The sequence below is a fragment of the Protomyctophum parallelum genome, assembly GCF_964188405.1.
Source record: "Protomyctophum parallelum genome assembly, chromosome: 4".
Classification (NCBI taxonomy): domain Eukaryota; kingdom Metazoa; phylum Chordata; class Actinopteri; order Myctophiformes; family Myctophidae; genus Protomyctophum; species Protomyctophum parallelum.
In genome coordinates, this window is record NC_139700.1 from 15,754,212 (window position 1) to 15,824,591 (window position 70,380).

The 70,380-nt window shown below is 44.0% G+C and overlaps 5 protein-coding genes across 10 annotated transcripts; 4 read left to right on the plus strand and 1 right to left on the minus strand.

The window, feature by feature from the left end:
- The first annotated feature begins 461 nt into the window (after positions 1-461).
- Positions 462-3,969, plus strand: LOC310857381 (uncharacterized protein). The gene is made up of 2 exons (XM_083763029.1): positions 462-618; positions 1,769-3,969. Exon 2 carries the CDS (start codon positions 1,777-1,779, stop codon positions 2,734-2,736), a length of 960 nt encoding a protein of 319 aa, XP_083619155.1. The 5' UTR covers positions 462-618; positions 1,769-1,776; the 3' UTR covers positions 2,737-3,969.
- Positions 3,970-6,040: 2,071 nt separating this feature from the next.
- Positions 6,041-30,763, minus strand: terb1 (telomere repeat binding bouquet formation protein 1). Of its 4 annotated transcripts, none has more exons than XM_083763310.1 (23): positions 30,540-30,763; positions 28,457-28,486; positions 28,243-28,353; positions 27,723-27,854; positions 25,324-25,455; positions 24,606-24,666; positions 24,074-24,192; positions 23,617-23,745; positions 22,406-22,558; positions 22,043-22,174; positions 17,064-17,189; positions 15,672-15,802; positions 14,846-15,268; positions 13,717-14,153; positions 13,409-13,479; positions 12,365-12,451; positions 10,083-10,295; positions 9,788-9,859; positions 9,408-9,476; positions 9,218-9,256; positions 7,836-7,906; positions 6,603-6,773; positions 6,041-6,488 (listed from the first exon to the last, which is right to left on the minus strand). In XM_083763310.1, exons 2-23 carry the CDS (start codon positions 28,482-28,484, stop codon positions 6,456-6,458), a joined length of 2,940 nt encoding a protein of 979 aa, XP_083619436.1. In that variant the 5' UTR covers positions 28,485-28,486; positions 30,540-30,763; the 3' UTR covers positions 6,041-6,455. The 4 variants fall into 4 exon arrangements, with proteins under 4 accessions (XP_083619436.1, XP_083619435.1, XP_083619437.1 ...); XM_083763309.1 differs by having other exon boundaries at positions 17,037-17,189; XM_083763311.1 differs by lacking the exon at positions 12,365-12,451 and having other exon boundaries at positions 17,037-17,189.
- Positions 30,764-31,170: 407 nt separating this feature from the next.
- pdp2 (putative pyruvate dehydrogenase phosphatase isoenzyme 2) lies at positions 31,171-43,814 on the plus strand. The gene is made up of 9 exons (XM_083764212.1): positions 31,171-31,238; positions 35,428-35,569; positions 38,458-38,682; positions 39,233-39,352; positions 40,470-40,756; positions 41,133-41,238; positions 41,405-41,641; positions 41,913-42,212; positions 42,839-43,814. The coding sequence occupies exons 2-9, from the start codon at positions 35,489-35,491 to the stop codon at positions 43,109-43,111; spliced, it is 1,629 nt and encodes a 542-aa protein (XP_083620338.1). The 5' UTR covers positions 31,171-31,238; positions 35,428-35,488; the 3' UTR covers positions 43,112-43,814.
- Positions 43,815-45,655: 1,841 nt separating this feature from the next.
- LOC310857043 (B-cadherin) lies at positions 45,656-61,118 on the plus strand. Of its 3 annotated transcripts, XM_083762639.1 has the most exons (15): positions 45,656-46,045; positions 46,925-47,026; positions 47,592-47,717; positions 47,969-48,124; positions 48,565-48,706; positions 48,873-49,045; positions 50,400-50,528; positions 50,918-51,103; positions 51,857-52,101; positions 52,746-52,888; positions 53,412-53,636; positions 55,633-55,869; positions 58,558-58,688; positions 59,111-59,257; positions 60,514-61,118. In XM_083762639.1, exons 1-15 carry the CDS (start codon positions 46,010-46,012, stop codon positions 60,787-60,789), a joined length of 2,454 nt encoding a protein of 817 aa, XP_083618765.1. In that variant the 5' UTR covers positions 45,656-46,009; the 3' UTR covers positions 60,790-61,118. The 3 variants fall into 3 exon arrangements, with proteins under 3 accessions (XP_083618765.1, XP_083618766.1, XP_083618767.1); XM_083762640.1 differs by lacking the exon at positions 47,969-48,124; XM_083762641.1 differs by lacking the exons at positions 47,592-47,717; positions 47,969-48,124.
- Positions 61,119-61,475: 357 nt separating this feature from the next.
- On the plus strand, positions 61,476-66,314 carry tmem253 (transmembrane protein 253). Its single transcript, XM_083762397.1, has 7 exons — positions 61,476-61,808; positions 62,006-62,167; positions 63,665-63,775; positions 64,566-64,622; positions 65,123-65,233; positions 65,421-65,567; positions 65,977-66,314. Exons 2-7 carry the CDS (start codon positions 62,006-62,008, stop codon positions 66,028-66,030), a joined length of 642 nt encoding a protein of 213 aa, XP_083618523.1. The 5' UTR covers positions 61,476-61,808; the 3' UTR covers positions 66,031-66,314.
- The last annotated feature ends 4,066 nt before the right edge of the window (positions 66,315-70,380 follow it).

Sequence of the window (70,380 nt, forward strand, 5' to 3'; positions counted from 1 at the left end):
CTGTTGACGTTGTACTGTAGTGTACTGTACAGCGTTGCCAGATGGTGTGAGAGAAATAAGCAACCAGGTCTATCAAAAGAAGCCACTCCACAAAAAATTGCAATTTAAATCTAATATTCATAGGCTATTTTCCAAAAAATCTTGTGGGGAAAAAGTGACGTTTATTTTATATATATATATATATACGGTATATATATATATATATATATATATAGGGGTCCGCCGCAGATACTACACTGTAGAAACACAACCCAAAAACCCCGCAATCAACCAACCAACGGCAACCACTCAATATTGACAAGCAACTTTACAGAAAAACAAGCCCAAAGTAGCTTTTAGTAAGCCGACATGGCAACACTGTCTTCTCTCTCTCTCTGGAAACAATGCACGAGCAGCAGTGGCGCTGAGTGAGCACGCACGCGCGAGGCGCGCTCCCCGTTTCGCAAGTTCTTGTATTGGCGGTGGCGCGCGCTCAGCTCTATCATTTCAGTTGAGCGTCCCCTCAGCAAGTCATGAGAGCACGGTGTCTCCTGTGCTTGTCTTCTTAGCCTCTCCTCCCACAGAAGCGTGGTTGCTTTCGTTGCTTTTTTTTTTTAATTCGCCGAAAACGCACATAAGGTGGGTTTACTGCTTTTTTCCCCTTTGTTCATCAATGTACGCTTCGTTTGTTGTTGTTTTTAAGTCTTGATTCGTATGTGCTTTTTTACTCTAGTAGACAGCTTGTTCAGCACGAGAGAGGGAGGCGGGGTCGTCTGCAAGCTAGAGCTCTCCCTTTGTTCTTTGTGTTTTTAATCTTATATCGTAACCTACCGTACTTTCGCTGAAGAATGATTAACGGCACTTAACACGTTGATGTCTTAACTGTGGATGCTCTTTTCGTGGTGTTTATACCGTTTGCAAGGTGTAAAAAAGTGAGTTTGGATGGGATTGTGATCCGTGGTTCTAATAGACAGCCAGCTAGAAGGTGTGGCAACTGAGTGAAATCAAGAGGAGAAAAAAAAACAATCGGCTCATTTGATAAGCTGTTTTACTTTCACGAACTAATCGTCGATTTGCAAGCATTTTATTCAGCACGTCAAAGCTTTGAACGACATTAATCTTGCGAAGGGTTAAAATAACATCGTTGTTGACTTTAAGTTGTGATATTCTGAAATACATGCTTTTAAAAAGGGGGAAGTGGTAACGACAAAATAGTCATGTTTTAATATTTGTAGCCTATGTATTCATGGAAACCACGAACACGGATTTAATGGACGTGCATTAACAGTGGCAGTCTTCTCCCTATACCATAAGCACACGTGATAGCAGTTGGGGAAGGGAAAGAGTACATCATGTTCCAATACATGCAACCTTGCATCTCCTTGGCGTCCATGTACACTGCACACACTAAAGGCACAGATTGCCTTTTGACGAATGCTTTGATTAATCATTAGTCTAAATTACATGTACGAGCGCTCATTCGGACCTAGTAAAAAACAAATAGTTTTGTTCAAGACAGACTGTATTCGACACGTTGTCTGTTAGTCTTGTAAAGTTTAGCAAGATATTTTTGCGCAAGTAGATCAGAAGAACAGTGCATACATCCTATCGTTTACTCAATGGAGTAGCATAATCCTATTTAAATTCATAACTACCACATCATAAACCAGTCAGAGCAATTCGTGAATCCCTGTTTACCGTCTGTACTGCTGCAATCTGAATTGCAACACCACCCAGTGTGCTGATTTTTTTTTTTTTGTCTGTGTGTTTTGGCAAATTTAAATCCTAGGCTACGCCATGGGAAAAGCCTTCAGCAAGTCGGTGCCCAACAAGGCTGAAACAGCAAAAGCTGAGGTGCCAGCTCCTACACAGCAGGTAGAGCCTTCAGTGATTCCCCCGAATCAGGAAGCTGTAGTGGAAGAGAAACCAGCTGCGGTGGTAGAGGAGCCAGTGGCAGAGGCAGTGGCAGCAGAACCAGTTGTCGAATCGGTACCAGAGCCTGAACCAGAGGCCCCTGCTGCCCCAGTGGAAGAAGTTGTACCAGAGGTCCCTGCTGCCCCACTCCCAGTGGAAGATGTTGTACCAGAGGTCCCTGCTGCCCCACTCCCGGTGGAGGAAGTCGTACCAGAGGTCCCTATTGCCCCACTCCCGGTGGAAGATGTCATACCAGAGGTCCCTGCTGCCCCACTCCCGATGGAAGATGATGTACCACCCCCATTACTGGCTGAACCAGAGCTCCTAGTTGCAGTCTGTGAAGAACCACCAGCCCCAGAGCCTGTCGTCAGTGTCGTGGAGGCTGAACCTCTCCCTGAGCCTGTGATAGAAGTAGAACCAGAGCTAATCCCAGTGGCTCCAGAGCCTGTTGTGGAGGCAGAACCAGAACCTGCTGCAGCTTTGGACGAGCCGGTAGATCTCCTCTCCCAAGAGTCCGTCCCTCTCTCGGCCCCTCTGGTAGACCTGGGTGTCCCTGACCTCGACCTCGCCAGTCCACTCGAGCCCACAGATGTCCTTGAGGATGAGGGTTGTGAAGACGGCATCGAAGCCGCCAGCCCGGAGGAGCCAGCAGAGCTAGTGAGTGAGGGCATGGAGAATGTGGAGCAGCCTCTGTGTGATGTCAACCAGGAGGTGAGCGACAGACCCTTAAAGCACTTAGACCTGACAGGAAACGGCTTCATGAATGACCTCATTCCCAACGATGTCCAGATCCCTGACGACATTCCTGTGGCCGACATTAGCCTCTCCAATGATCTGATGTGAGCCACTGGCAAAGGAAGCAAATTAAACGCAGAGATTAATGGACTATGATGATCTGAGAAAGCTTCTTAACCCTTTACTGTGTGAATTCTGAAAATACCATGAAACCGTTTTTTTTTCTTACCTGAAGTGGTCTAATAAAGGGATATGATGTTGACATTTTCAATGTTCCCATACGGTGACACTGAAACATGCTGTAAAATGCTTTTATCTCCTTCACGATTCTTGCTCTGGGCCCATCTTTTTCTTTGAACAGAATCAACATCTCTGTTACAACTTAATGTCCCTTTGACAGGTTTGACTAGAAATAATTTCATAGAAAAGACATCTACACAATGGAAGCTTATGGTTGAGCATTAAGATTCATGTTCAGGTCATGGGCTTACACTCAAATGAGCTAGATCTGGCACTACACTATTGTGGTCTTAAACAAGGGAATATAAATGGCAAATCATTCTGATCCTGATAATCAACAGCATTTCTTTGCTACAAAATGACTCGGACCAGCCTAGGGTATGTGTTCTGTTTTGGTTTAATATCTCAGTGCCATTTTCATGTGTTTTCTCTTTTATGCATGTCATGCACATTTGTAAAATTTGATATCTAACCTTGTGTAACTGATAAAACATTAAGGAAACATAGATTGAGTTATTGTAGGAGAAATGCCTGCATTGTGTTTTTAGAGGGGACCCTGCCTGGAGCACTTTGTTGTCTCACCAAAAGTGTGGGCGGGCCATATGGGACACACCTCTAGCTGAAGGAAGGGATTGAACCAACCAAAGTGCAGCATTGGGTTAAGGGAAATGAGGGGTGACACAGAAAATACATCATTGGATTTTCATGTTTAAGGGAAATGACTGCTTCTAAGGAGATGGTGATGTAGGTATAACACTACTTCTGGGTCAATGCTGAGGGAACTTTAGTGAACACAGCCACAGAGGGGGCAGGCAAGGCAGAGTAGCAGACCAATCAAATCTGATCAAAGTCGTGGAAGCCAAGAGTCCAGCAAAAGCTCTGTACCACATTGTCCAGCAGCTCGCTAACTGGAGAGATGATTGAATCGGGTCTGTATGCTGTGATACTCGACGCTTTGACTCAAATATTCCTCTTTCTAACTCTGTGAAACAGAGTAAGTGACCTTATTGTTTTTTCTCAATGTTGAGAAACAGTGGGGGAATGTATATTTCAGGCGATGGCTTGGTTGTGAAAATAAAGTTAAAGATTATTCCACCTCAACATGTGTTTGGACTCTGAATACTTAAGTTTATAAACTTTACCACAGCATATTTTCAGTTTGCTATAAAGAAGACCAAGTTTGGCATGTAATAAATTGTACAGATATGCACTCATTGCACTGTGAGGGAGAGTACACTTGGTTAACCAGTAACTCGGTGAGATTAGAAAAACCTGTTAGATGTGTGTGGGGTGGGGGGGGGCTTAGAGATACAATTTATCACCCAGGAAAGGGCTCTGCCAACCAGACCCTCTCTAGTCTAAAGTGCCCGAATGAAACAATTGTAGTTTTACAAATACTGTCAATGATTAGTAGTATACTACGATTATTAGTAGTTAGTAAGTGGTATTGAAGTCTGCATTTGTCACCTAAAGATGAGCCTAATTTACTTGTCTTAAACCTTGCATTATTTCCACCATTCTTTAGTTAAGTGCATCTTTTACGATGAAATATACATTGTTAAGTTAGGATGAATTGTTATATGCATGAATTGTAGACAGGGGGGTCTTGATGGTACACACGTACAAAACTTAACACAAGTCCTGGCATTACAGCCCTGTTCTGAAGAAACATTAGGTAGACCACCAAGAAGTGTATACAGATTAAGATGTCTGTTCAACTCATTAGTGAGAAACGTGTGGGGTTTTAGTTCAAGTAAAATAAGCAGCGGAATTATGAGTGTGGCGTGTGCACATATGGATCTTCTGTTCTCCTGCAAAGGGAGTTTCCTCTTTCTTCATGTTACATAAGACACAGTTTATATCAGCCTAGCCCTCAACCAACACACACACACACACACACACACACGATATTACACATACTGTACACACGTTCTACACATATGTTCTAAACACAGACGTGTGTCTGTGCACATGAGAATCCAAGTTCCTGCTAACCACGGTACATAACATGCAAAAAGAGACAGAGGCTTCTCACAGTGAACTGGCAGATGAATGTGGGAGAGAGGAGAGAGAGAAAGAGGGGTGGGGGGCGAAGTAGCATTCTTTCCAGAGGAAAGGGGGATTTCGGGGGTCTAGGTCAAAAGTCTCCAATGTGACTGGCGCAGTGCATGTGAAATCTGCTCCTCACATACCTCTCCCACCACACTCTTCCCTGCTCCCACATTACTCCCCTAACTTAACTACGGTATTCACACAAAACTATTCAGACTGGCTTAAAATAGATAAATGCAAAGATGGATATTAACTGTGTGTTTGTGTGTGGTATTTATTTTAGCTGATTTGTTTTGCTTACTAGTAGTAAGCAATAGGCCTACTACTTGTACATACCATTCTTCTGAGCTATTTCCTTCCAGTACAAACAGTTCACTCAATAGCCATGAGATTGATCTCTAATTGATTATTGTTCTGTACCAGACAGTCATGAGTTAATGCTCTGTGGAAATATACACTAACATAACACACATGCAGGGGTATATGGAGAAAGCAGATTCTGGGATAGTGCAAAGGGTTTTGATCAGCGTGGAACATTGTGTAAGTTTAGCGATTCAAACTGTCTGCAAGCAAAGGAAGAACATTTGACTCCCTACGTTTAGCCACATTCCTGTTTAACTCTCAGGATTATGCCTTCTACAGCCCCTCCTAGCTGTAACAGCCTGAGCCTCAGGGCAGGGCAACATGAGGAAGTCCTATGGCTTGGGCTGCACAAAGATGAGTCCCTGCGGAGTGGGATAGGCACTTGTAGACGGTGATCTCAGTCAGGCTGGCCTTTAGCATGCCACGGATTTAAGAGTGAGCTGATTTGGGATCCGGAGGACATGTGATATAAGTGGTTGGTTCGTTTGACACAATTTATGATTCCTGTCATACCAGAGGATTTCGCCTCTATAAACAAAAGTGCTGCCGTTTGATTCGTCTCCCTCGGTCCTTTGTTGATTTCCTGTTTCCCCATGGACTGGACCAAATGACTGGGCCGACTGAACAAAACATAAGCAGAAAGAGCTTTTGTTTTTTTGAGCTTTTGTACAGTTTAGGAGGTAAGATATGTGATATCTGGTTTATAAATGAATAACCAATACGTCATGGAGACAAGGACACTCGAAGCAGAAAAAGATACAGAAACTCAAATGTTTACTGGAATTGATGAGTAAAATATACATGCAGTATAAAGTACCATAATATACAATTGCAGCATATTGTTGCTATATATTAGTAAGCGGAGAACAAGTTCAACTTCATACAGAGAACATCTTGTACAGAAAGCAGCCCTTTAAAGACTGAACTGAGACTGAAATAATACCTATGCCCTCAAAGGATAACAGGGTATTTCTGTTTAAGATTTAGTCAAATGTATTACTGCATCTCATTTAATTAAGATGAACTGACAGTATTTTAATTATTTAAAATTTCTCATGAAGCATATGCTCCTTTGGTGCTGCAATCGATAGAGTTAGTGGCTAGAGTGAAGGTCTTTTGGATAAATCACTGTTGTTGACGAAGAACCACGATTAATGGTCCAAAGGCCATGGTTAGATACAACCAACATCAAGGGCTTCAGCTTTCTGTAAAACCAGACAGTAAACAACAATAGTAAATCTCATTGGTATCAATGCACTCGTAGAAGTATTGATAGAAGATAAGATATCCATAAGATATCTTGATTTGTTTCTGTTTACCATTAGCCGATAGTATTTCTTGGCCAGGTCGACATTGGTGCGTCCATCCTCGAACGGGTATGACCACAGGATAGAGTTCCATCGGGAGCCAAACCTCCTCACCCCTTCCACCAAGAAGTCAACCTCCTCGCGGCTGAAGTCCCGCCTCCTCCTCCGCTGCTGTTGTGAGGACTGGGGAATGAGGTGGAACGAGAGAAACGGGGATGGAGATAACACAAAAAACATTGTGTGACTCTCGAGTACGAGAGAAGCTTACAGATGGACAGAAAGGCTGGCTGTGGCATCACATATGTTGGTGCATAGCCTACTGTGCATGGGTGCATATTAACGCGGTCTCTTTACCAGCCACACTCTTCATGGTTCAGGCATTCAAAAAATGTGCACGCACGCACAGGCGCACACACACATGCACGCACGCACACTACAGTAGCACAGTCCTTTCTCCAATTTCACATTCCCAAGCTACACCTACTTTGTATAATCTCTCCGTAATACACACCACCCCTCATTTAAACGTTTGGTTTATATCAAGAAGCAGAGCAGGCTGTGTTAACCTGTTCAAAGCCCGGCTAATTGAATGGCGGTAGAATTACTAACGCAGAGAAATTAAGTCAGGACAAGAGTCAAAGAGCAGAATGAAGACATGCAAATGAGAGGGGCATTGCTACAAAGTTAAAACACAAATTAATACAAAACTAGGACGAATACACTCAGTAGAGTGCACACCCCCGCCAGCACTAAGCCATGTTCATATGGTGAATAGTTCAGCATTATGTTCAGTGGCCGTAAAGGAGCTCTACTGCATCCCCATTTGGACTGGGCCGGTAGCATGATAGATTCATAGGCCAGTAATGTTGGGGTTGCCCTCTTAACCCATTCTGACCTGAGATCAGATTCTAAAAATGTCTTCTACATCCTGACAGTTTTCTGAAAAAGCTATGTTTCTGTCAGTCGTTCTTTGATTTCTCAAAAATAGCAGATGAGCTTGTAGATCTGCTATTTTTCAATAGCTAAAGCATAACATAATGCTAACACCAAAATGGGTTCCCACCCAGACATGCAAAGTTACATTGCGTTACGTGAATGCATTTGGAACTTACGGAATATGATTTTTGTGACCCCATCCCCACCCAAAATGGAAATATTTATAGTCACATATCTACATAGACAAGAACAGTTCACGATCAATTTTGGATTTGCTTTCGCCGTTTTTTTAGTTTCACTCCAACTTACAATGGAACTCAGTTCGCTGTTGAGTCGCATCTTCAACTGACTGCCCTCTCCATCTTCACGAATGGTTCTCTCTGCAGATTGAAAGACAAGAGAACATTGTGTGTGTGTGTGTGTGTGTGTGGGTGGGGGGAGGGGGGTGTATATGTGTGTGTGTGTGTGTGTGTGTGTGTGTGTGTGTGTGTTTAACAAAGGCTGAGTGAGAACAGGCCAAGTGCAGATGCTGGACAGCTCATTCTGTTACACAACAGGACATCACCAGGCCTCAGTCTACACTGAATAGAAAGACAATTTCTCCTTTCTGCCCCTCTCTGTTCATGGCTTGTCCCCTTCTTCATCAGACTGACATTACGTCACCCGTCACGCCTAACACGATAGAGGCGCAATAGAGGCAATAGAGGCAGAGAACAATCTACTACTGCGTGTGTGTGTGTGTGTGTGTGTGTGTGAGAGAGAGAGAGAGAGCGAGAGAGGGAGGGCAGGGAAAGTGAAAGAAATTGAAGGTAAAATTAATAAAATGACAGGAAACTCAAAGAAAAGGGCCAAAACAAAATAAAGCGTATTTGAGTATTTGAAAAGCGATATCATTTTGAGATATTATTATTATTATAGAACAGACTGAATGAGAGGGCATGTTCTTGATAGTGGAGTACAACAAAGAAATGCGGAGGAGGTATCAAAGGGGTGACGGACAATCTTGGGGTGGGGGGAGGGGGAGGGGGGTGGTGCGGGTACATAAATCTGTGTACAAAGGGCACAATGAGAGAGAGGAGCCTTTCTGCGAGTCAGCAGCATGCAAAACAGCAGAGCCTATGTGCTGTTGAACTACAATCATGGAATGCCTCGAGGTTTAAGGGGAGATAAATTAAAGTAGAAAACCAGGAGGAGACAGAATGAGGTGGAAAGGAGCACTTGGAAATGTTTACTGCTGTGACTCTAGCGGTGGTGCTTGCATTGGGGGGGGAGCATGTCCCTATTAAAACACTGAACGTAGAATCTGGGCTAAAGAACAGACTAAAAATGCTGTTCCACTTCCTCTCACAGCCCTGGCAAAGCACAAAAGCAATAGATACACACACACACACACACACACACACACACACACACACACACACACACACACACAGTGTTCTGCAGAGTGTGAAACAGCTTAGTACAGCTGTGGTGTTCAGAACCAGCTATGGCCTGCGCTGTGAGAACACTGGCTGAGGTTCAACATTCCTTCTGTTCTTTGGGGCTCTCTGCTGCCAAGAGCTCACTGGAGAGACCGGCTCCCACCGCAGGCTCTCAAATCACACACGACGACACACGCACGCACGCATGCATGCATATTTAAATGTCCATTTGCGAACCACAGATTCAGCGGTACGTGAGGTAGATCATACCATGTTCTGAAGAGGAAAGACGTTTCCTAGGAGTTAGGCCTGAGAGAGAGAGAGAGAGAGAGAGAGAGAGAGAGAGTTAGAATGACAGACACAGAGATGACAGATGAAGTTTATTCATATTCACAATATGTTGATGATTTTAATCACTAATAAATTACATTTAAGTTGCTATATAAATTCTTAGACAGACCGAATTCCCTGTCACGAGAGGTGGATCTCTTTATTGTACTTCTTCCGTCTATAGGGGTCAGAGAGAAATCTGAAAAGCAAAGAAAACTGACTCATGGACGCATTTCATTTTCAGATTGATAAGACATAAAAACACAAGGTTTTTACTTCCATTTGGGTCCTGTGCATCTTGATCTATGAGGTCGGTAGTGTTTGTGCATCTGTACTGAGCACAAGCTACAAGGAGGTCAGTGATTAATTCCGGTTGAAGAAATAGGGGTTGATGCGTCGACTCAGGACACATACAGTAAGAAACTGCTTACTGTTCATTTCACAGGAATAATTCTCAAAAATGAAACAAAGCAACCCTGATCCAATCTGTCATATTTGTGGAATCAGTACCGTTGTATTTCTTCAATTGGTGTTTGACTAGTCGCTGCTTTTCTCCTTTATGTATGGGAGTCAGACAGACATCTGTCAGAATGGGACAGAAAACAAAATATTTTACATTATAGCGATAATTACAGAACTGGTTATTTGTTGTGATGCGACCACCAGCTCCACTCCTCAGCACAGGCTTAACCAGGAAGTATTCAAACAGGGATGGGAGCACATCATTTTGGGCCAATCACATTGCTTGGTTGGTTGGAATTATAAATATTTGTGTGTGTTGACATGCTCAAGTGTCCTAAGTTACCCCGCCAGCAGTGGCTGGTGTTCCTCTGGGACTCTGTGCCCGTCTGTTGCCATCTCTCTCTCCTCCTGCGTGTCTGCGCGTCTGCAGCATGGCGGGCCCGGTACCTGTCCGTGGCCTCCTGCAGCGCCCTGTGCATGACGCAGATGTGGCGCGACGAGCAGAGGAGAGCTGAGAATGTCTTGCTGGTGGCCTCCGCAAACAGCAGCACGCAGCCTGGTGGTCGAGAGCAGGGAGATGCCAAAGGGAAAAGAAATGTGTCGGTGGTTGTCTATGTTTAGGCAAGTAGTCCTAGAAAGCAGTGGTTCCCAAACCTTTTAGCCTGTGACCCAAAAGAGAAATGTTTATGTCTGACACTTGCTTTGGATACGTAAATGTATGTTTTCTCATGACAAAAAAGCTCCATTGAATTGAAATGAATTGTCTCGGCAGGACCCAAAATAGCAGTGAAAATAGCACACAACGCATCGCTTCACACTGTGTTGCGAGCTTGTAGATCGGCTATTTTCACTGCTAAAAATCATTGTATTTAATCCTGAAAATATTACCTTTTTTGGATTATTTTTTTAATGTAGGAAACCAAAAAATAAATATACCCATGAAAATGTGTCTGCGATGCACAAATGGGTCCCGACCCAGTATTTGGGAACCAGTGCTATATAGGCTGTATGGATACGAGTATGGCCAATGTTGTCCACCAGAGGAAGCTCAGCTCTCAAGCATGCATCTATGGATGTCAACAAGACATTGAACCATTCACTGCTGATGATGGTCAAACTGACCCCAATGCAGCCAGCAGCATTTACACACATTAATACATACATACATACTGCTTACTTTTACTATTGTTTCCATGCCTGGATAAACAGCAAAAATCTAAGTGGATTTTCTTTTTACCATTGTGGTGCTTGCAGTGTGATAGCTTGTAAAGTATATAATTGGCTGTCAATAAGCAGAACATCTTCTATATTATTATTATCTTATCATAGCAGAAGCCCTTGTAGGATATCAGTTGGGCACCGGGCCAGCCTAGTATTATATGGGGTTATTAATGTCAACAGAAGAATCGATGCACAGGGTGATTGTTTTCCAGCACACATGTTGCACACAATGGCTCACTCCAGCACTTTTAATCTTTTGGGGGGGTGCACATCATTTCTATTTTTTCTTCTAGTGTTAAGATATACTAAAGTCAACTGTAACTAAAATAAATAGAGGCAAAAAGAAAGAGTATTATCTGAATAAAATCAATGACTCCAAAAATAATGGAAAACGATTATGGAAATGGTTTATATTGAATCAAATAATGGGAAGATCATCATATTCATACCAGACTAATTTATTTATTGAATTCAATGGAGCGTTTCTGACTAAACCAGCTCCTCATGCAAATGAATTGAAAATCATATAATGAATGGTAAGAACTGTCACTGACACTGAGAACGTGCTGTCATCACTGCCATGTGACAAACCTGCTGGTACTGACATGTTAGACAGCAAACTGTTAAGAATTTAGAATTGCATCATGCTATGTATCTAATTATTGATTAGACACATTTTCACACATGTTTTCACACATGCTTAACATACAGAGTTTGTCCTAAGGCTTGGATGGAGGTAAAGTTCATTCCTTTACCGAAGGATAAAAATAAAGAATTAACTGACGACAGACTGGCTGACACAAATAGACATCAAGAAGATGGTTTATACTGTCTTACTTGATAGTAGTGCTGCATTTGATGTCATAGAGTAGTAGACCATGACATAATGATATCTAAATTATGGATTTAGTTGTATGGGACTTGATTGGATGGTGAGATACTTATCAGAGAGATCACAGAGAGTGTTTTTAAATGGTAGCTTATCAGAACGTAAGTAGGCCTAAAATAACTGTGCCCAGCAAGCCAAATGACGTCATGATGATGCTATGGTTTAGAACTAGGCCATATTATGGGGATGATCTTTACGCCATTTCCAGGACGTTTAAAGATTTTCATCTTACACAAAGTCATCAACATGTTACGTCATGATGATGTACGATGATAAGATTGATACGATGATAAGATTTTTATTATTTTTTACAAATATTCTCCCTTGTGTAACTATGAACACCAATATGGTAATATATGCTGAGTCTGACAGACAGACAGACAGACTTAACACATCAAGTTTCGCTGTCCTTTTTTGGGGGAAATGGGTTTTAAGTTTGGAGGACTGAAGTGTTAACAAACCATTTCATGGTTTGGCAGTATTTATCTAAGATGTTGGTACAGCAGCTCTCCTACCTGAGCACCTATTGAGAGGTGGTGTGACTACTTTCTCTGGCTTTGACAACTTCTCGATCTCCTCCTCCAGCAACTCAGACAAGACATCTGTGTGTGTGTGTGTGTGTGTGTGTGTGTGTGTGTGTGTGTGTGTGTGTGTGTGTATGTGTGAGAGAGAGAGAGAGAGAGAGAGAGAGAGAGAGAGAGAGAGAGAAAGGACAGACAATGTTCAACTTTCAACTCATATATTGAAGTGATAGTTTGCTACTAATATACGTCTACTAATATAGAAACCAAAAGAAAGAAGTTCTCATTTCACAATGCTGGAATTTACTAGAAATTTGTATCTGTGGGCATAGCTACAACTAGAACTGCACTCTGTCGAGTGCATACTTGCTTGTTGCACACTAGTAGGCCATAAATGGCCTACTAGTGCGCAAGCAGAGCGCGCAAGTACTTTCGACCGCTATAAACTGTCAAATCTCAGTAATGACCTGTTTATTACATACATGTATACAGGAGCATTACCTTTAATCCTCCCAACACTAAAACATATCGTCATTACGTCACCATCGAAAACCAATTACACTCTGGCATTGGGTCCTTTAATCCACATTTTTTTAAGTCATCATTGAGAGCTAGTTATACATATACACACCATGTAATCTGGCACCACTGCCGTATCAGGCACAATTTGCTGGGACGGTGCATACGCATCAAAAGTGGCGGGACGGCGAAACTAGTACTTGCGCGCTCTGCTTGAGCAAGTAATTATTTACCACACACACACACAATTAAAAATCACACCCGTATACATCATCATGCCGTAACATGTCAATTTGCTCGTCCACATATGACGTAAATTCTCCATTCATTGTCAATGGGAATTTAATGTTTGTGTAAGAGGAAAATCTACACTAAAAGGGTTCAAAGTCCAACACTGACATTCACTGCTGCCTTTATATTGCATTTATAGATACATGTAATTTACAAGGCAGCAGTGAATGTCAGTGTTGAACTTTATCCATTAGTGCACTTTCAGTGTAAAATATGTGTATTTTCTACCTTCATCATCCACCCACTTTGTCTCTTTTCTCACTCTGTGCTTCACCGGGGCTGGAGACTTAAACACATGGCTGGAAAAGGAAACAAAACAACGCATCAGAACTGACGCATCAGAACCTATCGATAAGTTGAACTTCTCTAGTCAAAAAAAGAAAATAATTGTCACTTACTCATATAGGCAACACCATTTAAAAAGTGACAATGCTATACCCTATTAGTTAAAATTACAAAGATATATTAAGCCTGTTTTATCTGTGATCAATCCATTCATGCAGTACTGTATTTGTGCTTATACTTAGCCTGCTGACCACTCTGTTTGCAGCTCTCTGGCTCCCTCCAGTGGAATCCCTCCATGGGAAGAGACCAACTTTCCAGTCCCCTTGCAGGTTGAACATGCCACATCCCTTTCATCAAGGGTTTCACATTTGACCCCAACCTGGCAGCAACAACATTGCAGTACATCAGCTCTCGGTCCTCGACCGTTCAAACAGGACTTATCTTTCTTCAGTTCCCTGTCCATTCCCGCACTACTCTTTAATGCTTTTCTGAGAGTTTGGGGATCAACGTCACTTTCTTCCACGGCTCCCGTGACTGAGGAAGCGAGTGAGTAAGTGCTCGGCCTGTATGCCGTTTGCACCATGCCGTTGCCATCATTATGTAACACTTGAATGAAGGCTTTCCTGTCCTTTCCTGCTCTGCTGGCGTTGGAAGAGTCTCCTTTCAAGATCTGCCTCCGTACAAGACCCTAATGAGAGACATAGATACCTGGGTTACAGACATGCACTGGTTCTAATGGTACTCGGGGACCACTAATACAGCTGGTTTTCTATCCTATTAAATCATTCATTGAAATCGCCTGACACTCCCAATTAATCCTGGTAGCCAGATTACCAATTCAAACCTGAATAGCAAGTGGTTTAAGTTGCCTCTTCTCGTGAGTCCGAAGTCCCACTTGTTAATATCTTCTGGGTCAGGGTGTCCCCATGCTTCTACTGTATGACCCCACACTGCTAGCCACACCTTTCACTTGTTACTGGCCAATGTTATCTTTTTTTCCCCGTCTCCTTATCAGCCTACATTTAAAGGTGTAGGTCACACCATGTGATTGGAGATCTAGAACGACAAGACACCAGCTGAATATAATTAACTATCTAGTAGGATGGAAAACCCAGTAGTACTTGTGGTCAACCACAGTTGTGTAGAGAGAGGCGACAACTCTTTTCACTACAATGGGCCAATTTTGCTAACGCAATTGCCGGATTGTGGAGCCTATCCATAATTCCTGAAAGTTGTGATGCACATTTAAAAGGTAAGATACACATTATATGCACACGTCTGTTGTACTAAACACTTGAATAGCAGGTAGTCATGAAAGTAAATGACAGTGAGTATGTGATGTGTAGGCCATTAGTAAGCATTCCAGTGTGCAGTCACTACCATGAGGCGAGTCGCTTCTGTTCGATTCCTCTCTGCTCTCATGTCCTCTGTAGCTCTGCTCTTCTGGACAGACAGCAGGGGAGTAGACTCCCTCCTCCAGTCCTCCTCGTACCCCTCTCTTTCTACATCTCTCCAAAACTCTCCTCTTCCTTCATCGCACCTCATCTGTCCAACAGTAAGTGTAGTCTGCTCACTGTAGTTCTTCCTCTCTTCCTCTCCTCTTTTGGCCCCATTCACGTCATGGTCTCCTCCTCCTCCTCTCCCCCTCTCTCTGTCCTTTCTGTTGGCTGCTGCTTCCCTGAACAGTGCTGAAGCAGGGTTTGGAGGGAAAATGGGTGCAGGGAGGTGCTTTCTCGCCACGCCAACGCCAACCTGCGCTTCTGCTGGAGGTGCTGGGTCTGACGGGGCCTCCTTGTCCTCCTCCTGAAGAAGAGATGGAAACTAAACATCATGATTCATAATATGAAAATGTTATATGATTGATGTTATATGATCTTATATGATTTACAGTAGCCTGTAGGTGCAATAGCCGATGAGTGCTGTGAACTTGTAGATCTATTTTAAGCATGCAAACAAGCATAAAATGACATTTTAGTCTATTTTTATTTTGTCAATATAGTTTAGTATAGTTTTAGTCATCATAGCTTATGCTGCGTTCACACTGGGGTAGTTGACGAATATTTTCCGTCATAGTTTTAGTCGACAACATCATAAATAAAGCTTTCCTGCTACTTAAAAGATACAGGCTTTACTGTTGTATAGTACAACTCTACAGTGACTGTCTGTGACGTGTGTATGTATGCAAATGCATGCCTATGTGCCTAACCTCTGCCTGTCTCTCCTCTAGTTGGTTGATCCTGTTCCGTAGCTCCTCTACGGACCTCCAGTAGTCCTCCATGTTCACAAGGGGCTCTGTTGCTCCGATATCCCCCAGTTTCACCCCTGCAAGGGACATCGCTTCATCCACAAAGACATGCAAATCAAGAAATAAGAAATGCAAGTACAACTAATTATTCCACTTTCTCATCCCAGTTTGGGATTACAAAGCCAACAAATAATGCTTGACACTATTAATTTATAGTCTGAATATTGCACAAGATGGGTCAAAGAATTGCACAATTATTTATTGTGCATTCTAAATTGCAATCCTGAGCAGCAAATGTATATTTGGTGGTATGGCTCTGTTCTGTGATCTGACCTCCCTGTCCTTCCATGTATTCCATGTATGTTTACATGGAATTCATTAGGCAGAGACAGCAGCAGCAAAGACCTACCCAAGTGCTGCAGAACAGAGCAGACAGCCAGCAACAATAATTACTTAGATAGCGAAGGTTGTGGCAAATCTGGGAACACAGATGTGTTCATAAAAGGTGTCTATTATAGTACTATCACATATCAGTTTGTTCCAAGCCAACTCCCTTGGGAAACTTTGTGACAGCAGCTTAAAGTAAATTTTAACAACCTATATAAGACAAAATTAAAAAAATGTCATTATGCTTTAAGTGACGTGTCAAACTGGTTTTTCATGGTTCTGAACCCATTCCAAGCATTAGTTTTGCACGAAAAACACGCCTTGGGCTAAATTCGGCCATTTTTAGCAGAAGGAATCATGTCTGTGCAAAATTAATGCTTGCAATGGATTCAGATTTCAGAATCACGAAAACCCCCTAGTTTGACACGTCACATGCTACTTAAAGTATAATGAAATTTAGAAATGTTTGCCTTATACAGTATAGGTTGTTAATGGTACACCAACTTTAAGCAGCTGTCACAAAGTTTCCCAAGGGAGTTGGCTTGGAACAGTAGACACAAGACTGAAAAAGATTTTTTGCAAATCTGCAGTGATCTCATTAAATGACCCCTATGAAATCCTCAGGACTGAAATCAGTCCCCAGGACTGAGAACTTTAAGCCCTGTAAGACACCTTTATTAATGATCTGTGAAAAAAGCTAGTGGTTACTGGTAAGCATTTTCTTCCCAGATTTTCCACAACCATTATCTAACTAAATGATCAAATCACACACGGAAAAGAGGATCTGCCTAAACAATTGTAACCTACCTGAACAAACGCTATGCTCGAGTCTAGATCAAGACATCATCAAACGTTTTAATAAATAAAAGGCCTGCATGCAGATAATTAAATACAATGACATTTTTTATGTGGCAAGTTACAAATGATGACAAGCAGTACCGGAGTAGATATGCTTGTTGGACTCACTGGCCTGTTTGCAGGACTGCAGTATGAATGTAGCAATTCTCTTCAGCTCCTCACTCTGGGGCTCAGTGAGAAATGTGATGATGGTGGACAGACCGCCACACTGCACCAACTGAGCCTGGTGTTCCTCTGCAGAGAGGGGATAGAAACAGTGGTGAACTGGAGATTTCTTGGCACCAATTTGATTTGATTTGATTTTAATTTAGCACAGTATATGTTAGGATCTGTCTCTCCGCTTACCTTGCCAGACCTGGCAACCTCTCCACAGACTGTCAGACCTGGCAACTCCCCCTCCCCCTTCCACTCTTCAGTCACATTCACTCACCTGTCTCCAACTCCCTCGTCATTCCACCTGTGAACTATTCGTCAATCAACCCTCCCCCTATAAGACTGGACTCTTTGCAAACTTCTGTGTCAGTTCATAATTTGATGTTGCCGATGCATGTCTTCCCTCTGTTGACTATTGGTCATTCCGGTGTTCCCTGATTTTCTACTGAAGTGAGTTATATTCCTGATTCCTGCGTTCTGTTTCCAGTGTATATTTTGTGCCTTGGTTTTCCGGAGTTCTACTTCAGTGTATGACATTTTCTTCATTAAATACTTTGAAACCTGCCCTTGTTTGCTGACTCTGCATTTTGGGTTCAATTCACTCTTCGTCGTAACAGTATGAACTGACCAAAAATGAACCCAGCAGAGCTAAACATTTTCCGCCATAGGGTGGTGGACTTTGAGTTTTTGGTTGCTCGTTTCATGGCCTCTCCACCCAGTCTGCGTGCTGAGCTCCAAGTGGAGATATCTGCCCAGCAGCAGTGGTTCAGGGAGAGGCCATGGGTCAGCCATTTTGTCCCCCACCTGGATGTGGTGCGGGGAAGGCTTAAAGACTTTTTGGACACCAGCACGTTTCCCTGTGCTTCCCAGCCAGCTCACTCCATTAGGGTTGGAGTGTTCAGCCTGTGTCCCACTAGCCCAGATGCTAGCCGGAAGAAGACCCAGCCTGTGGATTTATTTCCCCTTTTCCGTGACAATGTTCCAGTTTTTTCTAATGAACAAAACCCCTTTTATGGCACCCGTCTGGCTCGGGGGGGTCCCCGTTGTGCCAACAGGCGGGGGGGTGTCTCACTGGGTCTCCCAGTCACCAAGCCCACCCGACCAGCCTGTCCTGACAGTGTGGGGAACCAGGGGCCTGCTAGAAAAAGGCATGGCCGCCTACACCGCCAGGAACCACCGCCACCCAGCCTGTCACGTCCAGCTGCAGCCCCGCCTGCAGCCCCTTCACGTTCGGATGCACTCCCGCCTGCAGCGGTGCAGCCCCGTCACGGGCCTGTACTACGGCAGCGGGACCCCGGGGGTGTTTTTCTGCTACCTGACCCCTGTTTCTCGCTCCCAGTGACTTTGTCTCCGTCCTGTTTTCCACCGCCCAGCCTGCCCAGCACTCCACTGAGTGCTGTGCTGCCTTGCATCCACCAGCCTTTCCAGCCTGCTGTCTCCATTGGTGCCCTGCCTGTGCCCTCTGCACCCTCACCGGTGATGTCTACTGCCGACCTGCCAGAGCCCTTGCCAGACATCTCCCTAGATGTCCTGCCTGCGCCCTCTGCACCCTCGACAGCCCTTTCAGCCGGTGACCTGCCAGAGCCCTTGGCAGTCGTCTCCAGTGGTGACCGGCGTCAGCCTGACGTTATGGAAGCTCTGGCCCTGGGTTTTTTGTTCGGCTGCTTCCGTCAGCTGCTGTCGTCCGGCTCTCCATCTCCAGAGTCTGCAGCACCCTCCTCATCCCCTGGGTGTGCAGTGTTCTCTGGGGTCCCAACATCCTCCTCGCCTCCTGGGTGTGCAGCGTCCTCTGGGGTCCCGTCTCCAGAGTCTGCAGCATCCTCCTCGCCTCCTGGGTGTGCAGCGTCCTCTGGGGTCCCGTCTCCAGAGTCTGCAGCATCCTCCTCGCCTCCTGGGTGTGCAGCGTCCTCTGGGGTCCCGTCTCCAGAGCCTGCAGCATCCTCCTCCTGTTCTCCGCCTGCAGTCCCGCCTGCAGCTCTGCCTCCTCCGCCTGCAGTTCAACCTGCAGCTCTGCCTCCTCCGCCTGCAGTCCCGCCTGCAGCTCTGCCTCCTCCGCCTGCAGTCCCGCCTGCAGCTCTGCCTCCTCCGCCTGCAGTTCCACCTGCAGCTCTGCCTCCTCCGCCTGCAGTCCCGCCTGCAGCTCTGCCTGCAGCCCCTTCACGTTCGGATGCACTCCCGCCTGCAGCGGTGCAGCCCCGTCACGGGCCTGTACTACGGCAGCGGGACCCCGGGGGTGTTTTTCTGCTACCTGACCCCTGTTTCTCGCTCCCAGTGACTTTGTCTCCGTCCTGTTTTCCACCGCCCAGCCTGCCCAGCACTCCACTGAGTGCTGTGCTGCCTTGCATCCACCAGCCTTTCCAGCCTGCTGTCTCCATTGGTGCCCTGCCTGTGCCCTCTGCACCCTCACCGGTGATGTCTACTGCCGACCTGCCAGAGCCCTTGCCAGACATCTCCCTAGATGTCCTGCCTGCGCCCTCTGCACCCTCGACAGCCCTTTCAGCCGGTGACCTGCCAGAGCCCTTGGCAGTCGTCTCCAGTGGTGACCGGCGTCAGCCTGACGTTATGGAAGCTCTGGCCCTGGGTTTTTTGTTCGGCTGCTTCCGTCAGCTGCTGTCGTCCGGCTCTCCATCTCCAGAGTCTGCAGCACCCTCCTCATCCCCTGGGTGTGCAGTGTTCTCTGGGGTCCCAACATCCTCCTCGCCTCCTGGGTGTGCAGCGTCCTCTGGGGTCCCGTCTCCAGAGTCTGCAGCATCCTCCTCGCCTCCTGGGTGTGCAGCGTCCTCTGGGGTCCCGTCTCCAGAGTCTGCAGCATCCTCCTCGCCTCCTGGGTGTGCAGCGTCCTCTGGGGTCCCGTCTCCAGAGCCTGCAGCATCCTCCTCCTGTTCTCCGCCTGCAGTCCCGCCTGCAGCTCTGCCTCCTCCGCCTGCAGTTCAACCTGCAGCTCTGCCTCCTCCGCCTGCAGTCCCGCCTGCAGCTCTGCCTCCTCCGCCTGCAGTCCCGCCTGCAGCTCTGCCTCCTCCGCCTGCAGTTCCACCTGCAGCTCTGCCTCCTCCGCCTGCAGTCCCGCCTGCAGCTCTGCCTGCAGCTCCGCCTGCAATCCCGCCTGCAGTTCCGCCTGCAGTCCCGCCTGCAGCTCCGCCTGCAGTCCCGCCTGCAGCTCCGCCTGCAGTCCTGCCGGCAGCATCTCCGGCGTCGCCTCTGCCTGCAGCATCTCCGGCGTCGCCTCTGCCTGCAGCACCTCCGGCGTCGCCTCTGCCTGCAGCAACTCCGGCGTCGCCTCTGCCTGCAGCATCCTCTGCGGTCCCGTCTGCAGCGTTTTCTGAGGCCCCGCCGCTGCAGCTCGCCTCTGAGGCCCTGCAGCTCGCCTCCGAGGCCCCGCCGCTGCAGCTCGCCTCCGAGGCCCCGCCGCTGCAGCTCGCCTCCGAGGCCCCGCCGCTGCAGCTCGCCTCTGAGGCCCTGCAGCTCGCCTCTGAGGCCCCGCCGCTGCAGCTCGCCTCCGAGGCCCCGCCGCTGGGGTCCTGTCTCCAGAGTCTGCAGCGTCGTCTCCTGAGTCTGCAGTTTCAGCTCCAGAGCCTGCAGCATCTCCTGTGGCTCCGCCTGCAGCACCCCTGGCGTCACCTGCAGCATCACGTCCAGCGCCTGCAGTAGACCCGGCTCCGCTTCCACGGTCCTCCGCCTCGTCTCAGCCTCCAGGCCGCCCTCCTGACGGCACCTCCGCAGCCTCGTCCCGGCCTCCAGGCCGCCCTCCGGACGACGCCTCCACGTCTCAGTCTCCTGGCCGCCCTCCGGATGACGTCACAGCCTCGTCTCGACCACCGGGCTGGCCCCCTGATGACGCCTCGTCCCAACGCCCGGGCCGCCCCCCAGACGACGCCTCTGCTGCCTCGTCCCAGCCCCCCGGACGTCCCCCTGAAGTCACCAGCCTTGCCCCTGGCCATCATCCTGGCCGCCCACCTGAAGATCCCTTTTGCTCTGCCTCGGTTTCCCTCCTCCAGGCCCCCTCCACCCACCCTGCGTGTCCCTCTTTAAGGTTGTTGGACGTCTGGTATCCGTCCCTTGAGGGGGGGGTACTGTTAGGATCTGTCTCTCCGCTTACCTTGCCAGACCTGGCAACCTCTCCACAGACTGTCAGACCTGGCAACTCCCCCTCCCCCTTCCACTCTTCAGTCACATTCACTCACCTGTCTCCAACTCCCTCGTCATTCCACCTGTGAACTATTCGTCAATCAACCCTCCCCCTATAAGACTGGACTCTTTGCAAACTTCTGTGTCAGTTCATAATTTGATGTTGCCGATGCATGTCTTCCCTCTGTTGACTATTGGTCATTCCGGTGTTCCCTGATTTTCTACTGAAGTGAGTTATATTCCTGATTCCTGCGTTCTGTTTCCAGTGTATATTTTGTGCCTTGGTTTTCCGGAGTTCTACTTCAGTGTATGACATTTTCTTCATTAAATACTTTGAAACCTGCCCTTGTTTGCTGACTCTGCATTTTGGGTTCAATTCACTCTTCGTCGTAACAGTATAACACAATAAAACATATACAAAACATTATAAAAAGGGAAATTGCCAGGAGGAGGCAAGAAGCCCAGGGGGCTAATACGAGGCCTCTACCTACTGTATATAAGACGCAATAAAGACATTTAGAACAAGATATAAAGAATTTCCAATAGACATGATTGCAGTACAAAATAAAATAAATACAAAATCTGCAATATGATTTAAAATACTTGGTAATCTAAGACATGATTAGAGAAAACTAAGTAAGCGAGAACAGTGAGCTGTAAGACTGTAAGTGTGAAGAAGGGTACAGTCACTGTCAAGTTTCTCAAGGGAAGAGACGCTGAGAAGACGTTACAAACAAAAGCAGGCACGCAGGAACACACACATACACACACACACACACACACACACGTTGCTGTTATGTGACTCCTACCAGAGGCATCGGTGCAGTGGCCCAGGGTAAGCATCACAGAGAGACTGTCTCGAGGGTCCAGGTTGGGGCTGGACAGCAGGGAGAGAAGGTGAGGTACCACGCAGTGCTGAGCCAAACCAGACGCCAGAACAGCTAGACAGGGCACAATTGTATGGAGTACGGAGTGATTTCTTTGTAATGGATCCTTTAGAAAAAACTACACAGTCTATAATATCTGTGTGTGTGTGTGTGTGTGTGTGTGTGTGTGTGTGTGTGTGTGTGTGTGTGTGTGTGTGTGCGCGCGCGTGCGTGCGTGCGTGCGTGTGTGCGCGTGTGTGTGTGTGTATGTGTGTACATTGGTAGGAGAGACTACAGTTAACTAACAGTTGTTGGTGATGCAGACAGACAGGGTCTTTGTCAGACTGACAGAGAGCCGACAGGAGATCAGGCTTTTGTCCGCATCAGCCGCCAAGCGAACAAGTGACAGGGTCAAAGTTTCCAAACCTCCAGAAGCTGAAAAACACTCCTGAGTATAAGCTGGAAAGACAAAAGGACAAATACAGGTCAATTATAGGTTAAGCTCTCAGCACCACTGCGCTAAACTTGTAGTTTTGTTGTTAGGAAGAAGTGGACTAAGAAAGGGGAGGGGCAAAACCAAGTTACTATTTCTACACAAAAAAGGTGAAGCTGAAGCCACCAGAGTCACCTGACTAGCCAACCTGTCTTGTGTGGATGATGTTTGTGACCATGAACACGTCTATATTGGATGATGTTTGTGACCATGAACACGACTATATTAGAGTTGTTGTTTTGTTTCTTGTTTCTTTGGTTGTCTTGATTTGATTTGTGTTGTTTTGCTTTTCACATCCAACAGGTGGATTTTTGCAAAACACATTTTTGGAACAAAATGCCTCAAATCATCCAATTTCCATCCAAGGCATAAGAAGAAATTGCACCCTTTTCACATTGGCCTATTATAGTGCCACCAGGAGGCCACAACCTGACCTGCCATGGTGGAGACCTGTGTCCCGAGCGGCACATTATTGTCACTCTGAGAGAGAGAGAGTCACTCTGTCCGTCCTTGTGTGTGTGTGTGTGTGTGTGTGTGTGTGTGTGTGTGTGTGTGTGTGTGTGCGTGTGTGTCTGTCCGTCCGTCTGTTACCAGCTAATCTCCGGCACCGTTAACGGTGCCGGAGATTAGCTGGTAACAGACAGAAGGACGGACGGACGGACGTACACACACACACACACGGACGTGCAAAATATACTCTCTCCACATGCCTTCGGTCTAGTGGAGACAACAAATATACAGAAACAAGTCTGGCTGCATTTGTGTCCTGGTGTGGTGATGGTCTACAACCTATTTAGCCAAATGGACATACAGATCTGTAGAAATACTTCACCAATAACAAAAGTGCTTCACGAGAACACTGTCACTTTTTTTTAAATCTGCAATGATTTTCAAATACGACCCAACTTTTACACTCTTCATAACTTCTACTTTCACTTCACCAGGCGTTTCAAGCTTGTTTTACAGCCAAACAGTCAGAAGCAGTTTACAATGGGTGCACCCCAGTCTGTTCTATTATACTTACAGTTGTTGGCGACAGTCATGGATATGAAGGAGCATATAGACTCAAACAGCTCAGTGTGGACCAGTGTAATCTGCTGTAGCCAGCTTTTGACAAGGGGGAAGGCTGACACACAAATGCGTTGACTGTCCTCTAGAGCGTGGAAACAAAACCAGTGGAGAGAGAGAATATCATTTTAGTCCAATGTTCCGGGTTACATATGGATTATATGACATTTTTCATATTGTTACATGGAATATGACAAGACACTGATTACGGTAAAATGTAGTATTGAAATATTTGTTGGCTGGTATTTGCACTGCATTACCTTTTGCACATTTTGGTGATCAGATGACCATGGCTTTGAATGCCTAAATCTTCTCTTTTTTTATCTTAAGTAATGTGATTACCTTGCCTCAGTTGAATATTATATTGGACTCAATATATGTTCAGGACTATTAAGATACACAGGCAGCTCTACCATTCTGAGGGTTGTTGATACAGCCACACAGCGCGTTACAGACAGATGTCCACAGCTGGCAGGTCTGAGTAATGTTGGTGGGGTTCCGGGTGGCCTCGGTGGCGAGGGGGAAACTGTTCCTACAACGACAATATGTCAGTAAAGAAATGTTAATGCGGCAGTGGCTAAGGACTGGAGGTCGCACAGCCATCTGGGAGCAGGAAGGTTCCTGGTTAGATCTTCCGCTCGGTCCGTGTGTCGAAGTGTTACAACACTGCATGTTGTAACAGTGTTCCAACATGCAGTGTGTGAATGGGACATTGTAAATCGCATTTGAGTGGTCGAGAAAAACTAGAAAAGTGCTATGTAAATGCAGTCAATTTACTATTATCCTCAAGTGTGGTTCAATGAAAGATGAAAATCTGAACTAGGCTAGTCAGTTCATTCCTGCAGAAAAAAACAAAGGCCCCTTTGCAGGGGCATTTGCATTGGGATATTTCTCATGCTGGGAAAGCATGTAATAACCATCAACACATATACAGCAACGTCTTACCTGAAGAGGTCCAGGAGATTGTCCAGGCAGCTGGTCATCTGAGCCAAAGTCTGTCCTAATTCTACAACAGTAAAGAGAAATCAATCAAAATCAGTCTTTTCACTTTTTGGGGGGGGAGTGGGGGAGGGGAGAAAAAAACCCTCATAAAAGCAACTACCATTATTCATTCTGTTATTTTTCCTGTCCAATTTTACTAAGCTACAGTGGAGATAAAGGGACATGGAAAACGGAAGTACTGAATTCCTCCCTCTGTGTCTTCACATATTTATTGTAGCCGGAGGCTGATGCTTTCTATTTTCTCGGGATGCTGATGAAAATAATTACCATGGATGTACATTCATCTATTTTATTTTTATATTTATGGTTAGGGTTACGGATGTTACAGGGTTGTCATTTGTATTGTCCTGTATTTAGCATTCTGATAAAGCTGTGTAATATCTCTGCCACTTGGCCAGTTCACACTTGTAAAAGAGACTTTAGACTCAATGTGTTTTTTTACTGGTTAAATAAAGTTAAAAGAAAAAAGTATGATTTAATACTATGGAGATTTTACATCCTAAAATTGCATTTAGATTTGGACTTTGTGAACAAAAAAAAGAAGTGAATATATTGTTCAAGTGATGATGAATAAAAGGTTGAACACATCTTTCACAAACCAGATCTGATATTTGACAGTTGGAGTAGAATTCAAACCATCTTTGTTCAGCCTTTATCTTACTGTTGTTTCCCACCAGCACAGACATTAGATAGACAGCCAATCTCCTCTGTGTTAGTGGGGTGTCTTCTCTCATCAAACAGTCGGCCAGGTCTGAGAAGATTTCTCTTCTGCACAGTGAGTGCTTGCAGTGCACTAATGGGAGGGAACAACAATGATGTAAATCAATCCTTTACAATATAGGCCTACAGCATTTTTGGAAAATGTACAGCTATCAATTGATTTCAAAGGAGCTTTATTGGCATGAGAAAACAAACAAATTTACATTGCCAAAGCAAGTGTCACAAATACAATACAACAATAAAAATAGTTGAAAATGGGAAAGTACAGTTGGAGGGGGTACATCATTTTGTAAACAGAGCTATGTCACATTGCATCGTTATATACAGGTTATAACAGGGTATAAAGCTATCCACATGGGTCAGATTGCTAATCTAAAACAGATTAAACTGTAGGTTTATTTAGTTTTAAGTATATGAACATATGCACGCACATACAAACCCACAAATATGTGTGATGAATCTGATGGATATAATTGTTAGCTTTCAACCTGAAATTAATTAGCCCTTACAATTTCAAAGTTTTAGCACAAATGTCTTGTGCTATTGTGTTTTACAGATGTGAGGGTGGGACCTTAGGACCTGCAGGGAGCTCAGGGCAGGTGGCAGCAACAGCCTTTATATGGTAAGAGAAGCTCTCGTGAGAGCAGAGAGAGTTTGTTCTCTTCCGTCGGGTGTGGTTCAGTCCTGGGTTGGCGTCGCTCACCGGTGGCCAGCACTGTGCGCCTTTACTAAAGAGGTATGTTACAATGCGGGTTATGTTTTATTTGTTTGTTTTATGAGTTGTTTTATATGTACTTATTACTGTCACTGCACTCCACAGTTTCTGGTGGTGCTGTGCAGCAGGACTGCTGCGAACTGTATACTGTTTATGCACAATAGCAAGAGTCTGAGGTAGGAGTTAACTTATATGTTGTTTAATAGCAACCAGAGGTTCATGTACATACTAGAGTTTATTGCATTCACCCAGCATGGTGGTTTATGACTAAACCTACATTGTCTTGTGATGTGTAATTAATATGATTTTCTGTATTATATTGTAGTGCCAGACAGACCCAGACCCTGGTCAGCCCATGCTCCTGCCGTTTGGGTGTACATGCCTTGGGCCTATAGGTAGGAAGATGGGCTTGCCAGTATATTGTATGTATTGTGTGTAATGATGATGGTGCTCAAGGAGTAATTATATTGTAGGCTGACACTGGTGACACACGGGATCATGGTCAGCAGGCAGCCGCTGCTCTTTTCCTCTAGTTTATTTTATTGATAGTTGCTACTCAAGTGCCTCCCCTTAGGTCCAGTTTATATACAGTCAGATCAGTGTACCTTCACAATGATGACCGTACTGTTCCCTTCCCCCCCTTTTTAAGTGTGCAGTGTTTTAATTTCATTGGTGTGTGCGCATATTAAGTCGCAGTTGATTCTAACCTTTTGCAGTGTTCTATACACTGACACGAAAACGCGTATTCAGGGCGGAGTCATCACCCCCAGGGTAAGTTGTGATTTGCTCTTGTTCACTGCAATGCAATTTGCGGCATTTCCAAAACAATATTGCGCAGAGTAGCGATTATCAAACATATTTGCAATGCCATACGTTGAAAGATCTGTTGCCCATGGACAAGGCACGTTACTTCCGCAAGTTAGATATTATCGGCATAGATGTTTGTCCGTATGTGATGAAGGATTGGAAAAAGTTGCATTGGCAGCCATAGAAAATTCTGCCCAGGGTAAAAAAACGGATGTGACGTTTTTGGGCGTTCCTGTCTTGTTCCGTGTCAGTGTATTAGTCTTATCAGTGTGCTGTGCTGTGTTATCATTATTAAAGTCTTATTGTCCCCGGTCAATGGATGTGTTGGTACACACCCAGTATTCTTGATGAACCTTATGCTGATATTTAAATAAAGTGTCCAATGATTGTACAATGATTGTACACACAAAAGCCTCTGTCTGCCTCTGTTGTTTCAGGGTCTCTCCCCTTAAAGAGAGTGGCATAGTCATATTGATTTACCCAAAAGTATTATCAGTGTCCATCTGGTCACACAGATATAAAATCTATTACAGTGCCTCCTTTTGTAATGTAGCTTAATAGCTTACAAACAGAAGCAGGTGTACTAAACTCAAACTATGCAATGTCAACCCAACATTTTACTCACTGTCATCACTAAAGTCTGCAACACAGATGATATAAGTAATCAAAATTATGTTGCAAAGTAAATTGACAGGAATATTGAGTTGTGCGCAGCCCTAACACACATACACCCAGCTGTTGCAGGAATTGAGTATACAGTACAGCCTAAACATCCACTCCTAGACACACATAGAATGCACAGCTTTTTGCACACATACCATTCGAGTCTGCAAACGTTCCAATCGTGAATAGGGCGACCTCCTTGACATTGGAGTGAACAACACTAGACTTGAAGAGTTTATACACAAACTCCACACCTCCCATCTCTCTGAACAAGTCCACGTTATCCTCTGAAATTATGAAATAGATTGGAAAAGTCGAGTGGCAGGATGTACTAATCTGTTATCTGTTGAAGAGACAAATATGAATGCTTATGACAATGTAATGTAATCAGTATTGCACTCTAGCAATGTTGAACTCGGACACTACACTAACAGGAAGACAAAAACAACCCACTTGCATATTATGTCCAGGCATATATCAGTTTTAGTGTGCCAACATTTTTATCTTTCAGATATGGGTAGAGATGGGAAACGAAGGGCAGAGGCAGACATGTATGACAAGAGAGGAGACATGCGTGACACGACAGGAGTCCGATTCAAACTCGGGTCCACGCAGCTCTAAGGAGCATTATGGTCTGTAGTGTGCATTGATTGATCCACCAGGCACCCCACTAACCTCTGTTCTGACAGATTGAGTTGATGGTGAGCAGAGCTTGTTTCTGTGAATCTGGACATTTCATCTGGTACTTTAGACACTCAAGAAGCAAGCTGAGGTCTGTCTTTGTGCCTGAAATATTAGAAAACCGTGACAGGATGTGTACAATAACACATTTGCAACATCTGGGGTTAACAAAAAAAACACCTGGGTGACAGTTGATAATATTACTTACTATTATGGTCCCTGTTGATGACATCCATTTCTGTTTACATGTATTTGTGGTTAAATGCCACCAGGAAAGCAAAAAAAAGGAAAGCTATTAGACATTAGATCTCCCCCATTGCCTTCAATTAACTTTCATAAACTTATTGGGCTATGACACAATCTAATCTAAGCCACCTAAAGCTACGTTCAAACCTGGATAGTTAGAGCGGCGTAATTACATACAAAGTCAATGCAAAGACGAGAAGTCGCACGAACGGCCGCCTGGTATCTTCGCCCCAGCAGGAAAAATCTGACTGAAGCGACCTTCGCTTCTCCCCAACTCCAACCATCGCGTCTTGACAGCCAATCAGCATTGATGTTGTCCGAAACCCCGGAAATGGTTTTGATGTTTTATTCATCCAGTTCCGCTAACTGCAACAGTTTTCTGCATCTCAAAGGAATGGACTTTTGCCCACGAAGGGAGGGACTTTCGCCCTATAGTTTTAGACCGCGCCGGAGGGGCGCCGGACTTGAGCCACGAGTTGCCATGTCGAACAAAGCGAAGTTCGCTTGAGCCGACTCAGCCCTGTTCGAGTTGCGACCTTATAGGTCATCCCTACAATGAGTGCGGAATCACCGTTGTTGCGTTTGAGTAAGGACAGGCTGTGATTGGACAGTGCACTTGTGCAAGGACGTGCTGTGATTGGCCAGTACTAGCCCCTTTGAATGGCAGTCGGGGGGGGAAAGCTCTCGCCAGAACATGATTTACTATTCTGTGCCTATCAGGTTGCAACTCGAACGGGGCTGAGTCGTCTATGCGAACTTCGCAATGTTCGACATGGCAACGTGTCTCTCATGGCTCAAGTTCGCTTGAGACGGCACCCCTGTCTAAAACTGTACTTTATCCCCTAGCCTACTACTAGTACGAGGGGGGGGGGGTGACTGTTGTAATATACAACATGCTGTGTACTGATACTTGGTACTTGTACGTGAATATGCAATGTACTTATATGTTACCAGACAAGAGGAGAGGCACTTTTTCTCTAGCTGAAGAGTAAAATATGAAGTGACTCACCTCTTGCTGATCCCTTAATTCTGACACCATTTGTTACGATTCTCTGTTCTAAGTAATGGACCCTCGTCTGGTTCTGGTGTGTGACGACCTTTGGCATTTCCATGGGCAAGACGGACAGGCCGGCCCGGGAGAAGATATTAACATGACGCGAGGCTTGGTCACATTAAATCATTCACACAGTTTATTACACATACAGAATCATATATAGCACTGATACACAGCATGTTGTATATTACAACAGTGACCACTGACCATTGACTCAAACGCGAAGGCGATTCCGCACTCGCTGACTGGGAGTGCTAGGACTGTTGCTGACAGCAGGGACTCAGCAACAGTGGAAAAAACTAGCCTATATAAACCCTTTGCAAAGACATATTACGAACTAATTTTGCTGCTCATAAATAATATAGTAGCATTGGGCGAACGAGCGGGTCCAAATTGGTTACACTCCCAAAGTTAAATGACTGTGTCTGGAAACATATAATATACAGTATATCATCAGGGGTTTTCAACAGGTGGTCTGTGGAAGTATTGCACATGGTCCTTGACCATGCATTTAGTAAGACAGAAAAAGGGAGTTAGAATCTCAGACACCTGGTTTGAGTCATTATTATTAGGAAATTATTAGTAGTAAATGGTTGAGAAACAGTGGGATGCATACACGTGGATGCATCATTATGATGCTAATCACGCTATGCATGATGCATGTATAAGTGTTACAAAGCAGTGAAAGCAGTGAGCACTAATCTTAGCCCACCCAACACACCAGTGGTCCCCAGGTTGGTCCCTCGTTCACAATCAGTTGAAAACCCCTGAGACACACACACACACACACACACACACACACACACACACACACACACGGTAGGAATGATATTGAACACACTTGGCTGGCTAGGTAGGTCGTCTGTGAGCTGTTGACAGCAATTAGGCCAAAGTAAATATGTAACAGTTTTTTCTAATAAACTTTCCTGTGGAGTGAGGACAAAGGCCATATAAGGAGCAGGTCAATAATGTCAAGATATTTTATTCATACCTGCTGTTGTAAACACCTGCCTGGGCAAAAATAAGACGATAGAAGCGGGAAAGAGTCGACGTCAGTCAGCTGCAGCTGCTGTCTATAAGCTTGTTGTAGCTCATTTAGACATTTTAACACAACATTGTAATTAAAACAAGACTTTCGTTGGGTGATGTTGACATTAAATAGGTACCTCGGCTCGTACAACTCGTTAACGCACTGGACCGAACAGGCAGTATCTGATCTCCCAAAGGACTGTGAAGTGAAGTGTGAACTGAATTCTGTGAAACCGGTGTGAGTCAATCAAACAACTGTCCAATCACAAGGACGTCGTTCCTCTGGGCCATGGAACAAACACACTGCGTTCTTCTCGGCTATGGGATATTACCTCTACTACCAAAATGGTGCGTTCAGTTGTTATGTTGCGTTCACACGGGCAGATCAGATGAAACGATGCAAAGACGCGTCACGCGTTGTGAGTTGACGAGGCGGTGGAAAGCCTGGTGATGCGAGGTTAGAGTTGACTTGATTTGGAGCAGCTAACATGCATCATTGCGTCTTTGCAACGTCATGTCGCTATAGCTTCCATAGACTGCATCGTTTCATCTGACAACGACGCTGCAGAAGTAGAGAACGTCACTCAGACAATCATGGCGTCTGCCGGCGGCTGTCATTAATGTTTTCGCGAGCCAGTTCTCAACGTTTGCTAGTTTCTAGGTAGGTAGTGTCTGTTTCAACACTTTCAACTATTACCATTTTCATGTCAAGGTTCATTATTTATTGGGCATTCGAGCCACGGATCACCATTTGAATCCTCTGAGACCCAAGACGTCGAATAGCCTATGTTGTTGTCAATTGGATAAGATTGTCCATGCTGTATTGATGTTGGTACCATTAGGATCGAGAGATAAGTTGATCAAAAATAACAATTCTTATACATTCTGTAATTGTTTAGACTTCTTGTAAATTGCATCTAGTGATGCAGATGTAACTATAATAATGTAAGAGTTATATTATTACAATAATGTAACTCTTGAGTCTTGACTCTTGAGAGTGTACAATGAAACCAAATGGTTTTGTGTCCATTTGGCTTTCAATTTGGTTTATATATTACACTCATATTACACTATTACACGCAATTTGCAACTTTAGATTTTTTTAAATAATGGGATGACTCATTGACCCCCCCATTCATCCAATTTGCGTTTGCGATCTGCTTGTATTAAACGACGTTAAACTCACCAACATTGCAGCTCTAGGGGCCAAGCTTGAATTATCCTCTTTCAATCTGCCGAGTTTTTGTTTCATAAAAATCTACCCTAGACATGTTCAGAACGTATGAGCTACTTTCTGTCAAGACATTCTGTGCAGGTGATTCTTTTTTGGAGTTTTTAAGCACTCATCGAAGTCACTGAACGGCCCTGCGTACCACCTGTTTCGAATTTGCACATAATTATATACATTACCTTATATTGAAAGGATAAGCCCCTTGAGATGTCACATCTCATTTTAGAGGGGGTCCTCAACACATAGGCTAATGCATGAGGCAGCAGCGCAACCCGTTAATAAAAACGAGTGCTTCCACACTTAGATTTAGAGGAGATTTAGGGGATATGGGCTAAGATTAGTGCTTGCTTTTGTAAATTAACACTTGCTATCCATCCCATGTGTATACATCCCACTGTTTCTCAACCGTTGACTACTGGTAAATGTCCTAATAATAACTCAACCAGACAATCCGGTGCACTTCCCCCTTCTGGAGATTCTAACTCCCTTTTTCTGTTGAATTTCTTGAACTCTAACTTGTCAGTAAAATACTACATGGATGGACTCATCATAGGTCACCAGGTCATTCAGTTCACGGTTTCTCAACTAGTGGAAAGAACATTTAAAAACAAATCAACAAATCCTACATTACTAAATGCATGGTCAGGGACCACATGCAATACCTCCACGGACCACCAGTGGTCCACGGACCACCTGTTGAAAACCCATGATTTAGAACAAGAATCACCTGCACAGAATTTCTTGACAGAAAGTAGCTCATTATTCATATGTCTAGTAGTCCGGCAGGCGGCAGCCGATAGGCTTCTTTTGTTTGTGGGAAATTTGGTATAGTATTTTTTTATTGGCCTAAAATATTGTCTATATATTCATGAATCCACTTGCTGACTGCCTGTCACTTTTGGGCAATTTATTTTATAGGGGTTTCTTGTGACCCTACCATACATCCTATATGGCACGCAAAAATTTAAAACTTTCCTTTTGCTTTAAGTAGCATGTGACATGTCAAACTAGGGGATTTTCATGATTCTGAATCCATTACAAGCATTTGTTTTGCACAAAAAACACTCCTTGGGCTAAAAGCAGCCATAGCCACTTGCCCAAATGTGCCCAAAATGTGCTGACCTCATCACATTTGTCATGACTTCTATGGCCATTTTTAGCCCAAGGAGTGCATTTTGTGCAAAACTAATGCTTGGAATGGAATAATGGATTCAGAATCATGAAAATGCCCTAGTTTGACATGTCACATGCTACTTAAGAAAAAGTAATTTTTTTGCCTGCCTGATGTTAATGGTATACGAAGACTCTCGCTTCCAGTCATGTTGTTGGATCTGAGTAGTTGCTCATTGGATATTTAGTCCCCATATATGGGGATATCCAGCAGCGTCTCGAAGCTGTGAGACCCACCCCTACTGCCGTCAGAGCACGAACACTCTGGCGGTCCTGGCTACTCCTTAGGTGAGCAGTAGCCCTCCAAGCAGAACCCAATGCTACTGAAGTTTCTGACATTTGTTCGACCCAGTGCATTGGGTCCTGTTGCATCACTACCATGCCACCTGGTACGCGGCCATTCATAAAACATAAACAACATGTTTAGCGCCTGTCTGCGCTCTTTGACGACATTTTTTCGTGTGAGCGTTTCTGAATATGTGAAGTATAAGTACCCATACATGCCGCTGCGAATATCTCCTGTGGCGCGGAAGCCGTTAAGTATTTTTAATCTTTGTTTGACCGATTTGGTCGCTTTGATTCTTCTCTTCCTTCCTTGTTTATTGACACCTCATTGTACCGCCTATCTGGCTAGCTAGTGGCGCTATAGCTATGACAGAGCAGATCAGAGGCAGGGACGTAGCCGCACAAGCCAACCGCACACCGGGAGGCGGTACAATAAACGGTAAACAAACAAGAAGAAATAAAGCGACCAAATCGGTCAAACAAAGATTAAAAATCACACACGTGTGAACTGAGTGGTGCAATTCCCCCCCCCCCCCCCCCTCTCTCTCTCTCTCTCTCTCTCTCTCTCTCACTCTCTCTCATTAGAGTCACTACCCCTCTCACTGTTTCTGGCGCCCCCTACTGCTATTATTAAGTCACATACTCGTGCTCACACAGACACACACACAAACAGGTACGAGGACAATGCAAGCTGGTTGTAGGAGTGGTTGCACCACTCAAAAAATACTTAACGGCTTCCGCGCCACAGGAGATATTCGCAGCGGAATGTATAGGTACTTAAAGTTCACGAATTCAGAATGACTCAAAGAAAAAAAGGCCGTCAGACGCCGCAGATACGAGCTTAGAGAGAATATGAATGTCCGCGTTCCGGAATTCCCATACGAAAATATAGTCATGACCAGGGACCCAACATAAAACTCATCAAAATTTCAGAAAAGCTTTATGTAGGGTCCCGAAAGGGGCTAGGTGAGCAGCAGCGTCTCGAAGCTGTGAGACCCACCTTGTTGCCGCCGTTAGAGCACAAACGCTCTGGCGGTCCTGGCTGCTCCTTAGGTGAGCAGCAGCGTCTCAAAGCTGTGAGACCCAAGAGACTCAGAATCATGAGAGATCTTCAAGTTTTGCATGGGGTGGCTCAGGCTGTATCTTCCGAGGTATCTCCTGCTGCACAGCCAAACCAAGTCAATAATATTGAGGGAGCATTTATCGCCAAAGAGCTTGGATTGTGAGCATACACAGGCAGTTACCATTACTTTTAAGAGTGTGCACCCTAGCTGTGCTTAGCAAGGTCACAGAGAGACAGAAAGATTTCTATATAGTGTCTGAAAAAGTAAAGACACGTCAGAGCTCTCCAGGAAAGACGACACCTCTGGCCTGCGCTTCAAGGGGCGCCCTGACCAACGGACTGATATGATCGAATCCGAATTCGTGATATAACAGTTCGTATCTGCTTTTATCCATGTCATTTGCTGTTCATATTCATATCATTCATTTTGGGATATGTATCCCGGTAGCCTAATCATTAAAATATGCCATTTCTTAAAGGACCACTTCACCACTTTTCAACCTATCTTCATATAATAGGTCCTCACTAATAATCTTGAAAAAATGGCGCAGTTTTTTTCTACTCTGTCTGTGTCTCATAGGAGGGCTGTGGGCAGTTCAGAAACCGTCTTCCAGTGACATCATTGATGGGGAATACAAGCTAATAAAAACTGCAGGCTTTCTAGTCCTGAAAAGTTGCAATGCGAAATTGGAAGCCATCGTTCTCACAATAATGAATGATGAATGTCTCTCCTATGAGACACAGACCGAGTAGAAAAAAATTGTGCCATTTTATCATGATTATTAGTGAGGACCTATTATATGAAGATAGGTTGAAAAGTGGTGAAGTGGTCCTTTAAGGTCCCATGACTTGTGTTTTACAGCCTGTTTATTGGAGTTTAGATAACCTTTGAAGTCATAACGACGCATCAAAAGCTTGAATTATCCTCTATCTGATTGTTTCATAAAAATCCACTGTACACATGTTATGAGCTACTTTCTGTCAAAATTATGACTACATTGGCCAGTGTGCTGTTCTCTCCTCGGTAAATAACTTGCGAGACTTACGAGATGGCTCATTGTTCATTTACTACTGTATATGATTAATTTCTCATAACTTTAGCTATTGAGGTGACCGAGGTGAGAAGTGAGTAGCAGAGCCACAAGACCCTCCGTCCACTGAGATGTCTGGATGTGTGTACGCCAGCATCCTCCAGAGAGCCTCCAGCTGCACACTGACACTGTCCTCCACTGTCTCCAGCCAGGTGACTGTCCTGATTCAATTAACCACCACACTGTTTACCAACCACAAGCAACTCTTAAGCCCAAACCAAACCAGTTACAACTGGTGTGACAACGCCTTCTTGCAGCTTAATGTTTCAAAAACAAAAGAGCTATGCATAGATTTTAGACGTTCCCCACAATCCCCCCAGAAGAGTGTTGTCAATGGACAGACTGTAGATATTGTGCCCAGCTACAAGTATCTAGGCACAATTATTGATGACAAACTGAAATTCGACCTAAATACTGATGTGATGCAAAAAAAAGGTCAACAACGCCTGTACTGCCTAAGGAAATTGGCTAAGTTCAATGTCGACAAGACTCTGATGAAACTGTTTTACAGTGCCTACATCGAGTCCGTCATTTCTTTCTCCATTATCTGTTGGTATGGTAATCTCTGCATCAGAGACAAAAATTCCCTAGGGAGAATTGTAAAAGTGGCCTCAAAAATCATTGGCTCACAAATGAACGGCCTAGACCAGATCTTTAAGAAACAGGTACTTAACAAAGCCCTGTGTATCCGATCTGATGCTGCTCACCCACTATACGGAGAGTACATCCTTCTCCCATCCGGCCTTCGCTTGCGAGCCCCCTGTGCCACAAAAAACAGGCACAAACATTCCTTTGTCCCGGTCTCTATTCACACACTGAATGCTGCTGTGCGTAGATCGAGGATATAACCTTATGATGAGCACTTTTACTTTTTTTTTTTTTTTAAGATATTTTTTTGCGGCTTACGCCTTTTATTGATTTTTTTGAAGGGTAGGCTGACAGGAAACGGGAGAGAGATGGGGGGATGACATGCAGTAAAGGCCGTGTCGGGTCCGGGAGTCGAACCCGCGGCACACTGCGACTGGATTACCAGTCCGGTGCCCAGACCGTTACGCTACGGCCTGGGCCAGCACTTTTACTTTTTACTGTATTATCTTGTGCCTATGTCTATGCACACACACTTTTATGACCTATCGCATAGCACTTTAAACGCCTGCACTTTAATGGTTGTGTGCACCTTTTACTCTGGTATCCGCTATGTGAACTGTTTGTTGTCTGTACTGTTTCATTCATTGTTTAATGTACTGTCTATGCTGCAACCCAATTTGCCCTTCGGGGACACTAAATAAACTTGAACCTTGAACCATGGTAAATGGTGCATTTATATAGTGCCTTTATCCAAGGCGCTTTACAGAGATTGTGCATTACATTCACACACACATTCATACACCGATGGCAGCGGAAACCATGCAAGGCACCAACTAGCACATCGGGAGCAATTGGGTTCAGTGTCGACAGTAACTCTGGGGGAGCCTGGGTTTGAGTGCCTGGGTAGAGTGCCTAGATGGTAACCTTGCGGTTACCATCTAGGCACTCTACCCCTGAGCCACCGCCGCCCCAAGCAAGCAACTTCTCGGGACAAAACCGTTGTAAGGTCAACCACACCAATGAAAATCCTTGAGTTCCAAGGAGTTGCATTGGAATGGTGTGGTTTGGGCTTTAGATCCTATTTTTGGGTGGTGCAACCACTCCAAGGAATGTCCCTATGTGACTATGTCCCGATGTTTAGAGTACCAGTAGGGGAAAAAGTGGTGCTGTTGTGGGGGGAGAGGGGAGTTGCACCACTCAGTTCACGCGGGTGTGATTTTATTATCTTAGGTTCGGTTCAGTTTTAGCTTATGTACGTATGACTTTTTTATGATGTATTGCCATGTTTTTTGTTCTTGCTTACTGTAAAACGCTCTGGATTAAAAGCATCTGCTAAATGCCTAAATTGTAATATCTGGACTCTAGAGTTGCAATACCAACCCTTTACTGCCCATTCATCTAAACAGAAAAGTCCTATCTGATTGTATTTAACAGTTAAACTCTCTAATTGGCACCTGAAAATCCACCCTAGACATGTTATGAGCTATAAATTCATGTGAGTTTTGTAGTTTGGAAGTGCTCGTTGGAAATCACTGGAAGTCAGTAATTGTTGAGGCAATAGGAGTCGAGACAATATTCTAGGAGGTGGTGATGGCTTTAATGTACATGACATGGAGAAGTACAATAACACTCAGGTCGATGATGGTACAGTAGTTCTGCCAAGGAGCACAGGGATCAGATGATATGCTATAATAGCTGCTTCAAGGACAAGCTGAGCCATAACAAGACTACATGCATACAGGCTGTAACCAAAACAATAGCCAACTTGCCAAGTGGAGACATCTAAATAATATTATCATTTGGTAGCTTGTAAGAGCCTAGATGTCTCCACTTGGCAAGTGATGATATTATCATAATGTATTAGATGAGTACTATTAGTGATGGTAAAATATAATGCTTAGATATAAGCAACAATAATGACAATATAGTATTTTGAATAATTATGCTGCACCGTCTACCACTGTCTGACCAATTGACTCAACAAAAAGCAAGAGCTATTCTTCCCCACCATCCAATAGACAGTACCTTCCAGAAAGCCAACAATAGCAGCTCCCGGACTGTTTAATCTAAACGGAACTAGGAACACAACTGTAATGAGCCCATTTAGACCAGTTGCAACCTATACGTGGTTAAACCTTTGAATATGTGTCTCATTAATTGCTGCTATAGGCCTACAGTACATAGTAGTAGTGCAACATATTTTTTGTTATTTTTGAATAAGAATTTGAAGGTTTTCAGAAACCTTAGGTTAGGTTTTAGAAGGTGTTTAAATGGGTTAGTATAATGTAACACCTGCACAGGATATAACATCACCTTGCTATTTATGTCAATATGGCTGTCAAAGGTCTATTTTTACTCTGTGTGTGATGTACCAACTAGTAAACCCCTGGCTATAGTTTACTGCCTAATAGCTCCCCACCATACATTTTAATAGCATTTCTGTATCTTTCAGATTTACCAGTATGGCGTTGGTTCCTCCCCCTCCATCCAACAACCCACATTGACCCAACAGTCCCACTTCTCCTCCTGGAGCGGCCTCAAATCACATTGGTGGCATCACAGGGGTGCTGAGATGGGCTCTGTGTCTCGGGGCGACCGGCATCTTTCAACCCATGAGGATCTAGCCTATCAGCTCAGCCGGGTCCAGATCAATAGCATGCTGCGGGCCAATGAGCAGGTAAGCAGCAATCTGTCGACCTTGCGTCAATTTACAACAATTTAGTGTAGTTTTTAAACAACTTTAGAAATGGAACATTGTACAGTCAGTTTTAACTGAACTCATCCGTAGTTATCTTCTGGGCATAGGCATTGATTGCATGTTTTTGAGAGGTTTTTGAGTAGGACCAAGCTTCATGAATACAATACGGAAGTAACTAAACCTGCGTTCTAACTAATGGACAGAAGGGTGCGATTTGACTCGTGGAAAAAATAAGTTTGATTAAATGAATGCAATTCTATGGGAAAATTACTCAATGTAGCAGGTCCCACAGGTGGGCATTTGAATGGATCCGTCTGTACAGCTAATCACAGCTTAACTCTTCAACCGTAGATTGTACAATCGATATGAACTCTGGACATTGTAAAGACAAAACGGCTTCAGTATGCAATTGTAGTACATTTTACATATGATAAGACATTGACTTCATGTTATTCTGCAGCCACCAGCCAATAACTTATCAATGGTAAAATACTTAATGCATGTCTCTATCTCTACATGTATATTACAGGCTGTGATTGTACCCGAGTTTGATGCAAGGGGCCTCAGTGCTGTGAAAGGTTTTGAGAGCAACCAGTTAGCCGCTAACACTCCCATTGAGGACCGACGCACTGCAGCCTCCTGCCTACAGGTAGGCATGAGAATCTCATTCCACAAATGAATCCCCCCAAATGATCTCCAAATATATAATTTGGACACACTTACAGTAAGTGTGTGCAAATATATTTAAGAGTCTTGAGTCGGGGTGCAGAAGTAGCAGTTCGTTCAGAAAATCCCAGCGTGGAGGGGCACGGTGGCACAGTTGGTAGTGCTGTCGCCTCACAGCTAGAAGGTCCTGGGTTCGATTCCCGCTCGGGGCGCTGTGGGTGCTGGCGGCGTGTTTCCTCCTCCGCGTCATCAGTGCCCATACCCGAAGGCGGGGTTGGCGAAAGGGCCTTTCTGTGTGGAGTTTGCATGTTCTCCCCGTGTCCCCTAGGGTAGGTACCCTCACAAAAACATGCAGTAATCCTGGTCTCTAAACTGCCTCCCCCTGGCCAGCCGGGACGCCTGATGGAGGGGAAAGGAACTTGTTGGAATAACGTGCTCCTTCCACGCGCTACGTCCAAACAGGGAAACTCCCCCCTGTCAGGTGTAAAGGAGCAACTTGGACACTCAAGCATGAAGGAAGCATGAGTTAAGTCCGTTGCTCTCCCTAGGTTGGCGGAGGGTGTGTAGAGCCCATGATCACATCACAGGATGATTGACACAGGGGTGAAAAATGGGTTACAAAATCGTGGGACAAAAAATATAAATTAAAAAGAAAATCCCAGCGTGGAGATAAAATTCCCCTTCCAGATCCTTGTTCCACCCCATGGTCTCTTCTCAGTCTAAAATAACAGTAGACCAGACCACGTTAACACAATCAGCGCCGGGATTTCTTTCGAAATAGAAGCTCAGGGTGCTCGTCTGTTGTCCGTTCCGGACAAGAACCGGGAGACATATATTTGCTTGCTTACCTCGCTAAGATTACGATATAAGTCGCTGATTATCGCTCGCTTCATATTTTGAATGAGAGGCATGTTGAAGTCAGAAATGAAGAGCTTAGTATATCCATCTGGTCAAAACCTACGTGCGCCGAACCCAAGTGTACGACAACGCGCATGCGACGTGTGTACACGCCCTAGCAACCCGTCGGTTGCATTAGTTATGACATTCCCATATGTCGTACGGTCTAAATGGGTTGACGTGTTTCCCATGTTGTTGTCTAGACAAAAGGCATGCTCTTTGGAGTGTTTGATGGGCATGGGGGGGCTGCCTGCGCACAGGCAGTCAGTGAGCGTCTCCCCTACTATGTGGCCGTGGCCATGATGTCCCAGCGGACCTTGGAGGAACTGGAGAGGTGCATGGAGCACGAACGGCCGATGCCTCCCATATTACAGTGGTACAGACACCACAGTGACTTCATCTACCGCGAGTCTGCCTCCCTCTACATAGACCACCTCAGAGTCTTCTGGCAGGAGTTGCTGGATAGTGACGAACATGGTGATGGCATGAGGTGTGTATGTTTGCAAACAAGGTGCCTAGACAGTATGCAACTATTATTTGAACAACAGTTGACAGAAATGCCTCAAAACGATAGATAGGCCTTTATTGATCCCTGTGTAGAAATGACAGTGTTTTAGCAGCAACAGCATTGAGTTTGAAAGCTGTTGAAACACAGGATAGGCACAAGGTAAGAGTAGAGAGATATGAATAATATTACAATTATAATAAAACTCTGATCCTCACCAGCTACACTTGGACTGACTGGGTAATAAAGCATAATGAATCTAGCCATTTTGGTGACCTTTTTAGGTTTGAATTTAGGTGCATTACTACGTCCGATCAGTGTTACAATGCAGAATGCACCCATTATTCCACTCTCCCTTTAGTCCACAGGAAGCTCTGGACTATGCCTTTATGCGACTTGACACGGATATCTCTTTAGAGGCGCAGGTCCCTCATGACAGTGACCTCATGAGAAACACGGCTATACAGGTAAACAAACACTCCGCACTTCAGTATCGTCTAGCTCAGATTAACACAAAATGCGCACAACAACACTAGTGTCCGATATCTGTACTTCAGTATCGTCTAGCTCAGATTAGCACAAAATGCGCACAACAACACTAGTGTCTGATATCTGTATGTTCCTTTGCAACAGGTTGCCTTCGCTGGCTCCACTGCTTGCGTGGCCCATGTGGGTATGGAGGGGATCCACGTGGCCAACAGCGGTGACTGCCGAGCCGTGCTGGGGGTGCAGGAGGACGATGGCACGTGGAGCGCCTTGGACCTCTCCTCGGACCACAACTCCCAGAACCAGGCTGAGATGGAGCGCATCAGAGCCCAGCACCCCCCCTCTGAGAGGGACACAGTGGTCACTGATGACCGACTGCTGGGGGTGAGCATTCACTATACTATAGCTTGATGAGAATAAGATTAGATCAACTTTATTGTCCACATTGTTTTTGGATTCAGTGGCAGATGTAAAGCAATAGACAGATATATACACTAATTGGTAAATGGTGCATTTTTGTATATAGCACCATTATCCAAGGCGCTTTACATTGTGTATTACATTCTACTCATTGCACATTCGCTCTGGATTAAGAGTGTCTGCTAAATGCCTCAATTGTAAATGTTAACTAACGGTCTTGTCCATGTGCTGCCAGGTCCTGATGCCTCTGCGTTCCTTCGGTGACGTGAGGTTCAAGTGGAAACCCGAGTTGCAGCAGAGCATTCTCAACGGGCTGGACTCTGGCTTGGACCTGGATTCTCTCAACTTGTACCAGTACACTCCACCCAACTACCTAACGCCACCCTACCTGGATGTGGTACCTGAGCTGACCTATCACAAGCTGAGACCTCAGGACCGCTTCCTGATCATCGGCTCCGACGGACTGTGGGACGAGCTGAGCAGCAAGGAGGCCGTGCGACTTGTCGGGGAGCATTTGAGTGGGATTCACATGCAGGTATTATTGTGTGTGTGTGTGTGTGTTTTTGTTTGTTTAAGCATGTGCAGCAGTTGTATCTGGTTTGACCGTAATCTAACCTTCTGATCAGTGTTTGGATCTAATGTATTGCACCTTTTCTCTAGGTTTGTGCGTGCGTGCCGTGACGGATGGAATTGTATGTATTGTGGTTGTGGTGTTGATTGATGGTTTCTGCATCTTATCGTGTGGCAGCTTGCCAGGACATGTTCAGCTTGTTCATTCTCCTTGCATTCTGATGTCAGCACATCTAAACAAAAAATCAGACCTGTCTGAAGTGAGTGGCGCAACAGCGCCGCCTGTTGGTAACCTAAACAGACAGACATACATAGGGACATTGCTGATCCTTGAAGTGGTAGCACCACTTAAAAAACACTGGAAAATCTAACATCCAAATGAGTCCAAAAGTGGAAAAAAATAAATGACCCTCTGTAATCAACCTGCGGTTCTCCTGCTCAAACCAATATTTACATTAATGTGATCATGCCATCCAAGTTGTTTCACTTTTATGACGCTCCAAGTATAAACATAAACTTTTTTTTTGTTTGTTCCAAAAGTCTCTATGCTATGACTAACTTCTACTCTTCGCCCCCCCCCCCTCTCCTCAGGCCCCAGTCTCTCCATCCGAGAGACGGCTGAATTTGGGCCAGATGCACGACCTCTTGTTGCAGCGGCGCGCCCGTTTCACCCCTGCCTTGGACCTGAACGTTGCCACGCACCTCGTCAGACATGCCCTGGGCACCGGGGAGTACGGAGAGCTCTGCCAGGAGAAGCTGTCCTCTATGCTGGCATTGCCAGCAGACCTGGCGCGCATGTACAGGGATGACATCACAGTCACTGTGGTGTATCTGAACTCTGACCTGGCCAAACCTCGCCACTGATCTGACAGTCGAGTTCTAAGACACATGATGCACAACAATTCTTAACACATTCCCTGCGGTTGACTGAGATCTACGTCAAATCTTAATTCAGCTACGTCTACTGCCGTTGACTTAGATTTGCGCCAAATGGTCCTTTTTTATAGTGGTTTGTGATAGCTTGCCGTCGTAATGCTGCATAAGTAGAAGTAAACAGAAACGGTACCGTAAGCAAGATTACTGCACACATCCACACGTGGTAAACATATTTTCAAATGAGAGAAAGAGAAACTACAAAAGCAGAAAACACTCCAAATTGGAAGACTAGCCTTATTGGTGCAAGGCTCAACGGTACTACAAATGGGAATAAAGGAATAGCCAGCACACACGAAATGTCCTTTTCACATGGTTTATTTACCTCTGACAGACAACAAACGTGTTTCGGACAGCTTTTCAATGGCCCATTGTTGAGTCAGTTCAATGGCTTTGAACTGATTGTCGCAGTAACGCTATGTGTTCAAGTGAAAGTATACCTGTATATTTGCGTCCGTCACAAAACACACCGTTAGTCTACATCCGATTCAGTTTTTTCCTGTCACCTCCCGCTTAAAGGGCAAATAACATGCATTTTTAAACTGCTTTTAATATTTAATAATCATATCATATTGTCTATGTCCCTCAAAGTTATTTCTAATGGTTTGAGCCTCAATCACCACTCTGATATAACCAGGCCTTGTCATTTCTTTCTGGACTTTGAAAGCAGTTTTAGCTGCAGTACCACAATGTCCTGAGGTGGTGGGGGTGCTGATATGCAGATTATTTAATATTTGAGTCATTATAATACTGATGCTAGATAAAACCAGGCTTGTTTCCATTCCATGCCAGCTCTGAAAATCAACAATGGTGGACATTGTAAACAAGTGGAAATGCAAATTTGGAACTGAAGACTGAAGAAGAGGAGGAATTATACAAAGTAGGGTGACATTGATGACATCACGATGAGGCCAAAATCAGTCGAGCTGTTCCTGAGAGCAATTTCCATTAAAACACCCATATGACATGAAAGCCTGATTGTTAAAAAAAGAAAATTGGGGGGGGGATAGAAAACACACATGGGCGGTTAACGGGTGAATTTATGAATTATTGCTGGCGGGAATGTGGTAACTATGTGTAACTCCTGTCTTCATATTTTTGGAATTGTTTGGGATGACATGAGCTTGAAACTGTTTTCTGTCGAGCTCTGTTTTGTCTTATTATACCGGTATATCAATGATGGTTTTTCTACTGTAGTTTACATCAGTTGAGGTCAGAGTTACAAGAGAAATTTCATGAACATTTTACCGGTACGTACATCACTTAGTTTCCTCCATAAACAATTTGCAATTGTGCAATTTTGGACTTTAATTTTACAGAAATTATGTGTGTTGTATACTTGAAACCGTGACTGAATTACTATACTGTAAACTAATGCACAAATTCACTTTCTGCCTTGCCTGAGTAATGCTGTTAAAGATAATGTTTTATTCTTGCTTTTAGACGTTCAGGTTTTGGTTTTCGACAATCAATTTGTGATATTTTCTTTGATCCGCAATGTGAAACCTTTTCAAGCTGCAATCTTTTAAGTTTCATGTCCCACCAGGTGAACCCAGTTATCCCGTGTGGGAGATTAAACTAATTCCACTTCCAAGAGTCAATGAGAGATATTGCGCTTATGAGCTTCAGGCACTTCTACATGTTAACTGACACTGGGGGCTGAGAACGGCCTCCCTTCGGTTATATTGGCATCCTGCTTTTGAGTATAGTATGAGATGACGTATTCCTAGCAGGCAGGCGCTTTTTGTTTAAGGTGCATGTGTGCCTATGATAACCACACTATTGCAAAAACTATACATTTGTGCATACTCATTTCCATAAAAAGATATTCTAATCACTTTAAACCTAGGCGAAAATGTATAAATCTACAAGCTCAGAATGGGTGACACTGTAGGTTGTAGCTTGAGGTTTTTCATCAAATGTGTTTGTACTTTGTACTGATTCTTTTCATTAAAATAAGTTCTGGATTGAAGCTTTAACTTATGTGTGAATGTTTGTCCCGTTTACATTTGGTTCTCCACCTAAAGTGAAAAGGTGAATTCAAGGTATTCACCTTTGTTTGTATGTTTAATGTTCAGAAACCTGTGTGTACTGTATGTCCACTTTGTCCAGAAACATGGACAATAAAACATTAAAGACAAGCAAAACTATTCCAGTCATCTTTAAAGAAATGATTTGTTTGTAGCAATCCAAAATCAGTTTCAGGGAAAGGCTTTTCAAAGTGTATAAGGCACAAATCATCAGTAGGTGGCACCTTGAATCGTGAAGTCCTACCCCATCTCTCCTTCCCTCTTCTACCTCTAACTGGTCTAGAACCTGTTTGAAACGCCCAGTGTCATATGAGCCTGTCCTGATACCAAGTGTTTTGTAAACAGGTTGCTGTATTCTGTGAGAAGAATTCACCTGACTGGAATTGGAACTCAGCCTACCGCAGAACAATTCTTTTTTTTCCCTTCTTTTTTTAAGTTTTGTTTTTCATTAAAAAAAGAAAACTTTTAGCAAAGAGAATGTGGTGCAGGCATTGGCACAATTTTTTAAGGGTGAGATGCAATTGATTCCAAAGCAGTGACCATGCATGCACAGTACATGGTAAACATGCACCTGCATGTCTGTAGGTCACCTCTACCACGTTGTTTTGCACCCAACTTTAGGCTGATACTATCAAACAAGGCTGTCGTCGATTTAGCATGAGCAGGAACCAACTTACTAAGTAACCCGGCTTGGATAATGTTACTACCCTGATGATTAAGCCTTGAGAAAGGAACAGCATATCCAGGTCACAGAAGAGTGTGGAAGATAATCCTTAAATCTAGTAGGAACTAGAGTTTAATGATGGATATCCTGGAGCTACTAAGGCACATCCAGGTGAGTGCTGAAAGGACTAAAGGAGCTCAACAGACTTGGTGTGATTTCCTGCAAAGAATCAGAAAAAAAACCCTGTAGATAAATGCTAGGCCTATACAATATTTTCCATACAGGTAATTTATTATTCAACTTCTATGAACAACATTTCAGCCACTTTTTTGTACGATTAATAGCAAAAATTGCAGATCTACAAGCTCACGAGTCACGATTCAGTTGAATTACCTCCAATAATCACAATGAAACAAAAATCATGTGGTGATAATATACAATATAAAAAATAGAAGTCTGCACACTAGCTTTGTAAATCTCCAAGTCAAGGCTTTATTATAGTTTAACGTTTGGACTCGTCAGAATGAGGCATAGGACAAACAAGCTTTACAAAATTACGGTGTGCAGACTTCTATTTTATATAGCCTTATCCACTGTTGGTCCTGCATCCAGTGGATGTGCCAGTTCTATTCTTTTTCTAGTGATGAGGTACAAACCCTCAACTCTGACCAGGGTACAACTCTGACCAGGGTACAACTCTGACCAGGGTACAAGTGGACCCAAGAAATTGACAATTCTGGTCAATTTTTGACAGTACACTCAGGACGTTATCTTGTTGGCTGCGAACCCATTTAGGCCCGACGTCGAAATAAAAAAAACGTTCGCTCTGAAAGAATATATATTCAAAGATGTGCTGCATTTTTACGATTTTTCAAAAATAGCAGACCTACAAGCTCATAGCGCGCCACTCGGTGGCGCACTATGAGCTTGTAGATCTATTTTTCAATAGCTAAAGTATAACATAATGCTTAGTTAAATCACCAAAAGGGGTTCCCGCCCAGAATGGGTTAAGAATGTGATATAAGACTAAGACTGATGTTTGCTTCTTAGTGTCTGGCTTTCCTGATGACAGACGAGATCTCACCCTGCGCTGCCTGGACCAAAGTGCCAGAAAGTTCTAAAAATGGGGTCCCAAGGAGCAAAATTCTAGAGGTACAAACATTGTTTCAAAAGTAATGAAATGTATTATACATACCTACAGTATACAGTGTTGTTGAAGTTAAAATGTAAAACATTACACATTACTTCAGTTGAAAGTAATGGTACATTACAATATTACTTTCTATGCCAAGTAATCACTTAATGAGGCCTGCTGGTTAATATCTGAATATTTATATTATTTATTTCAGCTGTTATTCCAAACATGCAAACATGATGAATTACTTCATTCTATATTAGTAGCTGAATGACTAGTATTAGAATTGTCTTTTTTTATGTCCAATGTATTTGCATTTAAGTTCATAAAGGTAAAGTAACCTAACTTAATGCATTTGAAATTAAATAAACATGTTACTTTTCAGGATTCCAATTCAAAAATAGCAATACAAAATATTGAGGATTTCAATTCAAATATAGCAGAAATAGCAGATCTACCAGCTCAAAACACGTGGCCATCACACCATCACTTGAAGATTTACTATTCCATTTTGACTGTATGGTAGAGTACATTAGTAAACATTCATTGAAACATAATTTCTAATGTGGGCATCTACTGTAGGAATATCCCATCATGGAGTTCCGACATTTGCACAACGGTTTGAATAGGATGAAGAGAGACTGGATCATTCCACCAAATTACATCCCAGAAAATGACAGAGGTCCATACCCCAAATTCATGGTGCAGGTAACGATGCTCACAATGAATTCACCATATTCAGTGGCCATTTTGCTTTTATTTCATACTTGGACAACCCGTTGATGTGGTGTTTCTTCCAACCCGCAAATGTGACATGAGAGCAAAATCCAGAAGGTGCGAGTGCTTGCATGACACTGGCAGGATCAAATAAGGATTTTGAACATATTTACTTTAATTGTAGGCATTTTGTACTAGTTATCACATTGACATATTTTTGTTGTTGAATGATATGCTTTTAGATCAAGTCAAACAATGCCAAAAAGGTGCAAATAACCTACAAGATCACAGGACCAGGAGTCGATGAGCCTCCAGAGGGTCTTTTTACGTTTAATTCGCAAACGGGATCATTGTTTGTAACCAAGGCACTGGATAGAGAGAAACAGGATGAATACAAGGTCAGTTTGTCGTGAAAGTAAAACTTTACGGATTCCTCGTGCTAAAATTTGGTAATTTTAGTTGCCATTGCCAACAATATGTAAATAGAAAAGTTAAAATAGAATTCCACAATCTTACTCCACATTATAAATACATTTGAAAATAAATATAAGGTGTGTCATGCAGTGTGTAGTAAATACATGTTACTATCTATGTACAGTGAGTGTACACATACATTTACACTACAAGTGTATCTGTATCATGCACTAGGCAAGGTGTATAGGGAGAACCAAGAAAACAAAGGCCAGTCAACATGGATGAAAAAAACTCTTTGAATGCAGCAGCAGAAAGATATTAATGGGGAAACGTTTTGGTTGTTAGACGTTCATTAGGTCATCTTAGATAACAGGTCAAACCATCATCTTCTTAATCCACATACATTATATCTGTATTCTTTCAGCTCTGGGCCCATGCCCTGAGTGAGGGAATAAAGGCTGAGGAGCCCACCATGCTCATCGTCAGAGTCATCGACCAGAACGACAACCCTCCAGAGTTCCCATATCAACCCTTCCTTGGCAGGGTGAGCGAGGCCTGTGCCATCGGTGAGACACCGACCGCATCCAACTAATCACGTAATCTCCACCTGTGACTAGTGTTAATCATGAGATTAAATAACTAGTGGACCAAACGTCAATATTCACCATGTCTTCATATTGCCACGTTTTCTACATACACACAGTACACCTTTTTAATTGCTTTTGCCCCTAGATCATTCCATCATGAGGGTCAAGGCTCTGGATCGTGATGACCCTAACACAGATAACGCCATTGTCAGATATCGTATTGAAGCTCAGGTACCCGCTGTGCCCCAGCCAGACATGTTCGCCATAAACCCAGTGAGTGGCATCATCAGTGTGGCAGCAGCTGGACTGGACAGAGAGGTGTTTAATTCATTTTATTGTTACTTTTTTTTTTTTTTTAAGGTTATGACACCATTGTTATTTAGACACTTTCAGTGTACTGTGGCAACCCAGGGGAGAATAGGCAAGATTCACAATAAAATAAGAGGCTCAGAGTCAGAGTCAACATGTAACTTAAATTGTCTTTTATTAACCAGTTAGGGAAAGGGGAAAACGGGGCAAAACATCAACTTAGGGTTCCTCCTGTCTGGGGGCTTGGGCTTCTATGCACAGTCCTGTGGGCAGAGCAGAGAGAGAGCTAGTGACTAATGTATTCAGGTGGAGGAGAGTGCTGTATGCTCTCAGTCGGCCTAGGGGGGAGGGAGAGAGAACGAGACCAGGTGAGCCACAATACACGCACAGCACATCCAAGTGGGTCCAAAGGTTTTAGTTAAATCTTGTACTCACTTGTGAGATATCCATCATACCAGCCTCCTCATGAACAGAGTGATTCCTGCTTCCTCACTCCTCCATTAGTCCAAACTGACTCACCAGGCAGCTTGGGCGTCGGCTATTTAAAAGCTTCTGTTGATTGCCTTACTGGCTGCAGGTGCGTCCATGTCCAGGCTCCCATTGGCTGCAATACCTGTACAGGGTAATATAATCCATAGTTTCTACATGCTACTATAGGCTTCTTTAAAAACTTAAATATATTTTTTAGCTCACAACAACACATTCTGAGTTTGTAGATAGGCTATTTTAGAATAGTAAATAGTTAGAAAGTATAAAGTAGGGCTTAAGTGGTTATTGTTTTGTATTAATTATCTGAATCTGCAAAGCAACTTGTAACTAAAGTTGTCAAATTATTTAGTTACAAGAAAACTACAATATTTACCTCTGAGTATTGGACTTCTGGTGGACTAGACATCCATCCATTTTCGACCTTATCTTCATATATCTGGTCCCCAGCAGGCCCGGCGCCACAGGGGTTCCACCGTTCCAGAGGCCAAATTCTGGCCATCAGTTTAAGTTTACAGTATATGCAAAACATAATCATTCAAGTAATAAACAAACAAAAGCGTATCAATGGAAAATAGCAAGCTAAAATGTCAGCATATCTTCAGCATAAGTGTCATGTCAAAAAAGAAAGCAAACTTTGGCAATCAACTCAATCAGCCTGGAGTGATAGTTGAGTTGGTTTCCCCAATCACGGCCCAACTCACAGCAATATACTAACATACTGTACTGCACACCAGCCAACATGAAACAACACAAATGGGTTCTAATAGAACATAAATCAGTACTTTTATAAGAAAATACACCTGAAAATGGGTGGTCCTTTCAGTACAGTGCCTGAGTAAGGGTACTCAGCTATTTTACACCACTGTCTGTTTAGACCCGCCCAGAGTACAAGTTGGTCATCGAGGCTGCTGACCTGGAGGGGGCGGGGCTAAGCGCTTCCTGCACCGTTATCATCACTGTTACTGACAGCAATGATCACGCCCCACAATTTATACATCCATCGGTAAGTACAGCTACAGTAGCCCACGTATCTTATTATCATAATTCGCTGCTTACTGCCTTGAAATTATTTTCTGCCTGTTATAGAGCTGCCTGTATAATTAAATGTGTGTGCTGCACTACTGTATGAGAGGCACACACTATGCAAATATACATCTTAATATAGGGTATGTGTGTGACATCATCATCATAGCCGGAAGTTATGCGGGAATGCCTATACTGTGGCAAAATAACGACTTTTCTGGCCTTGACATACATCCAACCAGAAAAGTCCTATCTGAAAGGCGTTAAACGACGTTAAACTCACTTTCACTCATTTTGATATTACCTGTCAAAATGTCTGCTGTGAAAAGTGTCCATTATATCTCATATCTGGTTTGGTATTTCCTGCAGATATCTACATCAGTCCCTGAGAATTTGGCAGGCGTGGAAGTGGCGAGGCTCACTGTTAATGACTTTGATGAGCTTGGGTCCCCCAATGCCAACACCAAATACTCCATTGTGAAAGGAAACCGTGGCAATCACTTCAGCATCAGCACAGGCCCCAGTAAAATGGAGGGAATCCTCACAGCAGCCAAGGTGGGCATCAGTCTATCCATAGGCTCCTCTCTTTGATAGTTCTTCACTGCACAACGTATAGTAACATAATAATGTAACAAATTAACATTATGTAAAACTTTTAATTCACAAGGGGAAATGGCATTAGAAAGTATATAGAATAGGCCTATAAGAATCAATAACGATAAACAACTACAAAGGCTAAATCTGAAAATCTCCTACACCCATCTGTATACTGCTTAGCACTGTCAACCATTTCTTTAAAGTCTTTCTTATAGTCCCCTTGCCAGTTCAATGTTTTATTTATTTTATCTGTGCTTATTTTATTTTTTATTTTTGTGTGGTTTGTTTTTTATCTCTCATGCTTATCATGCTGCTCTTTTACCTTGTTCTGTAAACCACTTTGTAACTATATGTTTGGAAAAGGTACTATATTCGTTGCTGTCGGGGGGAAACCACCTAACTCCATTTTTGCATTTTTTAGGTTTTAAATTTGTACTATTGAACATCCTTTATGTCTGCGTGTTGGACCCTCAAAATGTCTGCTAAAACAGCTAAAACCTCTCCCCCTCTCATGCAAGTAATTAACAATATATAAAGTCACAACATCAACTTTGATGAGGCAGTATTGCTTTGCTTTCTCAAAAAATAAATTCTTAATTTCCTGAAAAGATAAATCTTTTCATTTTCTGAAAAATTAACATTTTGGAGTTAGGTGGTTACTTTCGTCCCGACAGCAGAGATATACAAACAAATTCCTCACAATCATTCAAGGCGCTGGACTTTGAGAGTGTCAGGGTCTTCACCCTGCTGGTGGTGGTGGAGAACGAGGCGGCGTTCACCGGGCCCGTGTCCACGTCCACAGCCACGGTCACGGTGAGGGTGGAGGACCAGAATGAGCTGCCGGTCTTCAGCCCGGCAGAGACTCACGTGCTGGTGTCAGAGGCCCTGCCTGTGGGGAGCACCGTGGCCACATGCCGGGCACAGGACCCAGATACAGCCAGGAGACAGACCGTTGGGTATGTTATGCAATTCAATTCAATTCAAAGGGCTTTATTGGCATGAGAAAACATACGTTTACATTGCCAAAGCAGAAAGAACAATACAACAATACAGAATCTTCAATAGATCAAATTCTATGTACCAAGGTCACTCGATGCAGGTATAGTGCAGGACTATACACAATGATTAGTCTTTAGGGTGGTTGTGTTCCATTTGATATCCTTCTCCTATCACAGCAACTCACAAATCTTGCTGCTGTGTTTGCACATTGTTATGCACTCATAAACACACCTATGCACTCACTCACTCTCTCACTCTATCGCACACATGCACGCACGTGCACGCGCACACACGCACACGCACACGCACACGCACACGCACACGCACACACACACACACACACACACACACACACACACACACACACACACACACACACACACACACACACACTTTTAGAAATTACTATGTAGCATTTCAATGAAACTAATGTTGCACCATGAGTTAATTATTGGATAGTATGTAAGAATAATAGGGAATTGTTAATTAGCAGTAGGCCTATGACAATATGACTCTCTCTCTCTCTCTCTCTCTCTCTCTCTCTCTCTCTCTCTCTCTCTCACTCTCTCTCTCTCTCTCTCTCTCTCTCTCTCTCTCTCAGATATCAGCTGAGTGGTGATCTGGCCAAGTGGCTGAGCATTAATAAAGATTCGGGACTGGTCAAAACTAAAATGACCATGGACAGAGAATCAATCTTTGTAAAGAATGGCAAATACACCGTTCTCATTTTGGCTTCTGATAATGGTAAAAGTTACTGAATCAACATAATAAATTCACATTATTCTTGTTAAGAACTGCTCTGAATTGACTTCTTTTTGGGGGTGCTTTTGCTTTTTAATATAGGCTACTATATTATATCTCTCCTGTCGGGTAGAAACCACCTAATTCCAAAATGATAATTTTTCATATTTTATATATTGTCAATTACTTGCATGATGAGAGGGGGAGAGATGCTGGAGTTAGCTGCTTTAATTAGCAGACAGTTTAAGGGTCCAATGGAGTTAAGAAGTTTTGTCCGAAGCGCTTTCTACTACTTTTCATTGGTTCAATATTTTTTTAACCAACACACAGACGTAAAGGGTGTTCAATAGCACTATGCCAAAAATGTAATTCCTGGTTTCCGACAACAACGATTAGCCTATATATTGTCTCTGCCAGGCCGGAGGCCAGGCCTTTTGATGGTGTTTTCAGTGTCTGTGTGTGTGTGGATAATAATAGTGTCAGCTATCAATGGAAAGCCATCAAAGCCACCTCTCCTGCATTCCAGATACGGTGTCGGCCACGGGCACGGGGACTCTGGTGGTGACTCTGTGGGATGTGAACGATAACGCTCCTCTGATCAGGCAGAGGAAGGTCAGCTTGTGCACCGTGGACCCCGCTCCCGTCCTGCTGGATATCATGGACAGGGACGGGCCTGGGAATACGGCTCCGTACACCGTGGAGCTTCAGGGACCGCACGGAGCGAACTGGACCGTCAGGGTCAACACCACACGTAAGAACAGAACATATAGGCACCGGTTGTGAACCATGCACGCCACTTCATGGTTCATGGTTCATGACCCATGCTATATGCCCTAATAAATAATCCTAACCCGTAGAGTACATCTCTGCCTCAGCGGTTCCGAAACTTTTTAATTTCAACAACCCCCAGGTCATAGTTTGGTACTATGCGTTAAACCCATAGACTGTAAAAAGTAGGGTTAAACCACGGAAATCCATAACTCTGACAGTATATTGGACTCAAATTGGCCTTTAGGAGTCCATTTAGTTTAGTTTAGTCCACTGTCCGTTGTTGTTGATATGTATTTCGGTGTTATTTCTATGCTATGTTAATGAATTTAACACATAGGACCACAATGGAAACCCAACTTTTTTGTGTTATCCTTTTAGTCCAAATTTCTGACTGTACCATGTGCTGTTTACATTTCTGTCCAATAGTATTCAATCAATCAATCAATCAATCAATCAATCAATCAATCAATCAATCAATCAATCAATCAATCAATCAATCAATCAATCAATCAATCAATCAATCAATCAATCAATCAGAGTTTACAGACCTATAAGAGTCCATTTGCTTCCTAACTATCCAACATTTAGCTGGGACCCCCCTCAATGACCCCAGGCCGTCTGCATATAGGCCTACCCCACTTTGAGAACCACTGCTCTACCGATATAGCGTTCAAGCTAACATGGTGAATTATGTATGCCTGCTTGCATTTCTACTCGGTTGCATTTATTAGCTATATTCATAGCTATAGCTCTAATCAGTGTTGGGCAAGTTACTTTGAAAGCGTAGCTTGTAAAGCTACAAGTAGCTCACCATGGCAGTAGCTTGATCAAGCTACATAGCTACCCCTGGAGAGATGTAGCTTGTAAAGCTACAGCTACATGGAAAAAGTAGCTCAAAGTAGCTCAGCTACTTTTAATTTTTCAGCGTTAAATTGAGAATGTACATGCGGGAGACCCCTCCTCCCCTCTGGGAGACCCCTCCCCCCCTCTGGGAGACCCCTCCCACCCTGCTCCCCTCTGGGAGACCCCTCCTCCCCCTGCTCCCCTCTGGGAGACCCCCCCACCCTGCTCCCCTCTGGGAGACCCCTCCTCATCCTGCTCCCCTCTGGGAGACCCCCCCACCCTGCTCCCCTCTGGGAGACCCCTCCTCACCCTGCTCCCCTCTGGGAGACCCCCCCACCCTGCTCCCCTCTGGGAGACCCCCCCACCCTGCTCCCCTCTGGGAGACCCCTCCTCACCCTACTCCCCTCTGGGAGACCCCCCCACCCTGCTCCCCTCTGGGAGACCCCTCCTCACCCTGCTCCCCTCTGGGAGACCCACCCACCCTGCTCCCCTCTGGGAGACCCCTCCTCCCCCTGCTCCCCTCTGGGAGACCCCCCCACCCTGCTCCCCTCTGGGAGACCCCTCCTCCCCCTGCTCCCCTCTGGGAGACCCCCCCACCCTGCTCCCCTCTGGGAGACCCCTCCTCCCCCTGCTCCCCTCTAGGAGACCCCTGCTCCCCCCTGGGAGACCCCTCCCACCCTGTGATACCAGGGCCAATCAGAGGCCAATTAGAGGCAGCTGTCAAGTGCTGATATGCCCTCAAAGCAATCAGAAAAAGGAACAGTCCTTGATTTTTCAAAGGGGGTTCTAGTACAAGAATTAACACAGCAACCAATGGTCAAAATTAATATATTTCTTTCATGTTATTGCCCAAAATTGTAGCTTGTAACTTGAGTAGCTAAGCTACAAAAAATTACCCAAAAGGTAGCTGAGCTACTTGACGAGGTACACAAATATGAATGTAGCTAAAATACCACAAGCTACAGCAAAATGTAGCTCAGCTACGTAGCTCAGCTACATGTAGCTTAATACTCCCCAACACTGGCTCTAATGCGTTGTTAGAGCTATGTGGACCAGAGCTCATTCATACCCATGTCTCTCTCCTCCTCCTGGCTCCTCTCATGTCTCTCTCCTCCTCCTGGCTCCTCTCACAGGGGATGAAGCAGCATTGGCACCTAAGCGAGCTCTGTCTCCTGGGGATTACAGTGTGGTGATGCGGATCTATGATGCCCAGATGCTCTTCCAGGACAGTACGCTGGAGGTGGAGGTGTGCCAATGCCAAGGAGTCCTCAGCAGCTGCTTCATTCCACAGCCAGAACCCCGGGGCCGGGCACACGTCCCTTCTTCTTCTGTTGCAGCTGCAGTTTTAGGAGCCATATTTGCAGTCCTGTGTATGCCTATGTCATCCCATAATTCATAATATTTTTGCAGGAGAGCGCCCTTCAATGGGGGCACCTTTCTAGGTTAACTAACTACGTTTTTTGGAGTCTTGGGACCCAAAGTTTAAAAATTACATTAGTGAAATCTACGGTGCAACACTAGTCCAAGACAACTTGCAGATCTAGATTTTCAATTCAGCAAGATGTATTCAAAAGAAGATGTGCGTTGTAATTTGTACTTTTGAATAGTTAACCTATTTAGGGGAGACGGGGGTAATGTGAGACACTTTTTACATTTGCTCCCCTGTAGGCGAGCTAAAATGATATATCAGTCAAATTAACATATTTCCCATTCATTTGGGATGTTTCCTAAAAATGGAAATGATTAGAATGAATCCAAGACAAAGGGCAGTGAACATATGATTGTTTTAAAAAAAAGTGGTCAGGTGTCTCACTTTACCCCAGGGCTGGGGTAAAGTGAGACAGACCATCAAAATCAATGGGGTAAAGTGAACCACTTATTCTTTTCACTTTAAAACTACCATAAAAACACTTGTTTTAACAGTTAGAACACTGACAGCTAGCTTGACAACCACACATTCCAAAACTAATGTCAGACTAGTAACAGAATCATGGGAATTGGTCATTAACCACATTTTCTTTCTAAACACTTGAAAGTAAGTCTGAACAGAATCAAAGACAACATTCTGTAATTCAAAATGTTTTAATTAACATTCAAATGATTAGAACACAACACACACGCACACAATTCACATCTCTACAAAAAGCAACACTTGCTAAAAGAGATAAACGTTTCTCTCGGTCGAAGTTTCCCCCCATTTAACCCATTAAGACCGGGAATGTATCTGTGTCACTTTAGACAGCAATTGGGTTCGGAACACTTGACCCTTAGAGCAGGCTAGTAGGGGCTCAGCACCATCAGAACCAGCTAGAACAGCTACAGCTACAACTAGGTCTACTCTACATTCCAGCCCTGAAGGTTACAGTTTGTAAATACATCAACGATGTGATTATAATCCATTTCTAATGGATGAAGCCTTGGCCTGGAAGAGAGGTTATCAGGTGGTCTCCAAACGTCTTAGAGTGTTTCAACCCTCAACAACTACACTCTCCAGTTGGCGGGTCAGCAGTGATTTGGCCAAGTCACTGCCCCTCTCCTCCAGGCCCCCAGCTATAGACAAATCTGTGGAGGGGCGCCCCGGGCACAGCCATCACCGAGGTGAAACCAGCTATAGCATTGGCCACACCCGGCCAACAGGGAACGCAGTGACCTGCTGGCCAGGTGCAGCAAACCAGTGCTGACCACACCCCAGCGACCAGCTCGCCCAGGGAACCCCCCGAAGATCCGCCCACTGTCCTTTCTGTCATGCCTGAACCAACAGGAGGCTCCCTCGGCCTTGTGTGTTCTTGGGGGACTGCAGGCACTGAGGTCTCTAGGACTATGGTTTGCCTCATGCCTAGGGTTCTCCTACATCTCACCAGACTGTTTGTCTGTGCGGTGTGCATGTGTCCATCCTTGTCCAGTGTCCACACTTAGCCTTACTCTGGTGTATTTGAGTCAAAGAAGCCTTCTCTGAGTCGGTGTCACTGGCATTGTTGTTGTCGTTGAATCTGTCCTATCGAGTCTCCCTTCCTCCCCTCCTCTCGGGAGACTCTGGGGGTATTGCTTATTTGTACGTTCTGTAGCTTGCTTGGTGCCCTCTTGCGAGTGCTGCGACAGGGGTTGCTGGCCCCTGTTACCCCGCCAGTCTTTCCTGGAGGTCAGCTGTCTCTCCAGCGTCACTGACCTTCCTCGGTTGCCATCCAGACTTTCCTGGAAGTCACTGGTTTCTAAAGGTGAGGATTTGCTCTCTCTGTGTGGTTCCTCCACGCTGTTTAGGTTGTGGCAGCTTCTTCGCCACATCACATTTCAGAACATGTGCCACATCGTTTTCCTTTATAGCAAATGTGGGTCTCTCCCATGCTTTCGTGTTTCCCAGGATTCTTCTGATAATTTGTGCAATTGTGCATATATTTCTGGTGAATTATCCTCTTTTCTGCCTTGCTCTCAGCGGCTGCCTTCTCCATCTCTACAAGGGCGGTTCCACCCCAGGTTGTCTTTCTGGTGTATCTTGGCATTTTCTACAATGTTTATGACATAGAAAATAAAACATATGCAATGTAATATTAGATTAAAATATGTTTAAAACTGAACTTAACTTGTGCCTCATGGTGGGGTAATGTGAGACAGTGTCTCGCTTTACCCCAGAGCATTTGTCTCACTTTACCCCACACCCACATTTTGGTAAACAGGACCTCTTTTAGCAATACAGGCTAATCTTCAGCTAGCAGCAATCTCATGGATGTATATGATGGTAGTTCATCAACGTGTATGATTTAAGTTTTTCTACCTGAATTAATTTGCTTTGACACAACAGCTGATTATGTTGACGACAAGAAAATTAACTTTTACATGCAAAAAACATATTTTTGTGAAAAAAACATGCTTACCACAGCACAATAAGGTCCTCTCCTCCATGGCAGGTAGGAAATGGGAGGGGCTTCAACATATAATGGTCACATGACACAAATGTCTTGTGGTCATGTGATACAGGGGGTGTCTCACATTACCCAGTGTCTCACATTACCCCCGTCTCCCCTACTTATAAACGTGTGGTTGTGTTTGCCTGTCCACCACAGTGCTGCTACTGCTGCTGCTGCTGTGGTTGCGTGTCAGCCTCGTCTCAGTGAAAGCACGCCCTCTGCTGGAGGACGTGGACAGAGGCAACATCTTCTACTACCATGAGGAAGGAGGAGGGGAAGAGGACCAGGTAAGAACCAATCTGAGAACCCATCGGCAAACAGCGTCCTCTTTTCCTTTGAATCTGTCTCGAGAGACTACTAGGTAAGAACAGAAGTGCTTTTCGTGTGTTTCAATACTAAATAAATGAAGCATTTTCAACTTAACATAATATGTATTAGGCCTATGTGAAACATAGTAAGTATGTGCTGGTGTCTGGGGAGTCGGGGTAAAGGTATGCACAGTAAGACCTGGAGCAATAATTTAACTAATATAAAAAGATGTGTCAGCATACTGTTCCTCCACACAAAAATAAGTATTACACAAAATACAGTATTATACAAAATAAGTATTAATTAGATATTTTCTGCAAGGGACAGTCTTACAACAAACCAAATTTGAATTATGTTTTGAAATGTGGTGAGGTGTGAATGTGTGTCTTCTCTGCTACAGGAGTATGACCTGTGTCAGCTGCACAGAGGACTGGACAACCGCCCAGAGGTTTTCCACGCTGATGTGGTTCCTCCTGCAGCCCAGAGCCTCTCCCACTATCGCCTACAACCACAGGAGAATGAGGACATCGGCAACTTTATTAAGGATGTGTGTAGTTCTACAGTTCTACACTAGTACACATGTATTATTATACACTTGAACCCCAGCATCCATATTATAGGTGGAATATTAGCCGAAAATAGCCGATCCACAAGCTCACGAGTCACAATGCTTCGGGTTGTGCACACGCGCACGTGTGTGTGTGTGTGTGTGTGTGTGTGTGTGTGTGTGTGTGTGTGTGTGTGTGTGTGTGTGTGTGTGTGTGTGTGTGTGTGTGTGTGTGTGTGTGTGTGTGTGTGTGTGTGTGTGTGTAATTGTAATGGTATATGAAACCCCATGCAGGGGTGTACCGGTAATTTGGGGCATCAGAGAATGGCAATGGGCAACCTCAAATTGCTCAAATCTTATACATATCAATCATGTGTTATCAATCATTTAGATAAGCGTTTTATTGTATGCAGCCATACATTTATTAATCACTTTCAACGTGGCATCCCTATATATTGGAAATGTCATTATTCTCGAACAAACATTTTCTAACATTTTCTCTTGAAAAATCTACAAACTCTCACCGCATCGCTTGGTGACATGTTGAGAGCTTGTAGATCCACTAGTTTAGCTATTTTAGAAGTGGTTTTGATTGATTGATTGATTGATTGATTGAAAATTGTATTAACAGTTTGTAGAATGGCCTGGGTACAGTTCAAACGAAAGTACAGGTCAAACCCGGGCTCCCCCACAGTTAGTGTCGAAGTGTCCTTGAGCAAGACACTGAACCCCTAAATGCTCCCGATGAGCAGGTAATTGGTGTCTTGCATCGTTTCCTCCACCATTTTTGATTGATTGATTGAAATATTTATTAACAGTTTGTAGAATTTACAGTACATTTTAAGCACAAACTCAATACAAAGACTGTTAACTGTGAGTGGACGACCCAATTAAGCATTACACTTGTTTACAACAGGGTCCACATTGTTCAATTCATCAAAACCATCAGTGTATGAATGTGTGTGTGAATGGGTGAATGTAATGCACAATCTATATGTACAGTGCTTTGGATAAAAGTGCTGTATAGATGCACCATTTACCATTTACAAAGTCTGCTACGAGGATAAAACCAGAAATAGCCTTGTTTACATCAGGGTCCTCCATTTTCAATTCATCTGAATATTAAAAGACATACAAATATATATAAAAAACCCAAATCATTTAAACAAACAAAAATAAAAACAGGGAAAACTTATGTAACTTTGCCAGCCCCTATTTCTTTCTGAAATGACGCCTGTGTGTGGAACCCCCTGTAGAACCTGCATGCAGCTGACGGTGACCCTACGGCTCCTCCCTATGACTGTCTGCTGGTGTTTGACTACGAGGGGGCCGGCTCCACCGCTGGCTCTCTCAGCTCTCTCAACTCCTCCTCTAGCCCAGAGGAGGAGGAGGAGGAGGAGGAGGAGGACTTGATCCGCAGTCTGGCCTTCTGGGGGCCTCGTTTCTCCAGGCTGGCCCACCTGTTGGCTTCGTGGGCTGAGGAGGACGACACCGACGAAGACACACTGCCGGGGAAGATGGAATGGGTCTGATGGGTGGCGTGTGCTGTGTGTGTGTGTGTGTGTGTGTGTGTGTGTGTGTGTGTGTGTGTATAGCCAGCAGAGGAATTAAGTACTCAGCCCCAGTGCTCGAGAGTTAGGGAAAGTTAGCCAAATTTGTTACCAATCTGCAAAATAAATGCCTACCAATAGCTTTACTTCAAAAATGTGTTCATAAAGGTGTCTACTATCACCTCTGAATTTTCTCAAACTTTCTCAAACCAATTCAGAGGTGATAGTAGACACCTTTATGAACACATTTTGTGAAGAAAGCTATTGGTATTAAGCATTTAACGTCCAACTCAACTCCCTTGGGAAACTTTGTGACACCATTTAATGTGGGAGCTGGCGAAAACGTCTGGGAACTCAGATGATTAGGGTACGATTAACAACCTATATGCAGGCAAACATTTACACATTTTCATTCTGCTTTAAGTAGCATGTGATGGCTAGCATGTGACGGGTCAAACTATAGGGTTTTTCATGCTTTTAACCGTTTCCATTCAGAGATTCAGAGACTGTTACTGAAAAAACATTCTATAGCAATGAGTACTATCACAATATAGAGCTTTTTGTCTTATTTTAACAAAAGAAAATCACTTAGCCTACCTTTAATGTGTTATGTATTTATGATTATTATTATAATTATTTTAAGTGTTTTAGTACATTATAATAAACGAAATGTTTGACATTATAATACTGATAGATGGTATGATCATCAGTAATGTGCAGGCATTTTGCTAAACAATGTGTGCTCTATGAAATGTAAGTGGTCTCGGACCAATGAGATCACAGTGTCACTTCCTCAGAGGCGGACCTTATTAATCTCACCAGCAGAAAAACTCAAGTGAACTTTGACCCTGAGGATCCGTGACGCAAATAAAGCAGCAGACCCGTAAGAGAAATGTTTAGAAGTTTAAATGTTGTCTTTAATAGTCGGCTGATTCCTGTAAGCTTCTGATATGATCGTCTGTGGATAAACGGAATATAGTTTTGTACATTCACTGTGGAAGGTAAGCTTTTTCTTCTGAATCACAGATCTCAGATTTGTTCTTCTCTCAGTCTAAAGTTTAGTGGTGTGTGTGTGTGTGTGTGTGTGTGTGTGTGTGTGTGTGTGTGTGTGTGTGTGTGTGTGTGTGTGTGTGGGGTATATATATTTTGTTTTCAACACAGTGCTGCTAATGTCTTTGCATATTTCTTTCTCAAACAGATGACGAGAAACATGTTTCTGGAGGGGCTGTACCATGTTTATTTTAAAGAGACGCCCTCTCCCCAACCACTGGCTGCAGCCACTACCCAGGAGGAGCTGAAAGATGTTCGAATTCAGCGCTGGTTTGGGACTGTCGTCCACATCCGACTGTTAGTCAGTGGGGTGAGCAGCTCACTATTAGTACTCCTAGGGCTCCATTTTCGTCACCGCTAAACCCCTTATCCCTAAACTTCTTTGCCTTTTTTAAACTATTTTGCAAAACATTTTTGAATAGTTAAAATGGCCAGTCTACAAGCTCACAACGTGTCAATGTATAGATTGGCTAGTTGAACTATTCAAAAATGTTTTAAGTTTATGGATAAGGGGTTTAGCGGTGACGGAAATGTAGCCCTATCTACCTACCTTGTCTGACACTGAGTGATCGATCAATCAATCAATTGATTGACTTTCTTGTGTCCAGTACAAACACTGTGGGTCGATTCTGTCAACACGCTATACAGTCAGTTGGTGCAATGCTCTGCTGATGTCATCTTGAATAATCAAGTCGATATTTCACCACGCCTGAATTCCTACTGGGAATCTCAGACAGGCCAGCTGATAATGACAAATGTACAAATAACTTCCTGTCATATTAATATGAAACAGTACTGTACTTAAACCAGCTCAGTGGCCTTGTGGTTTGAGTGTCCTCCCTGAGACTGGGAGGTCTCGATCCCCGGCCGGGTCATACCAAAGAAATATGGGACCCAGTGCCTCCCTGCTTGCGGCACTCAGCATTGTCCCTGCGACATAGCGTCATGTCCAGGGGGTGTACTTGTACACCCCCTGGTGTACAAGTACACCCCCTGGACACGCTACAGAATCAGGAGATAGGCTCCTGCCCTCTGGGCCTCATGGCTCGGCAAGACGTACTGTACTTATTGTCTCCACCAGGCCGAAGGCATGTGGGGAGAGTATGTTTTGCACTCCGTCCGTCCGCGTGTCCGTCCGTCCGTCCGTCCGTGTGTCCGTGAACAGCTAATCTCGGCCACCGTTAACCCGGTCGATGCCATATTTTGCACACACACTCCCTGGATGCCAACGATGAACCTCTGCCCCAAACTTTCCAGAACGGCCTGTTATAGCGCCACCAGGAGGCCGCTTTGTGCAAAACAAGTTTTTGCACAGTACACCTACAGATTTTGTCCAAACATCACGCAAATTGGTACACAGTCTCTCTAGAGCCATTCAACGAAACGGGTCTTTCAGATTTATCAGACTCCATCCTGATTGGTTAAGATTGGCTTCCAAAGTTCACAGGAGTGCTCAGTTTCAAACAAAATGCTGCAAATCATGAACACATCGCGTGATTTCCGTGAAATTGTGCACCCACATTCCCACTAGGCCGAGGACGAAATGCCACATGAACAATTTCAACTCAGCCTCAAGGTGGCGCTATAACTGGCCGAAAAGTGTTTTTACCTCTAACTGCACGGATCTGTGGATAACCTGGTGGAGACCTGTGCCCGGAAGGGCACTTTTTCTAGTTTCCTTGTGTTTCTGTGTGGAGTGTGGACACAGCTAGAGAAGCCTCAAGACAAATCCCTTGTAAACGTACAATCGTACATGGTCATTGACCGATTGTGGTTCTGTCTGTCTGTCTGTCTGTGTGTCTGTCAGTTGTTGCAGGTCTTCGGTGCACTGGCCTGCATACTGAGCACAGTAACCCATGCATGTGTGAGTTACGGCTGCTCTATCTCCATGGTGACCCCAGTCTGGTCGAGTCTGTTTGTGAGTCCAAATTCATACAAAAATAATATTGAAGCTAAAGTTGTCAGCACATGTTTTGTGTGTGTAAAATATAAAACGGAAGTGAAGCCTCGTCCCACTTCCATTTAGACTTTACAGTCGCACAAATGTATCTTAATATAAATCGAAATCATCTACGCGTATAGTACAGCTTGCTGTTTAGCAGAAATGGAAATAAAAATTCCTTACTCTGATTTTGGGAGGTGTAGTTCCAGAGTTCCAGATAGCATTCGGAGATTGTGGAATAGTTGTCTGGCTACGTGAGACTAGGGTCCTAGAGATTAAAAAATATATGGGTCCGTGGATTAGTGGATATCAAATTGGGGGTCTTTGAAATTAAAATGTTTGAGAAACACTTCCTTAAGAATATTACAGGACAGTCACCAAACTGTTACGTACTGCGGTTTGCACACTCAAGTCAAGACAGAACCTCAACACACACAGTTGTCCATCTTTTGACAATACTTTTGAGTGGTGCAACCACTCCTACAACCAGGAATGTCCGGGTGTGTGTATCATGTATCCGTCATGAGCACGAGTGGTGTGCGCATGCGTGACAACCAGCAATGGCCAGCAATGTCCGTGTGGGGTAATGCTGCGTGCGTGCATTTATTAATACCAGTAGGAGGTGCCAGAAACAGAGAGAGGGGTAGTGCTGAGAGAGAGAGAGAGAGAGAGAGAGAGAGAGAGAGAGAGAGAGAGAGAGAGAGAGAGAGAGAGAGAGAGAGAGAATTGCACCACTCGGTTCACACAGGTGTGATTTTTGTTACAGTATTTGGCCACAGGGTGTCTGGCAGTGGAAGTCCAGAGGAAACCAAGCAAACTGAAGGTAAGTAATGTTAAGTGAGATCCTGTTTCAACCTGTACTTGTGGTGTACATCTGGTTCTCAATGAGGTACTTGAGGGAGTTCCAGGGGGTCCCCAGTCCCCAGCTAAAAGAACCAAATTGACCTTATGGGTCTGTTGTAACTCAGAGAGTGTACAAATGGAATTGGTTCTACTTGTACACTCTCAGAGTTAAATTACAAATGTCCTCTCATGGGGGTCCCTGGCATATCTTTTCAAATGGTGGTCTGCGGGCTAATAAATGTCAATTGGGAACGGGTAGAGAGAGATGGGGGAAGACACAGCAATGTTCGTCGGGATCGGGACTCGAACCCTCAACACACTGTCATGCTGGTCCAGGCACCTTGACTGGTAATCCAGCATGATGCTGGATCACCATCCAAGGTGCCTGGAGTCCTGGACCACTGGTGTGCATCACTGGTTCTCAATGATGGGTCACTGACTGTGCATAAGGTTTCATGATGTTGTGTTGATTGTGAGCAGGTGGCTACACTGATGGGCCTGAACCTCTTCAGCGTGCTGCTTGGATCCTGTGCTCTTCTGGCATACAGCATCAGCTCTGCACATCCTATAGATCTGAAAACAAAGCAGCAGGTAGCTACCGGTATTTGTCTGTGCATTCCAAAATCGTACTATAGTTACAGTACGGTACATTACAGAACATCTAACTATACAGATCCACACTCGGAAACAGCTCTTATGATCTCTTTCTGGAGGCTACTGCATCCTGGTAGGACTAGAAGTTTTGCCTCTTTTGACATTACAAATATCCCCTCCCTAGCGTGTTGGTGCACATATAGCGAAGGGGAGCTCCATTGCATTTACGCTGCAGTGTCTCCTGGCATCCATCTATGTGTTGTTCGTGTGCTGGAGAGGCCTGCGTCGCTACAGTGGAACCAACAGTCAGAACTACAACCGCCTCTCACAGGTCAGTAATAGATGTCATGCACGCACACGCAATACCATAGTAAGGATTGGGAACCTCCCTTGATTTCCACTGACCACACTTTTTCTGGTAACTATTTAACCCGACCCGTAACCCTCAGGACTACATTCATTACCTGAAAACGTACAGAACCTAATTCCAAACCAGCGTGTTCAATTCAGTTATACTCCAACTGTACAAATGGCCCTAAATAAGCCCATCAAAATGTAATGCAAAATGTCCTAATGCCAGATTGTTTAAAATGTTTTAAAGGTTTAAAATGACAGATTTTAATCAGTTAGTACAATATCGTAATAATCCCAGACGGTGTTACTGTAACTTCAAACCAGCAATGACGTACCTAGACACATTTACAGAAAATGTGAAGTGAATTTTACTTCTCTGCCTGTAGGAACAGGGAGACGGCACCAGACTACTGGAGGAAGAAGAAGTATTCAGCCTTTAAATCTAAACAATTGTATTTGTCTATGTATGTGTGTCCATGTTCCTGATCCATGTTTCTGATGTTTGTGCATTTTGTTACTGTATACGGTAGATCAGGGCGTGCAAAGCCGTGCATGTACTGTCTTTTAAAATTAGGGCTGTGTGGAGTTTGCATGTTCTCCCCGTGGGTAACCTCACAAAAAACATGCCGTAATTCTGGTCTCTATATACTGCCTCCCCCTGGCCAGCCGGGGGCCTAATGGAGGGGAATGGAACTGGTTGGAATAACACGTTCCTTCCATGTGCTATGTCCAACCAAGGAAACTCTACAGTGGTATAATTATGAAATGGCACCATACACAGAGTGTGATTTAATTCCATCCCCACTCGATGACTCCAGGTCCACTGTGAAACCACCTGGCGCAGTCGTGGTGGATTACAATGAAAACCTGAATACATAAACTCCCATGGCAGATGATTCAATACGTCCGCAGTATCACTTCTCCATCTTTATTCTGGAGTTTTAGAATGTTAGCAGGCCTTAAGATTCTCCTCCAAAAACAGCTGGATCCCAAGCATGATGGATGAATAGGGGGAAATGGTCAAATGGATCGTTAAATAAAACACTCCACAAGAGAGTTGAATCACTCCACCAAAACACTGACACGTACATTTCTGTTGTTGAAAAAGTTGTTTTTGTGCCAAATGTTGATAAAACTTGGACCTTGTATACAGTATACCATTATTGAATTTTTTTACAATGACTCCTTTGATCACACATGTACTCTAAAAGGACACAGGTTTAAAATGAAGTGTTGTTGGCCTATGAAGTCTGGATACTGTTTTAACCTTAAAACTGATGGCAAACATGTCAGTTTGACATTTTTAAGGATGCTGTTCGGTGGTCCCCACTAGATGGCAGCCATTGCTAATATTAGTGACAATGACATGTAGTTTAAGAGACTACCTCAAGATGTCCACTAGATATTCTAGGTGTCATATTTCCATGAATTTGCCACCAAAACTCTAGCTGTCAATGTTTTTCATCCAAGATATGATTTGCATTGCATGTTTGCACATAAACTATATGGGTTAGGGACCCCCATGAAGGAAGATTTGTGTTAATTTTCTTTTCATCAAAGTGTCTAATGCGACACATTGTGAGCTTGTAGAGCCATTTAGTAGCCGATGTAAACTAAAGGAATCTTTTGTTTGAGATCTTCAAAAAATGGCAGATCTACGACCTCATAGCACATCACATAATGAGCTATCTGCTATTTTTTCAGTCCAATAACCCCCACTTTGAGAACCACTGCTCTAGAAACACCACTGGACCTTACAAAGAACCTGCCACATCAACTCAAGGATAACCAATAACCATGAGTCAGTGACACAACCCAGTTTTTATAGTGTCTTGAGCTCGTTAGCCAACCTAGTTCATCTGGTCCTCACAGGTGATGACACTCAGGGCCATCAAGGCTTCAGGGAGGGGAGGAGAGAGTGGGGCAGAGTAGAGAGAGGACAGAGAAAATTAGGTGACTGGGGGAGGGAATACTCCCATCTGGAGAGAGGACACAGGTTGCATGATGAAACTTGGTCTATGTATGCCTATACTGGACACACCACTGTATGACAGCCTGATGAGCTATTAACCAGAATAGTGTACATACTCACTTCTCTCTGCTAATAGTCACATGACTATTTGTATATATGCAATATTTTCACTGAGGTATAGGCTACAGTGAGTGAGGATGGAGGTCCCTCTAAACAGTGATTTTACCCAACATAAACATGGACCACCTAGTCCTATGTAGACAGTAGGCCTAATCTTTAAAGAATGTATTCATGCTTTTTTGCACTCTCACTCTCTGTCTATCACACACACACGCAGTCGCACACACACACACACACACACACACACACACACACACACACACACACACACACACACACACACACACACACACACGCACGGTAAAAATGTGTTTCAGTGTTTACATTATGTCCCAACTCCCAAGGGATTTCACTGACACTATAAAGCAAGGTCATAGTCCAGCCTTATAGGACACACACACACACACACACACACACGCACACGCACACACACACACACACACACACACACACACACACACACACACACACACACACACACACACACACACACACACACACACACACACACACACACACACACACACACACACACACACTACCACTATGAGTGATTTTCTTTTATTTTTTTATCTTTTTTTTAACAGAGGAACCAGTTTCTCACGGAATGTCTGGCTAACAGCTTCCAGCTGTGCTCTGCTTAGTAACAGTGCTATGGGAACACATAGAACAGACACACAGCAGAGAAAGTGGGATTTATTAGTACACGGACAGAGAAGGATGGGACCAAGGCTGGATGTTATTATACAAGTTGACATCTGATCCTTAGGGCTGGATTTCAATAGGATCTGAAAGCCGTGAAAAGTTTCAGTCACGAATACTACTGCATCATGTGCCTGTAAGTGTAACCTGTAATGTTTGCTTGTGTTTGTAGTAGCTAGCCTACATGCAAAAGTGCATACAGTATAAACTTCACTTAGTTTAAAAGGTCAGCATCAATACAAAGATCCCACAGTTGTTCAACATGAAGAAGAGGGCTCCAGCTCGACGCATGCCCGGTAAAGGTGGGCCCAACGGATGCCCGTCAAACATCCTCTATACTGCCTCCCCCTGGGCAGCTGGGGCGCCTGATGGAGAGAAAGGAACTGGCTGGAATAACACGCTATGTCCAACCGGGGAAACTCACCTGTCAGGGAATCATGAGCTCAGTTTGGGGTTCTCCCCAGGTTGGCAGAGGGAGTAGCACCCAGGATTACAGCTAAGGCAATTGGCACTGGGTGAAAAAATGGATTACAAAATTGTGGGATAAAAATGGTAGAAAAAAAGAAAGAATGTCAAACATTTTTCACTATTTATCATCCTGAATCCTTTGTCCTACGTTAGTGTAGACCCCATGCATAAAGATGATTAACATCTATTGTGTTTGGAATGGAATCTTCCTCTTGGCTTTCAAAGGAAATCCTCCAGCCATGCATGTTGTTTTTGGAGGACATTCCATAAGAGAGACGTGAGTGAGACTTTTAACCGTGATGACATGGGAGTGAGTGTGAGTAGTGGGAGGAAGCGTGAGTGAATGAGAGTCCATGAAAGGGTTTCCCTTTGATACAACGGCCTGGCTGAGGCCATCTTTGATACAATGGCCCGGTTGAGGCCATCGTTGCTGACTCAAGACAAACTCGAGACAGATGGAGGAAAGTTGGTTCTTCACTAATAAGTAAGCCTGACTTAATACTTTGTTGTGCACCGTGTGTCACAAACCGAAAATAGCAGATCTACAAGATGCCTTGTGAGCTTGTACTTGCTGTACTATTTGCAACATGTTCCCGTCCCATTCAGGACGGGAACCCCTTTCAGGGTTCTTGTTGCTATGTACTGTACAGTATATTAGCAGTATAACATTTTTGTAATTTTTGAATTAATATTTTTAAATGTTCCGAAAACTTCAGTTCAGTATTTATAAGGCATTTTTAGAATCGGGCAATCAGCCATAGTCCTAAATGGGTTAAGTATTCAATCAATCAATCAATCAATCAATCAATCAATCAATCAATCAATTCTAGATCTTTGAGCTTGTAGACTGTAACCTTTCTGGGAGCAGTCAGAAGTGAGAGAGTGAATGAATGAATAAGAGCATGAGAAGCCCCATCTTGTCCACTTTAACAACCACATGATGTAATGAAATAAACAGACACGTGCAACTTCTTGAGAACATTCAGCAATAATTTATTTCTCATAATCTCAAGAACCACCGAGTCTTTTCATCTGGAAAATTCATCATCGACTTGCCAACAACACAGTTTTGAAAAATGTAAAGTTTACTATACAAATTCTTAATAGAAAAAAAGAATAAATTAACTGTGGAATTCAGTTATTATTATTTTTTTTTTTTAATCAATTCCACTTTTTTTTCTCTTCTCTACAACACCTTTAATGTCGGGTTACAGTTGAACAGAACCAATAAAATCAAAGTTACATGCTCTATTGTCTGGTGGTGAGGGGGAAAGGTGGGGTCCCTACTACTTCAAATGTGTCAGTTAAAATAAGCTTGGGGGTGTTGCACATCTGGAATTGATAATGACGAGTAGTCCTAAGAAGATTCCAAGTGACAACGCAGTAACTGGTCAGTTCTTTGTAGCACCTGAAAGGGTTAACAGAACTAATGAAAATTAAATGAGAGAGACAGAGAGAGAAAATACTGGTTTGTATAAAAAAACAAGGAACATCGTTTTAAAACAGTTGCGAATGTTAAAAAATCCAC

What these genes read in the sequence shown, in the direction of transcription:
- LOC310857381 (XM_083763029.1), top strand. Translation starts at nt 1,777, where the DNA reads ATGGGAAAAGCCTTCAGCAAGTCGGTGCCCAACAAGGCTGAAACAGCA.
- terb1 (XM_083763309.1), bottom strand. Translation starts at nt 28,484, where the DNA reads ATGGATGTCATCAACAGGGACCATAATA. An exon ending in AACGTTTGCAGACTCGAATG is followed by an intron (nt 25,456 to 27,722) that starts GTATGTGTGCAA and finishes CCCTCCCATTAG; the next exon opens with TGCACTGCAAGCACTCACTG. An exon ending in CCAATTGAAGAAATACAACG is followed by an intron (nt 9,477 to 9,787) that starts GTACTGATTCCA and finishes TTTGCTTTTCAG; the next exon opens with ATTTCTCTCTGACCCCTATA.
- pdp2 (XM_083764212.1), top strand. Translation starts at nt 35,489, where the DNA reads ATGTCTGGATGTGTGTACGCCAGCATCCTCCAGAGAGCCTCCAGCTGC. An exon ending in CCTCCACTGTCTCCAGCCAG is followed by an intron (nt 35,570 to 38,457) that starts GTGACTGTCCTG and finishes TGTATCTTTCAG; the next exon opens with ATTTACCAGTATGGCGTTGG. An exon ending in TGAGTGGGATTCACATGCAG is followed by an intron (nt 42,213 to 42,838) that starts GTATTATTGTGT and finishes CCCTCTCCTCAG; the next exon opens with GCCCCAGTCTCTCCATCCGA.
- LOC310857043 (XM_083762639.1), top strand. Translation starts at nt 46,010, where the DNA reads ATGATGGATATCCTGGAGCTACTAAGGCACATCCAG. An exon ending in AGAAACAGGATGAATACAAG is followed by an intron (nt 48,125 to 48,564) that starts GTCAGTTTGTCG and finishes GTATTCTTTCAG; the next exon opens with CTCTGGGCCCATGCCCTGAG. An exon ending in AGCCATATTTGCAGTCCTGT is followed by an intron (nt 55,870 to 58,557) that starts GTATGCCTATGT and finishes TGTCCACCACAG; the next exon opens with TGCTGCTACTGCTGCTGCTG.
- tmem253 (XM_083762397.1), top strand. Translation starts at nt 62,006, where the DNA reads ATGACGAGAAACATGTTTCTGGAGGGGCTGTACCATGTTTATTTTAAA. An exon ending in GGAAACCAAGCAAACTGAAG is followed by an intron (nt 64,623 to 65,122) that starts GTAAGTAATGTT and finishes GATTGTGAGCAG; the next exon opens with GTGGCTACACTGATGGGCCT. An exon ending in ACTACAACCGCCTCTCACAG is followed by an intron (nt 65,568 to 65,976) that starts GTCAGTAATAGA and finishes CTCTGCCTGTAG; the next exon opens with GAACAGGGAGACGGCACCAG.